This window comes from Thamnophis elegans, chromosome 9, assembly GCF_009769535.1.
Source record: "Thamnophis elegans isolate rThaEle1 chromosome 9, rThaEle1.pri, whole genome shotgun sequence".
Lineage (NCBI taxonomy): Eukaryota > Metazoa > Chordata > Lepidosauria > Squamata > Colubridae > Thamnophis > Thamnophis elegans.
In genome coordinates this window covers 53,994,141-54,066,229 of record NC_045549.1, presented here as the reverse complement: position 1 = coordinate 54,066,229, position 72,089 = coordinate 53,994,141, and the positions used below count along the sequence as shown (strand labels likewise).

At 36.1% G+C, this 72,089-nt stretch overlaps 1 protein-coding gene and 1 long non-coding RNA gene across 3 annotated transcripts; one reads left to right on the top strand and one right to left on the bottom strand.

Moving 5' to 3' along the window:
* Positions 1–13,064: 13,064 nt before the first annotated feature.
* On the bottom strand, positions 13,065–15,437 carry LOC116512929. The gene is made up of 2 exons (XR_004255947.1): positions 15,271–15,437; positions 13,065–13,475 (listed from the first exon to the last, which is right to left on the bottom strand). It is a non-coding gene; the product is annotated as an uncharacterized LOC116512929 (long non-coding RNA).
* A 2,299-nt stretch (positions 15,438–17,736) lies between these two features.
* LOC116513146 (N-acetylgalactosaminyltransferase 7) lies at positions 17,737–64,068 on the top strand. 2 transcript variants are annotated; one of them, XM_032224032.1, is made up of 12 exons: positions 17,737–17,940; positions 41,020–41,483; positions 46,795–46,961; positions 51,185–51,315; positions 51,512–51,591; positions 52,915–53,097; positions 54,733–54,850; positions 56,142–56,264; positions 56,772–56,990; positions 58,610–58,708; positions 59,904–60,032; positions 61,421–64,068. In XM_032224032.1, the coding sequence occupies exons 1-12, from the start codon at positions 17,815–17,817 to the stop codon at positions 61,556–61,558; spliced, it is 1,977 nt and encodes a 658-aa protein (XP_032079923.1). In that variant the 5' UTR covers positions 17,737–17,814; the 3' UTR covers positions 61,559–64,068. The 2 variants fall into 2 exon arrangements, with proteins under 2 accessions (XP_032079923.1, XP_032079924.1); XM_032224033.1 differs by lacking the exon at positions 52,915–53,097 and adding an exon at positions 52,579–52,761.
* The last annotated feature ends 8,021 nt before the right edge of the window (positions 64,069–72,089 follow it).

Genomic DNA, 72,089 nt, shown 5'->3' with positions numbered 1-72,089 from the left:
GGCTGATTAAGCAAATAAATTTATCACAATAAATATTTCATGAATATCATTGGAAGGATGATTGATGACACCATTACAAAATCATTAAATATGAAACCAAGAATATTGGTATAGGGATGGTCAGTTTCCTAACTAAAATAAATCTAGATATAAAATTCTGCTTTATCCATTTTGCTCTTTCCAACATCCCCTCAGTACTATGATTTCACCCACTCAAAGATACCACTGCACCATGAGCCACTCCCTTCAGTTCTTGAATGCTGAAAAAAAAATCCTAATGGAAACTCCCAGGATGCAAATTATCATTAGAATGATAATTAAAATAGAAAGGTAAGGAATATAGATGAATTGAGTCCTAGCATACATATCTTTAGATCAGTTGGGATTCAGAAGATTAGTCAGAATACATTTGCAAGAAGACAACCAATATAGCATATAAGGTTACACTATCTCTGAACTTTTTTCACCAACATAGCACAGTCTATAGTATGGCTTATTGTTCAGTTTGGGTTGCAAGATTCAGGATATTTGAAGACAACATCTCATTTCAAATATCACCTGGCCAAAATGCCTTCCAGAACCAAGTATTCCTCTGGTTTCCTACCTTCTTCCTTTCCATAGAAGCCATTGAATATCCAAATATTTTCTCTTTCTCCAACCACGAGTTATAAACTCTGGTCATGACCCACTGACTAGGAATTCCAGAACCTGATTGAAAGAAACCAAATAATTATTACAGATGTAGAAAAAGTTATATCTGGGCCTTCTTTGGAACACATGACTAGGAAGTAGGAATTTAGATGCATTTAGAATGGAGCAGGTAACAATATTCTGAGCCAATATTCAGCTGCTTTCTCTATTTGGATTATACTGGAGAATGCTTTCTAAACTTTTTTGCTTGCAATTTCCAGCCATATATGGCTCATTTTCATCTATAATGTTTTATTTCTTGGGTTCTACTATGCCAAAGGTAGTTCTGTTTTGAAACAGTCATTCTTTAATAGATAGATAAACCAACAGAATTCCAAACTCCTTTTGTATATTTATCTTCAACGTTTCATTAGGTCAGAAAAAATAATTCTTGTACTTCATCTGATGCTCAAATACCATAATAATTTCTAACTTCAGTTTTTTATTCATATTTTATTGATTTCATTTACTCAACCTAAATGTATAGATATATGATGCTACAAGATCCATTGTAGCAAACAATAGTCAAGTTAAGCAATCCTAATTATTTCCCATTTTGTTCTAGGCAGAGGATAAGCTCTAAATTTAGTTGCAGCAAGACAAAATATTCCCATACACCACCAACTTTACCCATCATGTTTTGTCAAGTTCTTTTTACCATACATCTTCCACATTGTGGATTTTTTTTCAATTGACAGATCATTACACAGAACCTGGATTGAGGCAAAGAAAAAAAAATGGAACAAATCTTCAAAGCAACAGATAGGAATCTTGCATGCAATTTATATTACTTGAAAGCGGCTATGCCCTTCAAGTCAATGTACAAAAGAACAGCCAAAACATGATTCAAAGAGTTACAGGACATTCGAACCATTAGGGTTTATTTTTTTTAAAGGCAAGGGAGGATTTGGGAGGATTTGTGTAGAAAGAATTACAGATTTATATGTTGAGAAGAAGGTAAATGGAAGTGATTGAAAGGACTTTGATCTAAACAACCATATATATTAAAGGTGTTGTATTATGCACACTTAGCTGGTAGTAGCTCTTATAATCAGTCCAGGAATAATCCATACATAAAAATGCAGAGGATCTCGACAGAAAATGTGGAAAGCTGACAACAGTGATCTGGAATGGAAGGACTCAATGCCACTAGCTTTAAAAAAAAGTGGCTTTAAAAAAATCTTGCAGTCTCTCAGCACTTTAGAATAAAAACCTTGCAGAGCCTGTGGCTTAAGAAAAATTGCAGAGCCTGGGCACTTTAAAGTGGGGGGGGGAGGGGGCGAATGGCAGCACTCTGGGGGAAAAAAAACCTGGCAGAGCCATGGTGTTTTTAAAAAAACCTTTTCCGTCAACATTTTTTATTGAATTATAAAGTATTATAAACTACAAAATACAAAGTAAATAGAAAAGCAGTGGGGGAGGGAGGAAAAGAGAAGTGAGGAAAGATAAGGGGAAAAAAGAAAAAGAAGGATTGACTTCTGATTCTCTCTGTTACAGTAAAATTAGGCATTAACATCAAATCAAAAACTTTTGCTTTTTCATAATAATATGAACAAGCCATTTCTATGAAGATGTATCAATCTAATTGGTAAACCCCAAAATCAATTTTTTTATTCTTTTCCATATCAAGCATGAAGTTCAGAAGCAGTCTCCAGGTGGAAACAAAAGTACTTATGTTCTTTTCCTTGATCAAAGTAGACAAAGTTGCCATTTCAGCCACTTCAATCAATACCTGCAACCATTCGCCCAGAGTAGGAATCCTTCCATTTTTTGTGCAAACAATAGTCTTGCTGCTGCCAACATATATAATAACAAAGTTCCAAATTTTTTTCTCCAGTTCTTTTTCCATTAAGCCCAAAAGGAAAAGTTCTGGTTTCATTTTTATCTCCATTTTCAAAATTTTATGTTTTAAAATATCCATATTTTTTTTCACGTCTACAAAAAAAAGTCCCCTCTTTACTTTTACACTTCCAACATTCATTTGACAAACCTTTATACATTTTAGATAACTTATCTGGTGTTAAATACCAACAATACATCCGTTTATAGAAATTTTCTTTTAGTTTATAATTTAATGTGAATTTTAAACCCTTCGTCCACATATTTTCCCATAGTTCAAGCATCACATTATATCCAAAGTTCCCTTCCTATTGAATCACACAATGTTTTACATGTTCATTTTCCAAATGCAATTTCAATAATATTTTACAGATCTTAGCAATAATACTTTCATCATTATCACATAATGAAATTTCCAATTCATTTTTAACAAAGGAAAATCCATAACATTTTTTATCCAGTTTGAACCTTTCTTTCAGTTGTTGATAGGTAAACCAATGGCAAACATAACCTTCTGATTCAAGTTCTTCCCTCGTCTTTAATATTGGGTCACCAGAGTTGAAAGATACAATTTTACCATATATCAACCAATTTGGCTTTGACACCATCACTTTTCTAAAAAAGGGCTAACTTCGTAGAGTGCGTTGTTTTAAATTTATTCTAAACTCTTAGTTTGGCATGTCTAACAAAATGGTTATTAAAATCCACATTAATTTTACCTTTATCACACCATAAGTAGCCATGTCATCCAAATCTTAATTCATAGCCTTCTAGTTCTTATTCCAGAGAATCACCCATTCTTTTTCCCAGGTCAAACAGCATGCATCAATTTCAGATGTGGCAGACCCAAACCCCTTCTTTCCTTAGCATCTTGCAGTAACATATATCTAATTCTTGGTTTTTTTCTCTTGCCATGTGAACTTAGAAATATCCTTCTGTTTAAATGGATTATCAGTTGTAAGTATTGGTAACATCTGAAATAAAAAAGCATCTTTGGTCAAGCATTTATCTTAATTACAGAAATCCTACCCAATAGTGATAAATGCAATTTATCCTATCTTTGTAAATTCTGTATAATATGCCTCCAAAGGGAGACGTAGTTATTTTGAAACAGTTTTATATTTGAATTTGTCAACATAACCCCTAAGTATTTCACCTTTTTCTCACCCTAAAGCCTGACTTTTTATTCAATATATCATTATCCTGAGAAGGCATATTCTTGATCAGCATTGATGTTTTCTGTTTATTTATTTTGAAACCTGACAAAGCCCCTAACTCATCCAGTTTCCTCATCAAATATTCTATATTATTTTGGGGTCCTGTAAAAATATAACCATGTCATCAGCAAAGGCCCTAAATTTATAAATTTCTTACTTAATATTTATACCCATTATTTTATTGTCTTGTCTAATACTTCTATCCAAAACCAAGATAAACTGCGAAGGGGACAAAGGACATCCTTGTCTTGTATCCATTTAAATTTCACATGGGTTAGTTAATTCACTATTTATGACACTTTTGCATTTTGTGACATGTAGATCATTTTGATTCTTTGGATAAAATTCACTCTAAAGTCCATTTCTTCCAACACATTAAACATAAAAGTCCAATTTAGATTGTCAAAGGCCTTCTCTGCATCTAGAAATATTAAAGCAACCTGTTTCTCATTATGATATTGTACGTATTCAATAATATTTAGGACAGTCCTCACATCTCTTAGCTGTCTTTTCGGCAGAAAGCCTGCTATGTCTTCATGTAGAATTTTCAAACGTCTTTCTGCCAGAATGGCAAAGAGTTTATAATCTTTATTTAATAATAAAGATTGGTCTATAATTCTTTGTCTTTGTAATATCTTGACCCTCCTTTGGGAACAGCACAATATTGGCTTCATCCTCAAAACACATATAGTATTGACTTGCGAGATCATCTAGCCTAGGGCCTTGCCTGGCCTCAGTTTTTTAATAGCTTCTGATATTTCAGAAGCGGTTATCGGGTTGTTCATACGTTGTCTCTGGGTTTGTGATAGTTTAGGTAACTGTTGTCTTGAAAGGTATCTATTTTTAACATATCAATCTCCTGTTATAAAAAAAAAATCATAAAAAAGGTGCTAGAATGCTCAGAAATGGACAAACTAACGATGGAACTAAGAGATAGAGAGGAAACAGAGTACTACAAGATATGGAATAGGTGGTATAGCTGGCTCGAAAAGAGATGTAAAATCAATGCATAAGGAATACATAGTAAACACAATGAAAAGAAATGGCATATACTTAGAAATCAATACAGATGGAAATATTGTATATAGATGTATATTGTAAAAATGAGAAAGTATGAAACGAAGAAGAATATGTATAAGATAATAGAATGGAAAATAGAAAACCTGAAATAAAAAAAAAGAAATACCAATAACAGAAAGCTACAAAAATGTAATTGTGATTTTAATGTTTGGAAAATTCAAATAAAAATATTTATTAAAAAATAAAAAAGAAGAGTCGGCAATATTGTAGATTCCCTCTTGTGATCAATCAACACTATTATATGAAAAGGCCTCTGAAGGGGGGAAACAGAGCTTACATCATATGAACCCAAATGACCAACCAAAAGTTGTTTAAAATGAAACTGTTCCTGCCCCTCACAGCAGCCATCACAGTTCATACAAAAAGTTCAAATTCCAAAAGCCAAATCTGTTGAGTCAGCTCAACAGATTCACTGGAACGTTTAAGCCAAAAAGTGCAAAAATAGTTTGAGTAATTTCCACATGATTTTAGTTTCAGATTGTATCAGGTTCTTATTCTGGCTCGGCTATCTCAGTTCCACCCTCTCGCCATCTTGAATCACAAAGCCTCAAAAATGACAGAAATTCCACAAAAAAAGGAAAGAGCAGGCTGCAACTAGAGAAAGCCTCTTTTAACAAGAAAGGTAAATATGCAAAAAAACCAAGAAAAAACCCTTGCGTCTCAGAAGCTGTGGCACCTTTTATTGTCCATTAGAACAGCTGATTCTTCCACAGTGAACTTGCTTTGTTGCCCCGCCCCAGCCAGGGACTCACCTGATTACTTTTTTTCTCCTTCAAGTAGCAGACTGAGAGCACCTAGCTTCCCAGGGGAACAAAGGGGTCAATTTCCAAAGACCCCCGCCCCCCCAGCCAGGGTTTCCTTCTGTCTTAGAAAGCACTCTAAGCCCTGAACTGTGGGGAGTCTGTAGGGGACCTAAAAGTTCCCTGCTGTCAAAGGTGAGGAAGTGCTTTAAATAAAACCTTATACAGTGATGCATCCCAAGGCTCGGGGGCAATGTGGGTGGTGTCAAAATAGGAAGCCCCACTTGCTGGTGCCTCCCCAACTTCTGCCCCATCCCCTGCTGCAGCCAAACTGCCAGTTCAGAGTGGAGCTAGCCTCTGACAGCCTGCTCATTCATCCGGCTCTCCATCCAGCACCCACAGCAAGTTATCCTTGCAGTGACTTTCCAGGGTTGAGATGTCCTGCAAAGAAATGGTGACACTGAGCTGGCAGAGGAAAGTTGGTGGTGATGAAGAAGGCCACCCCGTTGGCCACCTTGAGCTAGTGGTGTCGAGTTGTCATAGACCTCCATCTTTACAAATAAATGCCAGCCAAAGACAGATGCAGTTCTAATCCCCCCCCCCCCCATATAGACAGGGTTCTGACAGTAGGGTCATCTTCAGTAAAGAATCTTTGGCCTTTAATGTTGTTTTGACCTTAATAATCAAACAAATCAGCCATAACACAGATGGTGCTTCAGATAATCAGATCCTAAAACTTCAATCAATACAAACGCTGAAAGTTGAGCCAGGTGAGCAATTAGATATAGATTGTTTGGTACAGTCATCATCTGATCTCTACATTGCACACTTCCCAAGAATAGCTCAATGTACAATATGTTATAATAATCAAGTTTGTGCTAGTATTCAGAGTTCATTTATTGGGAAAAAAATGTTGTGGCCATTAAATTGCTTCCTATGTATTTATAAGTTGGAGAAGAGTTTATGCTTAGCTGGGAGGAGAATAGTGCTTTAAAAACAATACTATTATGCAGCAAAGAATTGTTGGAAAGGACTGCTGAATATCCTGTTTGCTAAATCTTTCACCATAAAGATCTACTGTTCTAATTTAATCACAGGGCAACTCAGTGATTTAATAGTTTCATTTGAACAATGTGAAAATGTTCGTGGATAAATTATAATTGAATCATGGACTTGGGGATGATTTTGGAAGCTGCCCACTGTAATCTCCTGTCAATTCCCCTTTTTAATGTAGCTAAAGGATACTTGCTAAATAGCTGTCACATGTTTTTTTTATTTTACTTTTATTATTGATATTTTGGTTATTTAAAATAATTTTTTATTTTAAAACCAAAATTTATTTTCCCCCTCCCCCTTGATTAAATTGGTTTAATCCAAAATGTCTTTAGAAAATTTCTTCTGGTGATTTTTTTCTTAAATATTCAATTAGAACATTAATGTTATTTTTGTGGCTATATTATAAAACCAACCAATCAGTTGATCTGGTACACCTTCTATATACCTAGCCTTGCAATATTTGAAGAGTACAATCATACTTCCATTTAATATTTTTCTCCAAGCTAAAGGGGTCTTCAACTGTTCTTTGTAATACATTTTGTAATAGTACTGCATGCCACAGTTTTGTCAACCTTTGCTTCTATGACATTATGGGGATTATATGGTGCATCAGATGACAAGCTGAACTCATCAATTAATTATTATTCAGCTCCTAAGTCAGAGGAAATATTGTGAAGACATTTCTGTACCACATCATTAGAACTATAAAGTGTGATTTCCTACTGGTGGGAAAGTTTCCTTGTCCTGTCTTCTGGGATTATTCAGATATACCTCAATAATCCAGAATAGAACAGAACTATTTCTTGTTCTGTGTTTTAAAAAAAAGTCTTCCAAAGTTACATACAAATTTCAATGAGAACCCAGTTAATCAATCAGTATCAGTTCCTATCTTCAATCTAAAATACCTGAACTTTTAAAATATTTTTATAAAACCCAGAAAAATTAATACTAAAGGAAGGGGGGAGGGAAAGAGAGACAGAGACAGAAAGAGAAAAAGAAAGAAAGAAAGAAAGAAAGAAAGAAAGAAGGAAAGCTTCTGATTTCTTTTGCAGCAAATAATACAAAATTATTTCTTAAAATCCATGATCAGGAAGAAGAAATTGAATAAGAGGGAAAAATAGATCAGACATTTGTTTTAAATCATTTTTTAAAAATTCTAAGGGCAAAAAGCAACTTCTGTCACATTAGAACCGGTGAAATATGTCTCTTTTCTCCTATTCTTTCCTTTCAGCAACACTTGGAGAAACCACAGGCTTTGTATTTTTTAAAAAAGTGGATACAACTTTCTGTTGCATTTTTTAAAAAGTAGACCTTAACCAAAGTATTTTGTCATTACAAATCTTTCATATAGGGGTTGTGGTTTCACCAATATTTGAAAATTCAAGAAAGACATCCTCACCATGTGATGATGATGGGAGTAATCTATAAAAAGCATTGCATCCAATTTACATGCCTAATATGTTATACAGTAAAAAAATACTATGTCTAAAGCTATTTAAATAGCTTTTCTAATAATTGGGTTGCTTAAATCTCAACAGAAAACTTTAAAAAATAATCTGAGGTTTCCCTCATTGATTTCTAAAAAGAGGTTCTGTGAAAGTATAAAAATGATATGCTACAAAAATGTTTGAATTGTTATTTTGATATGCATTAATAACTACAAAAAATAAAGGTTTTTCCTCTTATTGGAAAAGATGGCACATTTTAAAATAAAATATACCAATAAACAGCAACCTAAGAACTGCACATGTAATAATTAGGCTAACCATCTGATACGTTTTATTTCAATACAGTGTATTTGTCATTTAACAGTCTTTGGACAGTCATTGGTCTTTGTTAAAGAAATAAACTATTTTAAATAGTTATAGCTATAGTTAATAGCTATATAGCAGAAAGTCACTGTTCATTGAGAGGCGACATAAAAATAGCTTGCTGTGCATAATTGATAGTGAAGGCAAATCAATAGCTGTCACAAATTGTTAATCTGTGCTTTGAAATATATTCAAAACAGAATCTGCTCTCAAGTATCCCATCTGGACATCAGCCAAAGTGCTAATAAAGAACTCCATCACCAAATGACCCATTCATGATGGTGACTTCTAATTTCTTCCCATTTAAAAATTGTATAGGCCCACACGGAACAGGCCTTCAGCCTAACATGTTCCCAATGACTGCTATAGATATGCTTGATCAACTGTAAGTAATCATGCTGTCAGAAAGAAACTGCCTACATCTGCACATTTCCAGGACTTAACAGAACTAGGTTTACAGATGACATTCTTGCAGTCAACAGACAACTGCTTTCCTTTTAATTTTTTATTCAGAAAAGTATAGGTTGCTGTTTGTCTAATTATTTGTAGAGAAATATGCATTATGCATAAGAATGAGGCCTGATATTAAATCTTATACATGCTTATTCAGAAGAAAATTGTCTTATGTTTCATAAGGAAAAAATAAATAAATAAATAAATAAATAAATGTTGCCTGAGACATTCATTTTGATAAATATGCATATGCTTGCAAACTTAAATATAATAGCAATTTCAGTCAGCACCCATATCACTATTCAGCCCTATTTCTTCTGGAATTATAATGTGGAAGAAATATCTCAACTACGCAAGCACCATCATTTCTGAGCAGTCACTGAATTTGGTTTAAGTAGGCAGTCAGGTTATATAATCAAGACATGTCAGTGAGAATTGCCCTTTTCGTAGTGATGAACAAAAAGCTTGACATCTGCAACTGATGTAGCACTGAAAGCAGAATACTTCCTTGTGTTTGCTTCCTGGGCAGCTAGAATAATCTGCCTGCTTATCTGCATACTGCATGTGGACAAGGAAGGCTTGCTTATTTTAAAAACGCAATACTTATTTTATCCCTGACAAGGGAAAAGTGTCAGATTCAGGTCTAGCTTCAACTCAAAATATATAAATGATTAAAAGAAACAGAATCCAGTACCTGGGTCTTGTGATAAATTGAAATGGGAGAAGCTATTAAATTTAAGTTCAAATATCATATGTCATCTAAAATGTCAGTTCCTTGAATACTTTCAACTGAATGAGGCTGAATGAATCTATGAGGCATCGCTAAACTTAAAAAGTACCATAAGTGTATGGTGAAGTCATGCTTCATTTGAAGATGTATGTATGTATGTATGTATGTATGTATGTATGTATATGTATATGCACTGTATGTATTTGTATTTGTATTGAAATAGAGAAACACCCCCACAACATGAATAAACGTGATGATACCTCCAGCCTACCAGACGTCTGGAAACCAGCCCTAGTCAACAAACGAGCCCCACCCACCACCCAGGATGTTACAACAGAAAACAACAACAGACCAACAGCCAGCACCAATCAGCACCAATCTACCAATCATGATACAGCCACACATCCAATCAATCCACTTGCTGAAATGGAGCCAGCACTCCACACACCCCCCACCAAGGTTTGTAGAGGGACGGCAGCTCCGGTCACGCTTTAAGCCCAAAACACCAGCCTGAAGATGGTGAGTGAGACCTCGCCAAAACTTTGCCAAGACAATCTCAATCTTACACGGGAAAAGACACGAATACAACAAGACCAGCATACACACAAACAAACACACACACACACACACTTCAAATATTTACCTGCTGATAGTGACTAACAAAAGGAAGAGTTTCTTTTCACACACAAAAAAGAATGAATTCAAATACTATGTGAAGGCTCCCAAACCTTGCTGACTTAACTCCAAGGATAACACCCTTCCAGAAAGGACATGACAGTGAGGTCAGAGTATCAGAAAAGAACTGGGAAGATTCAAATGCAGAACCTAGTGGATTGGAGGAAATAAAGTGACTATGGGACAGCCAGGGAAAAGGGGGATGTTTAATCATGTTATTTGCATGGGAATCCATTAGAATTATGACTCTTGTTGGATGTTCTCTTTTATCAAAGTATTCCTAAAAAGATTAGTTTAAATATTTTCCTAAATATTAATTTAAAAAATGAACAGTTGTAACATTTCTTATAGGACAAATGCATGCTAAACAACATTACCTTAGTGAAAATAAAGTCTACCATTCTTTTGCATCTGTTTATACTGAAGTGTGCATAACTCTAACCTAAAGACTACCCATGTGACTAGCAGTCTTCCAAAAGAGAGAATACCCTCTATCAAATGCTATTTAATGGAATAAAAGGTCTTGATCTCTTGTTTATGTGAGTCATATTCATAGGATAATACTTCACAGTATATTGTATGTATCTCTTAACAACAGTTTACAATATCTCTTCACAATAAATATGAAACTCACAGTACAAAGTACACTAACTAAAAGAACAAATAAAGGTATTTTGTCTATTTGAAAGTAAATATATTCTAATGTTAAAAATGTCTGCCTACAAGCATAGCTACATTCTTCATTTCCACGTAAATTGGATTTATGAATAAGTGCCAGTCAGTACCAGAAATTTAAGCATGAAGAACTTTAATTTGAAGAAATACCATTGGCTGATCAGTCAGTTCCTTAGAAAAAGCAAAAATTACCCTGCAGCTGTAGCACAAGCCATACTTATACCCTATAAAAATCAATAAAACTCTTTTTCAAGGTTATTTAGGATACAAATGCCAGTATAAAGCATTGTCAGTATAAGATTATGCTGGTAAATTTTACTACATAGGACCATAATATAATGTATTGTATGTTTGATGGCAACACCCGAACTCAATGTTCTGTCTAAGTGCAAGCTTAATGAAAAATTACTTGGATGACAGGAAAACAGGTGTGTGTGTTACTGACTCATCCCAAAATATGACATTTTAATAGAGTACAAATTAATGTTCTTAGAGCAAGCAGATCAGAGGTGTCATTTGAAAAATTCAAAACCTGAGTAAGCATGTTCCATGGTTCAGTCATACCAATAACTAAAATTAGTGGTACCACTAAATTAAAGCTGCCAATGGCAAATCTAGTTGAAAGCAGATTATCCTTTAGCAGCAATGCTAACAATAAAGGGAAGAAGTGATATAAAAGCAAGGACAGATGCTGTTATAGCTTCCTTTCCATCAAAAAGACGACATACATGACAATTTCACAATGCAAACTCTACCCCAACATATGTACCCTGTTGCAATTCAAGTATAAAAGGATGGAGTTTCTGTCATGATACCCCTGGCACATTTTGTCATCAATGTGACTATCTATTTCAGGACTGTCAAACTCGCGGCCTGCAGGGCAGATGCATCATGTGATAGCCACGCCCAATTTAGCAAAGGGGGGGAAAGTCATTATAGGTCACGTGACATCACTATGACACAGCGAGTTTGACACCCCTGATCTATTTTCTTTAACAAGTATGTTGCATAGCTTTTAAAGACAAAACAGGTGTTCCCTTGAAGAGTATCTATCTGAGCAAATACCCTTTTGCTCAGTAAAAATGTGATCTGCAGGAGGAAAAGATTTGGCCCAAGATAAATGACAGTACCAACAAAAAATAAGAATCTGTCATTTATATAGCATAAACATAATACGTGTGAATGAAATATGCTAAATAGTACTACTTCTTACTATGGAAACTCGTAAAAGACAGAATCCCCCTAAAAGTCTATAGCTTAATAGATTGCTAGAGCTAGTGTAGACCTAAGTGCAGAAAATGATTATGTATCATGTAATTTATTATTTTCACCTTCTGACAATCAAACACGTGCTCTACTAGGAGAACTCTTTGTGTGTCAGTTTTTTTCTTCTATGTAAAATGAAGCTAATAGCATTTTATTCTCCACTGTTGAGATTGAATTTATTAAGACTTACAGAACCTATTTCAGCTCTCTAAATAGAAGGCAACATTGAAGTGCAAATTATATTATCTTAACAAAAGATGCCATCATTAGAATAAAGAAGCTAAAATTAAAACCAAACATTTTTTTCATTCCTCAGCATGTTGAAATTAGTCAAATGCCTATGTCAAAGGAAGAGAAATAATAATAAATAATGAAAGGTGGGTGATACAAGAGAGAAAGAATAGCAAAATCAGCAGCAAAGAAAAACAGATTTAACAGTTGGCAATTGCTCACTTGTGTTATGTTAAAACAAATTAAATTCAGAGTTATGCTACTACTGAAATATGCTATTTGCTAAATAGTTTTGGGCAAAAAAATCAAGAGAAAAGAAAAAAATATTGGCTTCAGAATTTTTCTATTCTGCTCTGAACATTTTTGCTATTTACATCATCAGTATAAGATGCTTCATTCTGAGCCAGATAATGTTATTTATATCAACAAACAATGTTCTGGGAATATAGAGGTTTTGTTTTACACAATCAAACTATTGTCCACCTAGTCCAATTTCTGATGGTTTGAGGATGCAAGAGGCTTTGCACAGGATGTAAAAGGACATACTGTACTTCAAAAGTAGATGGAAGCATGATACGGAGAATGATGGAGACCCTGTGAATTTTAAGAGAGGGATTGATTTATTGATTAAATGCCATCAAGTTGTTATCAACTTTAGTAATGACACAAGACAGATTTTCTCCATGGTGATCTGCCACTAACCGTTTAGGTCTTCCAATGTAGACTCATTGTTGCTGTAACTATCAATCTTGCTGTTAGTTATCCACATTTTTTCCTTCCATCTTTCTCGGCATTAAAGTCTTCTTGAGAACAAGGTCTTTGCATAGTATGTCCAAAGTAGGTTAATTTGAACCTGGTAATGTGTGTCTTCAGAACTCTGGATTGATTTATTCTATCATTCTTGGTTGTCCTTTTAGGTATCCCTGCTGTGAATACATACTCTTGGCATACACTCCTGACGTTCTTCAATTATCCTTCTCAGGAACATACCTCTTCCACGCGGTACACCACACTGGATTCAGGGAAGAGGAGTGGTATTAAAGGATGAAATGGGCATCTTACATTTATGCAAAACTTTATTTTACTCTTTAAAAACTCACAAAGTTTTGCTCTAATATTTAAAATTAAGGTGATAGTAAGGATCTAAGAGATTTTCAAAAGCACCACAAGTATGTGGTGGTTTTTGCATATCTGATCTAACCCAGTATTGTTAACAGTGACAGCAGTTCTCCATAGTAGGAAATGCCAGAATTCTGCACGCAATAAATGTGTTCTCATCCTGGCACTTGTTATATTGCTGACAATTGCATTCGCATAATATTATCAAACAGTGCCATGACTTGTAATTTTACAAATATTAATATTATTATATACGATTTGATAAATATCTTAAAATAAAAAATAAATAACTTAAAATAAAATAAATAACTTAAAATAAAAAATACATAGAACAAGTGACTTAAGTAAAATGACTTCTAAACAATGAACTAATTAACTGCAGAAAATAATTAACTTGCATGAAATCACGAATTGGAAAGTCACTTCCTAATGAAAATGATAACTTAGGGTAAGAAGAATGACTGTGTTCCAAACCTAACCTACATGTATTAAATTAGTGAAGCATTACCTTGAAGCAGTTATCTTAAGATTGAAAAGGATAAATCAGCTCTATAGTTTCATTTCCAAATTCAAATATTACATGTAGCAAGATGCACAGATGTAAATAAACTTCCAGCAATGTTAAATAGTCATGACCCATATTTTAAATTATTTAAAACATAAACACACAGAGACAATTACAATTTCCTTTTCATAACATCTTTTGAGTAAGACTCATATATACTCTCCATAACTGTTGATTCACAATGGATCACCAGATTTCTGTGGCTATCAATTTTAATATCAACTGGAAATGACAACCCAACTATGCCAACAAAAACTCAAAACATTTTAGCATAGAATTTATGATTTAAGCAACTGTTTTTATAATAGCAAGGACAAAAGAAACATAAGACATTTTTTCCTGCATTAAATCTTCTTTAAGTCTACATAAACCAGTCCAACTTGATAGTCAACCAGTTTTTGTACCAATCTTGTCTAGCATCAAATTTCTGTCTCATGGTTTCTATGATGTTTTGTGTCTCAATTTTCTGTTAAAAGATAAACAACCATAGCAAACACTAAAGTGACATGAGTAAATGCAAGGACACCCATGATGAAAATCTGATGTGACCTCAGTTAACAAGACTTCTTCATGCAATGTGTTTTAAAAGGGTGTACTTAAGTCATGCTGATTCATTGTTTGAATTGGGTTAATGGCTTTCATTCAAGTTTCCCTATTTTGTTCTAATTGCACAGTTCTTATATTCATACATGTATACCTGTAAAAGGATGTGGGAATGACCTTGGAAGACAGGGAGAAGAGACCAATTCAATTTTTTAAATATTGAGAAATAATACTGCAGTTGCTCCTTCAAATAGGTAGCCAATGTATCAGAGAAGTAAGATATTTAGCTTAGTATCTCTCTAACACAATGTAATCATTGTGGAAGCAATGCATTTTATGTCGGTTTTGTTGCGGTGGAACTGTGTATTTCCAAAGCAAAAGCATTTACAGAAATTAAAGTATCCAAAATGACTTCAGTAAATTAATCTGTCCATTTTATGACCTTCTACCTTCACAGCAGAATCTATATTACAAACCTCGGTTAGTAACAGCACAAAACTAACAATAAGATATATGAGTTTATCAATCCATTAATTTGTAATGCAACTTTAAGTTTTAACTTTTAAATAAAAACACATACCGGTATATAACAAAACAACTGCTCCTGTGATTGTTTGGATTTGTTTTCTCATTCTGTCTCTCATAGTTGAGGTCTACCTATGATGTCTATTATAGGCCTCTCTCATCTTTTTAAGTGGGAGAACTTGCACAATTGGTGGCTGACTAAATAGTTTTTTGCCCCACTGTATATGCCAGTTGCCAAGCGTCTAAATTTTGATCATGTGGCTGCAGGGATGCTGCAATGGTTCTGTGAAAAATTATAAGAAATTTTTTAGTGCTGTTGTAACTTTAAAAGAATGGTTATCACTCAAATACTACTGTAAAAGCAAAATAACATTTTGGTCTGTGGATGTTACATTGAACCTGTTGATAATATTCAAATAATTTTAACTTATGATACATATTGTTTTTTACACCTTATTTTAGAGGTAGAATAAACATTGTGTCAATATGAGATTTTTATTATTAAGTACATTGCATTTTTGCAGCTTGTCCATTAGATCTTGCAGAAAAGGCATGCTCTAGATCTTGTGCATTGCAGTGTGTTATTTGGTGGGACCCAAGAAGAGGCTCTGTCTGGAATATTATCCCCTAGATTAAATTCGCTGCAATCTTGAGGCATGTCATAAGATCTTGAAAACATGCTCTTGTTACCAAGCCTGGGACTCAAGTGTATGATTGAACTCTTATCATGATTGTGTTAATTGCTGTTGGTTTTTCTCTCGTTTGTTGACTATATTATTATTATGTGTTTTTATCTTGTATGTAAGCATTGCTGGCTCTCCAGAACCATGTATTAGAAATGGATAACTGTAAATTGAATGAACAAATAAATATTTGCTTGGAAGTAACTTGTTAGGTGATTGCCTGTTACTTTTTTTAACTGCTAAGAAAGTTCTTTAATATTTAATTGGGATGTGTAAATAAAGAGGGTCTGGTAGATCATCTTTGCTTTATAGTGTAACAGCTTTTTTCATTTTTTAAAAGAAAAAAAAACAAATGTAAAGTTTTCAAGGCTCTCTGTTCTTCTTATGGGATGGCTATGCCTTGACACTTATGAACTATTAAATAGATTACTACAGAAACATCCATAAGATATTTCTAAAATAAAAGGCAAGTCAATGAATAATATAACAAAAAGACAGAAAAACCATTTTCAGTGGCAGCTAACAATTATTCTAAGGGCTTGCCCAAAAAAACATATCAAAGTCCCTCAACAGCCCCCCAAAATGGGGGAACAAGAAGGGGGAACTAATTTTTCAGAAGTCTTGGTACTTTTTAGCTCCAGGTTTCACTTTTATTCTAAAAAAAGTCAGTGGGTCTAAGTGATATTTAAAATGCCGAAGCTCAAACAACTCTTTCAATTGCAGTCCTCGCTTCTCCCCAGTAAAACATCAATACAACTATTTACTTGACACTAAAGAACTCGAGGTCCACCCCTCTCCTTTTGCAGGCTTGAAAGGCTACCTAGAATCCTAAATTACCAGAGCAGAATCTGACCACGAGTGGACAACTAGGACAATTCTTTCTAGATAATCCTTTGGGGCTTATTTATTTGAATAATTCCACACTTGGCATTTCGTTTCTTGAGGCAGAGAGCACTTGAGCCGCTAAGAATCACGGTGAGCCGATTAGTTGTTCCTTTCTTTCCCTAACATTCACTTTCCTCCCCTCATCCTTTCCCCAAATAACCTCCTAGGACATTATTTTTAGCCTGTGTAGCAATGCTTGAGAACCACGAACATTAAGAATCTTTTTAATGATGTAGTTCTCGGGCGCACCGTTTCTTTTTTAATCGAATTTTTTCGTTTCTTTCGTGTAAGTCCAAAGAAAGAGGCCAGTTGTGAAAGACTTGGCAAGCGTGCTAATCCTTCTTCCCATCTCACCAGAGCTGGGAGAAGGAGTCCGGTATTTACCCAACTTTTTTCAGGTTTACAGTTGCAAATCCACCTCCTTAAAGCGACGCGTCAAAGGGAAAAAGGGGCAGGAGGGAACCTCGAGTTTTCTAGTGCCAATCCAAATCAAGCCCGCGGCTGTAAATGAGCCACGTGGAGTCTTTGCTCTGGAGGTGACTTCCTGCTTAGATTAACAAACTGGCCTGAAAGATCAGCAAGGAAAGCAGAAGGAACAAGAATAATATTCAAAGAAAACCGGGGGGGGGGACGGGGGGGCACAGGCACACTGTATTAGGAAAGGGGAGAGAGGGGAAAAAAGTTTGTGATTTTACAGAGTGGGAGCTGGCGCGCTGCAAGAGGCTGGGAAGGAGAGGCGGTAACAATTGGAGAAAAAGGAGGAAGGCCGAGAGAGGAGGAAAAGAGGAGGAGAGGAGGAGGAGGAAAAGCGAAGCTGCAGGGGAGGCGAGCAAGAGCAAAGCGGGGCTCGGCGCCAAGCGCCTGTCTGTGAGGGGAAAGAGAGGCGGCGGCAGCAGCAGCAAAAGGAGGAGGGAAAGGGAAACACGCAAAGCTCTGCGCGCAAGTGAAGAGCAGCAGTCGTTGGGAGGGGGGCGACAGTGGTATCCCAGTGGCGGCGGCGGCTGGGGAAGCCGGTATCGCCGCCACTGAAGATGCGGCTGAAGCTGGGCTTCCTCTTGCGCGCCGTCCTCCTGGTCGGTTCCTTCCTGGGGCTGCTCCTGCTCTGGTCTTCGCTTTCCCCCCGGGCCGAAGAGCCCAGCCCGGGAGAAAGGATTCGGGTAAGTGGCTACCGCGAAAGGGAAGGGGTGTTTGCCTGCGGGGGGGAAAGGTGGAGTGCGGCTCCGAGCACCGGCCGACAGCCCTCTCCAGCCGGCTGCCTGGGTGTCGGGCCGAAGCTCCCTTTCGATGTGGGTCCGGCCGAGAGGGGGCGGTGGCGGCGGCGGCTGGTGTTCGTTCTGTTGCCCAGGCTGCGGCCTGTGGCGTTGGCAAGGCCTGCGAAAGGACAGTGACGGCTTTGGAAGGGCTCTACTACGAGCTGGGCGCTTCCTTTGCCATGGGGAGGTGGTGGGCAGGTGGCCGCCCAGCAGTGGCAGCGGGCGGGTGGTGTTGCTTGAGGCAGCCGGACATTGCCTGCATAAATGCTTTTGCTGATGTTAGATGAAGCGAGACTTTGCCCTTAGCAACCTACTAATATGTCCGAGGGGGAAAAGGCTGTGAAAAAGCCCTAAGTAATATTATAATTTGAAGGGCCGGTGTAAGATGCCTCTTAAATCAAGACTGTGGAAATAACCGAGATGCTTTAACACAGGATCTTCTGACAGGTGCTTCTATCTGAAACAATCACATACAGAAATTCATAAAATATTTTCTCTTTTTTAATATCTCTGAATATCTTCCTATAGAAAGATACAGGCAGTTTATAATTAGTATCCTTTGAAAACTATTTTTGATCGGTGTGAATGGGCTGGAAATATAATGGAATACTTCTGTCTTTAGCAATTTGTTTTTCATCTGTTATAAATGTAATATTTTCTCCCCTATTATCTTCTTCCAAATCGTGTAGTTAGGTTTGGCTGTGAGTTAGTGACTCACAGCCCAAAATCAATCATCACTTGATTTTTTATGGTTAAAGATGGACTTCAACCTGAGCCTCCTTAACTCAACACACAGCAAAAATTAAAATGTAGGCAGAAAAAAAATCTTTACCCAGAGGGCTTTGCATTGTATCTCATTTAAACAGTCAACCTACTTGCATGTACTCTTACCATGCCCGGAACTTGTAGTCCAGCAGGTGGTGCATTTGTGTGCTGCCTTGCACACTTGTAGTCCAGTGCTATTATCTTGAGTTCACTGGAACTTATTTCTAAAAAACAATACATATAGATGTTTAAGTTTCAGAAATAAATTATGTGAAACTAATAGCCAATGTCAGTGTCTATTTCTTTGTTTACTTAATCCTGCTTTTTTGAGTCCTGAAAAAAAGATGTGCATTTTAAAAATCTTTTTCCAAACCAAAAGATCCTTAGTATTAATATTTTTGATTGCTGGTAAAGGTAAAAGATAGTGTTTATAATTTTGGTACCAGTTATACCAAAACTTGGCAAATTTGATGATTTGTTCTGGTATTGTAGTTGGATAAAATCTCACTTGTGCTTTTTTGAATTAAGACTCAGTAGTGCATGCCTACATTTTCTGCGCTTCTTTAGCTGGCCTTTGTGACTTAAATATCAACTGTTTTTGTTTACAGTAGTCTGTTTTTTAAAATTATAATGGCAAAACTTTGACTGAAATATATGCAACCAACAAAATTAACACATTTAATTTCTAATGGTCTATTGTATACACTGATTGGTGTTCCATCAATCTTAGGGTTGCTTTCAGCATTGATCTTAATTTAAAACTTTTATATAGCCATCTGTCTTCTATCAAAATTGGGTGCTTCCCAATGATCAATTAAAACAATATCAATAATAAAACAACATAATACATAAATATATTAAAACCATAAACATAAAAAGGCACCAACAATAAGCTTCCAACATAAAATCCTTCATAAAATCTTCTTACCCATCTCACCTATCCCAGTGCTTCGCGAAAAAGCCAGTTTTTCAATGCTCTTTGGGAGGCTAGGAGAGCAGAGAATCTGTTGGATTTCAAAAGGGAAGATGTTCTAAGGGTAAATCTAATAATTCCAGAATTAGCTCTCTCTGGAATGTTTTCAGATAGAGGTTTGCAGTACAATAGTATAAATACAGGTAGTCCTTGCTTAATGACCATTCAACTATATATAATAGTGTGATGTTCAATAAATGGTGCTCATGTCCAGTTGTTGCAGCAACCCTACCATCATGTGATCAAAATTTCGGCTTTTGTACCCATGCTTAAAATTGGCCACCTATCTTCCCCATCTCTCTTCTTTTGATTGCCCTGCACAGTAATGCTTGTCTCGAGCAGCACTGGGGTTAAAGTAGTGGCACCGGGGTGATTGGCTGAGACTGCTGAAGGATCAGGCTTCTACTTTAGCACAAATGTCACTGCTACTAATAATTCCATTGTGCGAGGGAGTCAAAAGGGCAGAGATGGGACAGGTAAGTGGGTGGGGAAGCTGAAGAGGAAGCAGTCCTTTACCTTACGGATGAGGCTTGGGGCTGGGAGGGAGCCAGCTGGAATGACTTGGATCAGGTTGGGTCCTGGCCTAATGACTGATGGGGTTTGGTTAAGACAAAGGAATTGTCATTGCTAACCGGTGTAGTCACATGTTGTCATACTTTTATAGTCCGAAATCGCTGTCATAACCTGAGATCACCCGTAGCACAATTTGTTTATTTCCAGTTGAGTTGGTAGTTCTTTTTAAGAAGTAATTAAATTTACATATTGCCTTGATTTAAATCAATCTGATGTCAAAACTGTAATAAATACAGTAAGTGTTTCACACTGAGAACCTTCTAAGACAGGGATGCTAGCCAAATACTAAAGCAATTTGTGTCTAAATTATGTACATATAAAAAGACATGTTAATAAAAATCCAGAAGGTTAAGTGCAGCATTTTGACACTGTTTTATGTAAACCAGAACTCTTCAACAATATTTTGTGAGGCATGTTACATTTAGTCAGTTATTCCTGGAATATCAGGAGTAACAAATTCCTTTTCACCAAACACTACTTAGGGCAATAAAAAAGTATAGATGTGCTCCCATATTAATTAGTATAAGGCAGAATTATTAAACAAAGAATGCTCCTAGACTTAAAATAATTTTAAACAGATTGAATTCATATTTAAACTTACAATAATGCTATACAGTAATGACAATAATGTGCTCCACAAACTTAACATTTTTAAAAATTAAAATCTTTGATAATAGGTAACTAACAACCTGCAGATTCAAAGGTCTGTACTTACATGAGAAGTTGTACAATGTGTTAATGCAATTTACTCCTAAATTTAAAAAAAAATAAGGAAAGAGATAAGTGCATATAATAAATTATTCTTTTATATTAGTTATACATGTACATTCTTATTTTGTTGATATGAATATTGCTTGTGTAGGTACTGCTCCTAGAGTGTGTTTTATGAAAACCTCTTCTTCAGCAATGAACAGCTTGGAGGACAGTGTTAAATACATTTTGATATCACACATCTTAAATATGAACTTAGAGGAAAAGCTCAATCTGTATATGCAGACTATTAAAAAAAACCAAATATTAATACCTTACTTTGTACTAATGCAGGGTATGAGTCTCTCCAGAAAGTGTTGACTAACTTGCTCATCCAAGGGTGTTTATTTCTTGCTTTATTTTTAAATGTGTCAAGTTTATAACAAGTGTACATTCATTCCTTTTACCAGGAATGATTTTTTTTAATTCGAAGAACAAGTGACCTAACCTGAAATCTGCATGTAAAACATGCTGAATCTCCACTGAATCGCTTTAAAACAATAACTTTCAATTGCCCCTAAATAAGCAGTAGCCTGTGCTCTTAATGTTTTGCTTGTAAATTCATCTATTACCATATATGTTACTGGTGTTTTCTTTTCCTGAAGAATAGTATAGATGAGGTGTAAGTAGAACTTCATGAATTTTCAATCCCAAAATAGCATGTAGATCAATTTCTAGAGAAAATTACATATAGTGTTAAATATTCTAGGTCATTGTGCTTTTTATCCTCTTTTGTACTATGATAATTTGGCCATTAAAAGTAATTGGATCATTTATCATTTGAAAAGTGTCACAACACTTTCATGGAACTAACGGCATAAAAAAGGTAATATTCTGAAGAAAACAATTACATCTGTTTTTCATAAAAACCAAACATTTTGGTTTGGACTTCATAGATATTACAGGTATTGTGATTTGGGGTGATCTTTTGTGCTGTCTTCATTATGCAAAATACAATGCTGAGGAAACAAATAGTGGAAATCAAAGCAGCATAGCCTTCTGCTTTGCCTAATTTATGCCTAACTGCTAACCCTTCTTCCCCCATTAAACATGAGCTTTCTAAAAGACGCTGTTTGATGATGCTACTGAAAAGCTTTTAGATTCCCCCCCCCCCAATAACCATAGCTTCAGTTCTAAGAAAAAGAATACAGCTAGATTGTGTTTAAGTAAGCATTCAGTACAATACTGTTTGCTAACACTAATTGTTTAGCAGTGAACTATCTGCTTTTGGGGCAGTGTGCCATGAAATTAGTTAACAAGTAGTTCTCTGAAAAAAATAACATCCTCACCAACTGTGTTGAACATTGATTGTGATACATGAGAGGTTCAATTCCAGCTCTCCTGGGGATAATTTCTGTTGATATAAAGAATATAAAGCAAGAGCAGTCTTCAAAAAGGCCACAAATCACAGCTTTTCAACACTAAAGAGCTTGTGAAATCCTGAAACAATGAGTATTTTGATTGCAAAAGTCTTACTAAATTTGTGTTGGCAGAATCTCACTCTGTGGAACCACAGGCCAAGGAAATGTGCATGTTTAACAATTGTGTGAACTTTTATAGTACAACGCTTAGCTGTATTTAGACGCTATATAAAACCAATCTGCATTATTCCAGATAAACAGAGTAACTGTCCATTATGACCAGCTTTCGGAAGATCTGAATTCATGAATATGCAGTTCAAAAGACTGTTGAGAAAGCAAACAAAAATATTTACAAATTCATAAAGATGTTTGCAAATATATAATATGAGGAAGTTTTAGGAGAGAAAGGGTTTGTGGGGGAAAATCCAGGGCATAATACAGTATTTCTATTTGTTTGTTCAGTTTATATAGATGCCTATTTCACATACCTTATTTCCTTAGTATAAAAATATCCTTATGTGCAATAGCCCGAAGTACTTTACAGGTGGTAAAATTGCATATTACATTAGGTAAAATATTTCAACTGGAGCTTTATGAGATTTATTACATTTGAACAGGCTTGCAAGGAAAAGAGAAAAATAGAGAAAAATAATTTGTGTTTGGATTGGAAGGCAATCCAGCTATTAATTAGATCAACACAAGCTTAGCTTCTGTTGAGATCAACCAGTTGTTTCTAGTTATCACCTCCTATGCTTCCTAGGATTTAATTTGTACTAGGCAATCAATGCCTTGTTGGAACATCATTTCAGAGATATTTCCTTACCTAAATAGAGAAACAGAATAACCACAGGCAGGCAAAAAAGCAGTAGCACTGAGAGCAATTTCCAACCTTCTTGCCATCTTCATGTGCAGGAGTACATATCAGGAGTGCATGTGAGGGAATGCACAAAAGGTGCTACATGAGTTGAGAATGGTAGTGGTGTGCACCAAAGATACTACATGGGTCAGGCAGGGCATGCAGATGCTAGAAATGGTGCAATGACACAGGGTCCATGAGAATCATTGGGGTGTAACAAGAGGGTGATGGTATGGGTCAAGAAGGGGATCTCAGAGTTGTGTGAGAAATGAGCCAATCATGGGTAGCATGGATTTGGAAAGAAATGCTGTGAAATTCAGGAATAGTCTGTGAGGGAATGGTGTGGGGGATGCACAATGAGCCAGGGATGTGGATCAGGAAAGGTACATTTCTTCACATTGTGATGGCCCCATTGGTTTTTTTCTTGGAAGAGGAGGATGAGCCAGAACCAGGGCTATCAGACATGGAGACCCAGGGTTCCCAGGAAGCCGCCTGAGGGCGAAAAACAGCCCAACACACAACCCTGAAGTTCGGAAACGGACTTCCAGGTTGCCTGTAGGCCGCCTCCAGAGGGTGAAAAGCAGCCCAATGCGCAAACTGAAAGTATGTTCCCAAACTTGCGGTTTGCGCTTTGGGTTGTTTTTTGCCTTCCGAAGGCTTCATGAAAGCCTCTGCAGGGCGAAAAACAGCCAAAAATGAAGGCCAAAGTCAACTGGCCAGTGCATGCATGCAGACTGGAGCTGATAGGGCAATGCCTCGCATACCCTAACAAATGGCTCCACGTGCCATAGGTTTAGCCATCACGGCCCTATGATGTACTGTTTTGCCCAGTTAATGGACATCAAAACATGAAGTGTATAGCTAATTAAATTGTACTACTATACTATGAATTTTCTGTTATTATAATTGTTAGAGCTGGGACATGGTGGCTCAAATTACCACTCATTAAACTTAACATTAGTTTGATTATTTAATCATTTTTAAAAATTTGTTTCCTTACACTGACAATTCAGTGTATTAAGGTTCAGTATTGTGTGAACTTGGATGGTCTTGTTTGCTCAAACAAATCATAATTATGATTTATTGACTTATGACACAGTATAAATGCTAACATTACTCTTTCATGTAAACTACTTTCAGAAGTTTTCCATGAAATGTAGTCAATTTGAAACAGATATTGAAGAAAAATTGTTACTAGGGTGACAAGGGATAAAAAATATTTTAAGTCCACAACAGGCGCATAATACTCATAAGCAGTTCAATCTGACATCTCTTTAATTCACAGAACTATAAATAACAGGAAGAAATATAACATAATAAGAAATGCAACATTCTGTTATTATAACTAGTCTCAGTACAGGTAGTCCTCAAATTACAATGACAAACTGGGACTGGAATTTTCATCACTTTGTGATGCTTTTCGTTTCAAATATGTTTTATTTTCATTTTCATTTCATACAGTCACATATATACTGTGCATGACCGGGGCCATATAACATTGAGCAATAAACACAGCCATCCTTGTCAAAAATACTCCCCAAAATACAAACCCAATATACCACTTCAACCCTCCATACACCCTTTCTTTCACCCCCCTCCAACTTTCCTTTCTCCCCTCCAACATTCCCCTCTCCTACTTCCCCTCCCCCTCTATCACTCCTTTCTCCCAATACACTCCCTCCCTTCCATCTCACCCTCCTTCCGATCCTCTCTCCCACCCCCTCTACCCCTCTTTCTTCTTTCCCTCTGCTCCTCCCTTCGGTGTATTTCTACTATCTATCAATATATTCAGCTTCTTATTTTTACACTAGAATTAAAAAGGCAACAGTATACAAGTGCAATCATGTTACTTTAAAATCTGGCACATACTATATTTCCCCCCTCTCCCCTATGACCCCACCTCCCTTCCCCCCCCCCGACTTCCCAGAGCCCGTACACGGTATAGCTTTTTATCAAACACAGTCTAAGATATATTAAAACCAAGGAAATTAAAAAAGGGGGGGGGAAGAGAAAAAAAAGTCAGTAAAATCTCTGCGTTGAACTCAGCTTCTTGCCATTAGACAGACTTTAAGCAGTTTACATTGTTCCTAATCTTAGTTGTTTGATTACCTGCAGGATTTCCCCAGAAGTTATTTGTTGGTTCAACTTTTGCCTGTACTCTTCTCTAACTAGGGGTATTATCTCTTTATCTAAGTATCTGTCTATATCTAAACCCTTAATTTTGTCCCCTTTGTACCTCCTTCCCTCTATAACACAATTTGGATACATTTCAAATTTTTCTTTTGATTTCCTCTTCCAATTCTTTTCGTTTTTGCCCTTGTTTATGTCTATGTATTTTGTTTATATTCATCAGTACTCCTCTCATATATGCTTTACTTACATCCCCTACAAATTCCATGAATATACCCTTATTCGTATTCAGAACAAAGTATTCAGGTGGCAATTTTTTTACAATCATTAATATACTTTTCATATCTAAATAAACTCTCATTCGACCTCCAAGACCTTCTTGCCTGCACTACCCTTCCCAATTCCGTCCAGACTGGGTTATGATCCAAGAGGACCCACGCCGCAATCTTTGTCTTCTTCACCCTAGAAAATAAATCATTAGTGATTTGTATAAAATCAATCCTTGAAAGGGATTGATGTCCATCAGAAAAAGGGGTGAAGTCATATGCCTCTGCGTTTCTTTCTCGCCAAACATTTCTCAATTCGAAGTTGTCCATCAAGTCTTTTTCCCTTCTAGAATTAGGTCTAATGCGATATATCTTCCAAAGGGATCTGCTTCAATTAACTCAGCCTTAATGTCTTTTCTTAAATATACAACTATACCATTTTTCTTTTCCGTAGCAGAGGTCACGAAATATTGACCAAGTTCGGGGTTGAACAGATATTTTTGATCAGTTGATTTGATATGAATTTCTTGCAGACAAACTATATCGTTCTTGAACTGTTTGAGATAGTGAAATATTTTCTTTCTCTTCTGTAAAGAGTTCAGACCATAACTCCTTGATCAATGGCCAATGATTATTGAGGTTGTTGCAATATGCCTTGTTTTCCCATTCGTTTGGTAGTCATACGGCTAGATCTTTGTTCTCTGGTCCCTTGCCCTTCCGGAAGGAGGAAATGGTGCTTTTTGTCTGGTAGTTGTGTGATTTGCTGTTTATCTTGTCCTTCTCGTAGTCTTTCTCCAGATCCAGATAATTCAGGGTGTCCCACCTTCAGGGTCTTGTGATAAAAATCTCGGGCTTCCCATACAGAATTGAGATGATATTTTTGCTTATCAAATGTAATTATGATACCAAATGGTACATCCCATCTATACTGTATCTGACGGTTTCTGAGTTCTTCCACTAGAAAAGCATAATCTCTCCTGGCTCTTAGCATTTGGGGTGGTATTTCTTTCAAGACAATCAAGTCCTGTCCGCCAATTTGAAGCCTGGTATTATAAGACTCTTGTAGTATCATGTTTCTAAACTCTCTTGTAGTAAAGTATATACCGTATTTTCACCCATATAACCCGCCCACGCAAATAACCCGCCCACGCGAATAACCTGCAGGTTTTCAAGATCGTGTAAAATGTTTCCTGTATACCCCGCCCACTTATATAACCCGCAACGAGTAAGCCATCGGCAAACATTACATTAGCGCTATTCCATCGGACCTACCCATTAAAACCAATCGGAGGAGAAAGCCTGGGCGAGCTGGGGAGGGGTTGGAGGAACTCAACTCAAGGGAGAGATCTTGAAATTCAATAGGAAAAAAAAATGCTTGGGTTTCGGGACGCCTTCGTGAAAACCCCGCCCCTGGCTATGGGCGAAGCGACCAGGAAGAAGCAGGAGGTGAGAGGAAGCGCAGGCGGTGCTCGGCAGCCCGGATTCTGCAGCTCCTCGCCTTCTCTGGGCTTGGAAGTCCGGCAGGAAGGGAAGGGGAGGAGGCGGCGGCGCGGCTGTGGCTCCGTTTTCACACACACACACACACCCTCCCTTCTTCTGCTTTGCTCTGTGAAAGGGCTTCACTGCCGAAGCATTTTGTTTTTTTTTTTAAAAAAAAAAAACACCGTCCCTTTCTCTCTCCGGTTAACAGGGCCAACCCAAGCGGTGCATTTTATCTGGGAGACGACACACACACACACACACACACGACACGTGCGGCAGGAGGAGCGGCGTCCTCCGCGCTCTCGGCTGCCACAAACGCCACGCAACGAGGGAATCTCCTTTTGGGGGGGGGGTGTGAGACGCTGAGAAAGCTTCCCCGGAGCTTTCAACGGCCTTTAGAGAACTAACCTCGCCAGCCAGTACGGTAGGTCGTTTGGAGCTCTCAAGGCTGCCTCACGCGGCCACTGCTTGCCCTTTTTCTGTCAGCGTCTCACACCCCCCCCCAAAAGGAGATTCCCTCGTTGCGTGGCGTTTGTGGCAGCCGAGAGCGCGGAGGACGCCGCTCCTCCTGCCGCACGTGTCGTGTGTGTGTGTGTGTGTGTGTCGCCTCCCAGATAAAATGCACCGCTTGGGTTGGCCCTGTTAACTGGAGAGAGAAAGGGACGGTTTTTTTTAAAAAAAAAAACCAAAATGCTTCGGCAGTGAAGCCCTTTCACAGAGCAAAGCAGAAGAAGGGAGTGGGTGTGTGTGTGAAAACGGAACCACAGCCGCGCCGCCGCCTCCTCCCCTTCCCTTCCTGCCGGACTTCCAAGCCCAGAGAAGGCGAGGAGCTGCAGAATCCGGGCTGCCGAGCACCGCCTGCGCTTCCTCTCACCTCCTGCTTCTTCCTGGTCGCTTCGCCCATAGCCAGGGGCGGGGTTTTCACGAAGGCGTCCCGAAACCCAAGCAGGAAAAGGGAGAAAAGGAGCCCGAGCCGCCGAGCCAGCCCACTGCCGCGAGGAAAGTGGTGGTCCCAAGCTCTTCCTTTAGTTAATCTGTGCAAAATATTTTACGTATACCCCGCCCACTTTTATACCCCGCAGGGGGGGTGCTGTGCATGTAAAAAACGCATATAACCCGCGGGTTATATGGGTGAAAATACGGTAATTACATCTCGGGGGAGTTGCCTCTGTTTTGCCACCCAAGAGTTAGCGCGATAAATTTTTTCGATCTGCCAGTCAAAGTTGGACCCCGGTCTTTCCACCAGACGGTTAAAAGCCTCTGAGAAAATCTGCTTCAAGTTCTCCTGTTCGTTTTCACGCAGCCCCCTGACTCTTAATGCAAGCTCCATCTGTTTGTAGTGTATCATAACAATTTGTTTTTCAGCGTTTTCAACTTTTTGTTGCACCACTTCAATTTTGGATGTCAAGTTAGTGTTGGCTTCATCAAGAACCTCTAGCTTATCTTCCATTCCAGAAACATATTCTGTCAATACAGTTACAAGTCCCACCATATCGTCCTTTGTTTTGGCAATCCTAGTATCAAGCTTATCATATAAGTCTGCATTAAATTTCTTTATCTCCTCTCTGAATTCTCTGAGAGTTTCTAAATTCTGCTCTCTAAATTCTCTAAGAGTCTCAAAAAAAAGTTCTTTCGTTAGCAAATCTCCAGTAGGGGGCATAGAGGGTGGAAGCTGCAACTTTGTGCCAGGTGCGTGAGATGTACTCCTAAAAAGAGGTCTCCCTGAATTTAATTTTGATGCCATTATATCTTTTCTTCAAACAATTATTCAACAATTATTCAAACTCTGCTGGCCCGTTGTGTAGCTTACGAGGGAAGAAAGTATTAAGTCCCCCCTTTATTTGTTCTTAGAGGTTTTTCAAAAGGTTTCAGAAAAGAGCATTGTAACAAAGCAGGTTTCAAAAGATTAGCATTGTAACGAAACAGTTCATATTCATCTCTGTTTGGAATGTCTCTATATTAACAAGGAGTCTTTTAAAGCTTTTAAAAGTTGATAAGAAAAAAGTCTTGTAAGCTCTTCAGAGAAACGAAACTAATTAGTAAGAGAATGCTATCTGGCTGTTCCTTTGATCTTTTTCTGCCGGACAGTTAGGAATGTGGCACCCGCCATTTTAGGAGCTTATTTTTTTTAGAAACCAAGTGCACAAAGAAAGCTCTTTCTTTTTTTTTTAAAAAAAAGGCAGATAAGGTTCTCGGGTACGGACTCTGCTTGTATTAATCTCAAATAAATATATCAAAAATTGTCCTAAGCGGGGGTTCCTTACTTTGCGCCGTAATGATTACAGCAGAAGTTTCTGGCACGGAGATGTGATTCAGCCTTCGGTCGGCCCCCCTTCCATTCGCAGCAAAAAAAAAAAAAGCTGCAAACTTCAAAGAAAAGCTCTTACCAGCTGGATCTCTCTCTCATTCTTCTTTGCCTGAAGAATGAGGTATCTACCAGGTATTTAGGCAGATAACGCGGCCAGGAACCCGGGGGCAGCTCGTTAAGCTGCCGCCATCAGCAAGGTCCCGCCCCGGAAGTCCACTTTGTGATGCTTTTGTAAAGCACATCACGTGACCACATCACTTAGCGACAGCAATTCTGGCAGTTCCATTGTCTGCGTTAAACAAGGATTGTGGGGTTGTTAAGTAAGATGTCCTAATTACTTCCTGCCAGTTTCTAACAAGCAGTTCAATGAGAAAGCTGACAGGAAGCTGCAATTCCTGGCTATCTCACAAGCAGACTGATGGGAAGAAAAGCAGCAGCTGTGACATAAGCAAGGCCGGGCACAGGAAGTGCTTTAAATAGTGAGATGTGTGGCATAGAAATTTAATAAATAAATACATAAATAAATTAGTGTGAGCAAGCTCATTCATGAGCAGCTACTGCACAAGCACAGCCAGGCTGGGGATGGTTGCTTCCAAAGGTGGGAAGGCTCCCATGACATGGGTATGGGTAGAGAGCTCTGGAGGATGGAAAACTGTGCAGGTTGCTGCTGTGGTGGATGGGCTAGGGGTGGCTGCTGTGGCAAGGAGCAAGCAGTGGCAAGTGCTTACAGTGGGTAGAATTCCGTAAAGAAAGCTACACAATTCAAAGGAATATTATAAAACAGAGAGTCTTTCAAATTATTTTGAATTATATGCAGTCTTCAACTTACAACTGATCATTTAATGACCATTTGAAATTACAATGGGTTTTGGAAAAGGTGCTTTACCATTTGTAAAGTGCTACTGGCTGTTGTAAAGTGTGCCCCCCCCCCGGTGGTCACATGATTGCAATCTTTGTGGTTGCTGACCTCTATTTGCAATATTCTATGCTATTTTCCCTAGAAAGTCAATGGGAAATACTGCAGGGAAAGTTCTGTGCAGCCATCTGAAAGACTGCCATGGGGAATCTCAGATCCATACAGGACATCTCTTCAAAATCAAAAGGACTCCCATGATTCTCCTCTTCCAGAGCTGACATTTCCAACCCAAACTTTCACTGGACAGAGGCAACATAAATCCTTCATTGGATCCTTCCTGAAGATTTTAACTCCATTCCTACAGCCCAATGAGGATTTGCTCCCAGTGTACCGTTTCAGGGCTTCTCCCCACCCCAAGCACCCAAGCTCTTTCCCCGGGACTCCATCCACTTAACAACCCAGGAAATTACTTAATGACCACAACTCAGAGTGTTGGCTTTGTGGTTGTTGAGGGAAGCAGTCATGTACATGTCTTGTTTAAGGCCTGCTTTGTTCAGTGACCAAGATTCCAGTCCCTACTGTATTGTAACTTTATTGATATGGCTCTATGTAATTCTCTTGGTAGCAGTGCAGAAGTATCTTTTTATTAATGCCCAAGTATTTTTTAGAGGATGGTTTAGCCCAATGATGGTTAACCTTTTCAGCACTGAGTACTGAAACTGGAATGCACGTCACAATGCCAGAACCCAGAAGAGAGTAGCTGGCTGGTGCACATGCACTCAGTGCCCAGCTGCTTTTCCAGGTCCCACAGCGCGCATGTGTGCCAAACAGCTGGTTCAGCGTGCATGCACACCAGCCAGCTACTCTCTCCTGGGTCCTGGTGCACACATGAGTGCAGGCCAGCATGTACATGCTGGAACCCAGAAGAGAGCAGCTGGCCGGTGCGGATGCACGCTGGACCAGCTGGCATGCTGGAACCGAGAAGAGCAACTGGCGACGGCGCACATACCCACAGAGAGGGCTCTGCATGCCACCTCTGGCACGTGTGCTATAGGTTTGTCATGATGGATCTAGCCTATAGTCTGGGGTTTCCTAAAAAATCTTTCATCCCAGTTGCTTCCAAAGCTAAATAGTGATAGTCCTGTCCTGCCACCTGCTGAGGCAAGGACTATTGTAAACACAAAAACTGAATAAATTACATGTCTAAATAGAAAGATTTTAAAGTAATTGCCATAGGATGAGGACTGATGGGAAAGCTTGTATCTGCCTAAGTCCATGTCTTTCAGTAGGCAACTTTCTAGGTAATGTTTAAATCCCCAAGCGAAGTTTCTATTCCTTAAAAGATTTTTGTATGTTTCTATATGGATGAAAATATCATTGTTATGATAAGAAATGCATTATGGTGTAAATGATCATAAATGTATGTTTGGAGGCCTTACTTTCTGCCTGCCACCCCTGCCCTCCACCGCCCTTCCCCAATTTCTTTCTTTCTATATGAGTCTAATAGCACTCCTTTGCACTTCATCTGATTCACTGTGTGGTCCTTACCCATTCATGTATCTAGTTTCTCTTACTCATCATTTTTATATGGTTCAATCAATCAATCAATCAATCAGAATAGAGCTGGAAGGTACCTTTGGAGATCTTGTAGTCCAACCCTCTGCTCAAGCAGAAGACTCTATACCATTTCAGACAAATGACTGTCCAGTCTCTTCTTAAAAACCTCAGTGATGAAGCACCCACAACTTCTGGCAGCAAGCGGGTCCATTGGTTAATTGTCCTCACTGTTAAGAAGTTTCTCCTTAATTCAAGGTTGCTTTTGTCATGAATTAGTTGCAATCCATTGTTTCTTGTCCTGCCCTCTGGTGCTTTGGACAATAAATTGTTCTTCATATGTTTTAGTCTCCAGGCCTTTAATCATCTTAGTTGCTCTTTGCACTTTCTCCAAAGTCTCAACATCTTTTTTGTAATGTGGTGATCAAAACTGGATGCAGTATTCCAAGTGTGGCCTTATAAGGCTTTATAAAGCTTCAAGTGATTTTGATTCTATGCCTCTGTTTATACAAACAAGGATTGTATTAGGTTTTTTTGGCTGCTGTCACACACTGTTAGCTCATGTTTAAGTAATCATCCACTAGTATTACAAAGTGCCTCTCACAATTATTGTTTTTGAGCTTGGTTTCCCCTAATCTGTACTTGTACCTTTGGTTTTTCCTACCCAAGTGTAAAACCTTGCTTTTCTCCACTTTAAATTTCATTTTGCAAGAACTTGTTCAAGTCTGTCAAGATCTTTTTGGATCTTGAGCTTGTCTTCTGAAGTGTTTGCTATTCCTACCAGCTTAGTGTTGTCTGTAAATGTGATTTCCTTCTATTCACTCATCTAAGTCATTAATGAAGATATTGAAGAGTACTGGACCTAAGATAGAACCTTGTGGTACAGCTTCAGGTTATAGAAATCAAACTGGGGCTGTAAATAACAGCTTTAGTAACTAAGCATTCCTTCAGATGTATCCCATTCAATTTCTCCTGCTACAATGCAGGTAGTCCTTGAGAAATGACAGGCTACTTAATGATGGTATAAAGCTACGACCAACACCCCAAACTACTTACAATCATGTTTCTAAATTAAGATATCTACAGTGTCTCCATGGTCCTTTGTCCTTACAACAGACTATGTTTTTGTTAAAAGAGGGCCCGCCCGCCTACCCACCCCTGGGTTATACTTACTTTTATTCAAGTTTCCAGCTGATCCAGGGCGGCAGCTTGAATTGGCGCTCTCAGCTGTTTTCCCTTTTTTCTGACCAATTTTTGTTCAATTGCACCCGCCACACAGAGCACATCTGGCACACGTGCGTGCACAGCGAACCAGTAGTAAACCGATTAGGAACCCCCCACTGCAACAGACCACTGGGATGCTGTAGTATTCCTGTCTCTCTTCTCCCGAGAGGACCAACAGTGCTCAGGCCTGCTCCCCATGTCTCCTGGAAGTGGTCACCATTTTTGGAGTCCCAACAACTTGTCTGACTGCCTGTAGAGGAAGTCTACAGTCTAGCTTCTAAGTCCTAACAGTCAGTCAGATGGACATCTAAAGTTTGCAGACACCCAGCATCCTTCATTTTGTTGCATAAGTCTCTAGTTTTGGAGATTAACATTTTTTTTTCTCCAGTTAAAGGGAAAAAGCTGCAGGAAAATTTTTCCCCTTGCTTGCTTCTTTCCTCTATTCTTCAGCCCTGAGACAAGGTTTTTAAAAGGGTTAGAAAGTAGAGGTGGACTGTTTAGTTTTGGCACCTAATTGAGATGTGTGGGAGGGAGATCAACAAGCTTTTTTTAATTTTGTTTATTGAAGAAATGTGGTTTTGTGTGAGGGAGAGAGAGATTAAGCAAGAGAAAGGTTTGGGGACTCTTATCCTGAAGCTGCTGCCTTTTATGCAACGGCTTGCTTCTAGCAGGGGGTAGGAAAGCTTTCCAGCCTCCTGATAGCCAGCTGATTGGTGCAGAAAGCTCTGAAAGGCTAAAGAAATGGTCCTTTCTGGGGCACCTTGGCAGGGGGAAGGACTGAGGAAAGTTGGGAAAGACAATCATGGCCAGTGTATCCTTCCCCATTTTTTTCTCACTGGCAAGACAGTCAGTTATGCAGAAGACTGGCATGTGAGGTACCTGAGGGGCAGGAAGCGGTGCATGCCATATCTTGGGGTTGGGGAGACCTTGAGAGTCCTGCAGCAGGTGGGCTTGTGCCTACACTAGGCCTCCAGAGTTTCCCCCATCCCCAAGGTCCACTTATTGACCTGTACATTCATTTAACGAATACACTGGTAAAAGAAGGGATGATTGGTCATTTCACTGTCTACTAAACTTTTAAAAAATGCATTACATTTGACAGTTTCCTATGATATATAGAGCTGGTGGCTTCAGTTTCACATCTTCACTATGCTTTAAAACCTGCATGAATACATTTACTAAATGGTAATCATTTTGAATATATACCACTTTGAGATTCAGCACAATTTTCTTCAGTCTCGTGATGACAAATGGATTGTTGTGGATGATATTCACTGAAGATGTCTTTGGTTAAACATTATGTGGATTGGAGAACATGGTTCTGTTGACAGGAAATATTGAGATGAAGATTCCAATAGCTGCCTTTTGGAATGGTAATACTTGGAGAGAAAAGTTTCAGGTATATATTGAATACTTTTCTTCAGGTACATAGACAATATCAAAAATGTAATGTTACATCCTAAGGATTTAGATTCTATATAAAAACAGATGAGTAGGGAAAAAATAATTAAACTTAGCCTTTACTGCAGGGTCACATAAACATAGTGAATGTAAGTGCCACAAAACATGTTGCCTTTCCAATAAAAAGTTTTCTCACAGTTTGGAAACAACTAATTTATAAAAAGGATCAAATTTTCTCAGAGCAAACTTCAGTGTTTCAAAACAAACTTTAAATGGATTTGGGGAAATTTGTGAATAGAAAATAGAATTTAGGACAGAAGGAGCATGAAAAAACAACAAAAATAAGTGTATTAATTAATTTTAAAAAATCTGTTGCAAAGTTCCTGAATGTCGATCACAAGACCATGGGGATTCTACAGTGATTGTAAATGCAAGAACGGGTTATAAAGTTACTTTTTCAGCATGATGTAACTTTGAACACTTGCTAAATGGGGCAGTCATTAAGCAAAGTTTACCTGTAAGTCATTACAGTGAGGAGCAATATGTTTAACAGATACAAATTAAAAATATCAAATTGACTTTCAGTGAAGATTTTTATAAACCTATAACCTCATTATAATACTCTCATGTTATGTCAAATACTTTAGTCTGCATGGAAACAGGAATGGTTCTTTTAAAAGTAATAGCCTATATTTGCCAATTTTTTATTGGCTTAACATTTTCTGATGCTTCACTGATTCTGTTAATTGTCCTTGATGTCTTTTCATCAAGGTGGAAAGTAAAAATCCTAGACAATTTGTGTTATAGCAGTCTCTCTTTTCTCAGCTATCTATAGCTGTGATGGCATGCAGAGCCCTCCCTGTGGACACATGTGCCATTGCCCGTGGCCCCAGGGGCTCCTTTACGCCTTCCCACTCTTGCCATTGATTTCCAGGGTCATGCAGAAGATTCTGCGGAAGCGGGCAGAGGTAGTATTGATTGCCCCACATTGGCCTTGGAGGCCTTGGTTTGCCGACCTCCGATCCCTGTCGGTGGAGAGGCCCTGGAGAATCCCTCGGGAAAGGATCTCCCTCAACCAGGGGTTGCTGGAGCACCCGGACCCTCAGTGGCTGCAGCTGACCACCTGGCACTTGAGCGGAGCGTCCTAAGGGAGGGAAACATCTCCCCCAGAGTTATACAGCCCATCCAGATGGCACGCAGGCTGTCCAAGGAATGTATCTACAACTCCACGTGATGCGCCTTTTTGCACATGGTGCGCCACCAGGAACCAGTTCAAGCCACAGTCCCCCAAGTCCTGGACTTTTTTCAGGTGGGCCTGGACAGAGGGTTGGCTCTTAACACCATCAGGAGACAAGTATCTGCAATTTTGTCGGTGCTTCTACGCAGTAGGTCTCAGACACTGACTCACCACCTCCTGGTCAGGCGGTTCCTCAAGGGGGCTTTTAACCTTAAACCACCCACGGTACACAGGTACCCTTCCTGGGACTTGCACAGAGTGCTGGATGCCCTAACAGGTTCCCCCCTTGAACCGCTTCGTACAATATCCCTCAGGTTCCTGACACTCAAGGTGGCCTTCTTGGTGGCCATTACCTCAGCCAGGCAGATATCTGAACTATAGGCATTGTCCAACAGGGAAGATCTACATGTGTCCCACCAGGACAGAGTGGTCTTTTGGGTAGACCCTTCCTTCATACCCAAGGTATGCAATTGTTTACATTGGTCACAAGAATTGATACTACCAAACTTCTGTCCGGACCCTTCTCACCCGCTACAGAGGAAATGGCACACTTTGGATGTGAGGAGGGCCCTGAGGATATACCTCAAGAGGACTCGACCGAGCAGGAAGTCAGAAGCCCTGTTCGTTTCGTTCCAGCCCAGGTCCTTGGGGAACAAGGTGACTGCTACCACCATAGGCAGATGGTTACGGACCTGCATTGCAACGGCCTACCAAGCACGGGGGCTGTAGACACCGGGGCCGATTACTGCACATTCCACACAAAGTGTGGGCACTTCAGCAGCCTGGGCCACGCAAGCCACCTTGACGGAGATCTGCAGGGCAGCTACTTGGACTTCTCCCTCACCATTCATGAGGAACTATAAACTGGACTCCTTCGCCTCAGTGGAGGCATTATTTGGACGTAGGGTATTACAGACTGTTCACAGAGTGGGAGAAACAGCTCACCTAGCATAAGGTTATGCATTTACACTATGTGGGAACCCTCCCTAGTGACACTGAGCTTTGGTACGTCCCATCCTGGATACTCCTCCCCTCACTATGGAGAAAGGGTCTTGGTACTTACCTGATACGCCTATTATCATAGTGGGGGAGGAGTATCCAGCCCCTCCCTGATATTGTCTTGTTGTTGAGATAATTCGCAGTGGTGAACCGGTTCTGTTAAAGTTTAAATAAAGTTTTTGTTAGAATTAGGACAAGATCTGAGTGGATGACACATTGAGTCTGATAGAGTTCTTTGTCAAAACTGGGAATACCTGGCAATAGGGGCATGTCTTAAAGAGCTTATGGGACTCAGTTCAACCAATGAGAGAACGAGGTCAACCCATCCTATCCTGGATACTCCTCCCACACTATGAGAATAGGCATATCAGGTAAGTACCAACACCCTATTTGTTTATTGGTCAATATCATTAACTTACTACATAAAGTATTCCATCCAATATGGCAAAGCTGCATCATACACCAAAGATTTGGTAATCCCAAGATTTAAAGTAGTTTGCACAATGGAAAGAAAAATCAGGATTGAAATATCTCCTGGTTTCTGGAATGACATGGTTTAGTTTAGTGAAAGAAGGGAAAAAATCTTCACAGGTTGATAGGTAAATAAAATGGAGTGGGAAGAAGGGAACATGTACAATCATGTGAAAAAGTAAATACAACTTATTGACATTTTAAAACCTTTTTAGCATATTTCCACATAAATATATATTTGATCTTCATTTGGACAAAATTCTTAAAGGATATATAACAAATGCAATGTACCATTTACATTTTGAAATCCATTGTGTAATTTAAATAAACATACATGTAAATTTTGCATCTGGAAAAAATAAGTAGATTTATCACTATCTCAAATATTTAAAATTAAAATTAGATGCACCAGCTAAGATTCAAAATATGACCATTGTTAGAGACCATTCGAAGGAACTTCAGGCATTTAATTTAATTTGATTTGCTCTTTGTTGCTAAAGTGTGTGGTGTCACCATATGACTTAAGGCCTTCAGAAAGAAGGTTATCAATAGCTATGAGTGGAAAGAGATTTTAAAAGACAAACAGATGGACATCATCATACAGTTATCCAGAAGACCATCTACAAGTGGAGAAGATTTCAAACCACTGCCACCCACCCCGGGCCAGGCTGTTCCATACAAATTCAGCTCAATAGCAGATGCAGGATACTAAAAGTAGTCTTTGAGAAGCCCAGAAGGGTCTATTTTTCCTTGAAAGGGAATATCATCTCTGTTCATTATTTGTTGAATAATTTTAATTTTTTACGTGACTATACATATGCACACCTCCCACGTTCTTCGATTTCTGGAACTCTCAAGGCCTCGTGTTGGGGTGCTTGTAAACCCTTTGATTATTACTTTTTTGCATATTGGTTAGTGTTAAACATTTATACAGTTTTTATTGTGTATTTTAAATCCATATATTGGACTTATTGGATACCCCTAGACTCACTTGGGCTTGGGCAGACATGAGATCCAAATAAAAGAAGAGATTCTAATAATGCATTGAAGATTAAGTATGAAAAGTGGAGTTATGTTGAAAGACAGTGGAAAGGGAAAGAAAGATCATAAATGACTGGCAGTGAATGGGCTAGAATCTTGAACAGAGCAGTCCATATTAATTCTTTTGCATACCCATTTTATAAATAATACCAATTACAATTTTACCCATTTTATAAATAATACCAATAACAATTTTTTCAAAGTCATCTTCCTTGCTTTAGCAAGATAGTCGCTTTCACACAATTCTATTGACCCAGGTTGATGGTGAAAATATGGAATTCATATTATCTCTGTAGCATGGTGGCAATTGCTTTGGATATTTGATTATATTTATTTCTTCATTTTTTGCCTGTATAATATAGTGAGGTTTTTCTTTATGGAGTAACTATTACTAATTACTGTACTCAGCCATTAAAAGCTGGCTTCTACTGTGCTTAAATATAACCATCTACTAAATAAAGATATTATTAAATTAAGATTTATTCTTTGTATTTTTCCCCTCTCTGTTTGAATTGACTCTTGAGGTTCTCAGAGGGAAACTCATTTCTTAGCCAAGATGAGAGTGAAATGTGCTATATGTGCAGAAATATTATTTTAACAAATCTGTAGGAGCTTTTAAATTTTAGACTTCTTATTTTAGCAGCCATGGAAATAATCTTGTGCCAAGGAGTTAACATGATTTTCAGAAAAAACTGATTGAATACTCAACTTTAGAAATATTTGAATGTTATGCAAAGTTGAAAATCAGCGGAAGGCATTAAAAGTTGAAAATTAATGAAAGGATTGATTTTTATTCACATGTGTACATTATTACACAAACCATCTATGAGTTTTCTAGTATTATAAACAAGACTTTCTCAGAGTGTGATATTATCCATTTATTTTTATTGTTTTTATAGACTGAATGAGCACTTAAGATAAACATTAAAGAAAAATATAATGCAAACAACAAATAACAAAGATTGTTTGGGAAATAGATCTTGCTTTAACAAATATTGCAAGGCTATATTTGTCACCTGATTTATTATTATTTTCCACACAGTTTATTACAAATGTCTTTATGCTATTTCAACCAATTGAATGTAAGTAATTTGCAAAGCAAACATGTTGCATTGCTAGAAAACATAGTACAATACAATAGCAGAGTTGGAAGGAACTTTGGAGGTCTTCTAGTCCAATCCTCTGTCTAGGCAGGAAACCCTATACCGTTTAAACACATAATTGTGCAAATATATTCAGAATAACCTCATAAATTCAAAATAACCATGCCACCATTCATTTCAATGCATCCTCTATTTATTTGTCAATCTTCAAATGAAAAACTAGTTCTTATACTTTATAAATAAAAGTGAAAGTGCATATTTAATTTCTAAAATTAAATTAATTAAATTCTAAATTTTCCTATAAAAGAGCTCGTACAAACAGCTCTACCCTCCATTTCCCCTACTATTAATAGGGAATAGGGACTTTTGCCATATGCTATCTGTTGACATACTTCTCATCTCCTTCCAATGTCACTCCAAGCTTCTGTTTTGATGTGATGCCTGGGAATTCTTCTGTAAATCAAACAGCTCTCTAGGATTTGTGCTCAAGAAAAAAAGTTTGGAAACTCTTGTTGGGGGACTTTATTACTTCCACATTTCAGAGATCAATAAGGCTCCTGACAAGGCCTCCCTCTAGATTGGTGGAAACTCTGAAGTGATTGAATTCAGGAGAGAATGTTCCTATGTTAACAATTCAGGTAGAATGGGCGCACAGACAAGCATTTGTTACACAATGTCTGCACAACATGTGGAGAGAAAGAAAGAAAGAAACAAGATACAAAACCTTAGTGGGTGGCTATAGAAATTGATTGATTGATTGAATGAATGAATGAATGAATGAATATACATATTTAGTGCAATGGCACAGCCTGCCATACATCAAAAACATTTTGAAAACAGTAGAAAGCAGCTTTCGAGATCTGCAAGTAAGCCCAGAGGCTACCATATGAGGACCAATTATGCATGGCAAAGATTGCTTGGAGATCCTTCCAATGTAATATACAGGATCACTTGCCTGGACTATGTATGATAGATTACAGAACACAAGCAAGCAGTCAGGCAAAGAGATCTGAACTCATTGGTAGCTTTACATTGCAATTCAATTTTTTATAGCTACCAACATTGTTGGATGAGCAGGCACAAAATCAGCCAGGGAAGTGATTGAAGCCTGCAAAATGGATCCCTTGTCAGTCAGAGTGCTGGTTTACCACCAGCTTATCAATGCTTAGGAAGTGAGGCCTTGGCAGCACAAGGAACTAATGCTTAATAGCTGACCATCAACATCCCAATCAACTACTAAAAAGCGTCACACAACCAGGCACTATTTAACATAATATTATGCAGAATAGGACACACAGAGAGTAGCCAAAGCACAGAGAGGAATTCCCTGAACATGGGCTCCAGCACAATTCCAAAAGCTTGGAAGAAGTAAACCCTTTCCCGGTGACTGACCCAGATTGGTTCCTTCAACAATGTCCTGGGATATGTATATTCACCTTCATTTGTGATATAAAACATGACTGTGAGAAAGTAATTTCTATAATTATTTCCCTGTAATACAGATCTATCTTATCAATTTGTAAGATATTCATATTGATAAATTGACAGTGAAAATAATGTGGAAAAATGAAATTGAAGTTGCCATGTAACTAATTCACTTTGTTTTATATTTATTGTTTTTGTGTGTGTGTAGGACTACAAAGAAGCCATCAATCTAATGCCAAACAATAGAGATAATGGTCTAATCCCTGGAAACGACAAATTTAAGCCAGTGTTACCCTGGCCTCATGTTGAAGGTGTGGAAGTAGACTTGGAATCAATTCGACGAAGGAATAAGGCCAAAAATGAGAGATTTCCTCATGCTGGTGAAAAGAATGATCAGCAAAATATTATGCAGAGACAGTATCTTACGTTTAAGCCACAGACAAATATCTACCATGACCCTGTATTGCGACCTGGAATTCTTGGTAATTTTGAACTCAAAGAACCTGAATCCCATGGAGTTGTAGGTGGTCCTGGTGAGGAAGCCAAGCCATATGTTTTAGGATCAGAATATAAAGAATCTATTCAAGCCAGCATTAAAGAATTTGGATTCAACATGGTAGCAAGTGATATGATCTCATTAGATCGGAGCATTAATGATTTACGCCTAGAAGAGTAAGTTTCAATTCTGCTATTTTATACTTACTTATTCAAGAGTGATATAATGTCAGTAAAATTGATTCTTATATTGTGTTACTGTGATAAAGATGTAACAGTTTTTGCAAGGTATCCGCCCCACCATAGAAAAAAAATAGAGAATTAAATATTTCCTACCACTTATACTACTAATGATGATTTATTAAACTAGTACACCACCTGTCTCTTAATCAGTCTAGCAATTTCACAACCACTAAAGAAATAAATGAAAATATAAAAAATGGCAAGCACAGCTGAACAGAAGAAATGAAGTGAGGGGCTGACTCATCAAAAGTCTGGTGAAGAGTCAGCTTTTCATGACCTTTAAACAATAAAAGTGGGGATTATTTGGATCTTAAATATATATGGTGTTATGTAAACTAGATAAGTAGCACATAAATTTAATAAAACGAGAGATAAAAATTGTACAAAATAAATAAATCTGTCTTTAGAATACTCCCATCAAACCAAAGTAGTCGCATGTAAAGGAATTCAGAAACTTGCCTCAGTGTAGACAAAATTCAAAGCTCAGGAGCATATGCAGTAATAAAATGATAAAAGCATAGAAGGAAAAATGCTGTTAAACAGAACCTTTAGTTCAAAACCTGAAGTTGATTGGAAGATGTATTACTTGAAAAGACTTAAAACTCAACTATTTTCTGAATAAACTATATTTTACATTTTTATACAAAACGTCCTTTTATAAGTAAACACAGGAATATATAATGACAACATTCCATGCAAAGTCTACATAACCATCTGTTTTGAATGACTTTGAATTCCTACACTGAGCAGAGTTGGACTTGATGTCTAAATAATCTCTTACAACTTTATGATTTTACGAAGTAACAAAGTATATGTAAATAATATTTTAAAAGTAAACATGACCTGTACATTAATTTTTCCCAAATTTTCAATTTTTATTGAAAAAATAGAATCTTTGCTTCAAAATCTTCTGGACATTATACAGTTTTAGTTAGAATTTCAGAATTTATCTTCTATGCCTTAAAACTTATAATTTGATAATCTACTTTTACCAGATTTTTATGTAATAATTTTCTTTCTTCTGCAGCTATGTGACTAAACATTAGCAATATTCAATATGTTTATATTGCTTTATTTTTTATTTAATAAGAAGCTAAAAATATAGGTTAGTTTTTGCAGGTATACAAAGTAGCCTATCAAAAATACATTTCCAAAATGTTATTTAAAAGTTATGTGCATCATAGTACTGCATGCATAATTGTAGTTCTAATTTCAGTAAAAAAATAATCTGTTTGTAGTTCAGTTTACAAAGCTAGTATTTTATTATAAAACTTATATGTTAAAATAATATTTAAATTATTGATATTTAAAATAGCAATACCCAGTTTGATCTGGTAGTTAAGGTGCTGATCTAGAAATCAGGAGACTGAGAGTCCCGCCTTAGACATGAAAGCTAGCTGGGTGATTTTGGACAGGTCACTCTCCCAGATCAACCCACTGTACATGATTGTTATTATGAGGAAAATTGGGGAAAAGAGTGTTAGGCATGTTTGCCACCTTGAGTTACTTTAAGTGAAAAAGTGAGGATAAAATCTAATAATGTAATACACATGCTGGCTTTCAAATGATGGTAAGGAGCATTAGATGTATGTAGAGAAGTATAACAAAGTTAGTATGTGGAAAATTATGACTATCAAGTTGCAAAGCATCCTAATATGGCATTAAATCGGAGGGTCGGCTTTAAGGGTCTTTGGGTTCTGCTAATTTGTGTTGTATAAAGATCTTTAATAGCCATCTTGTTTTGGTATGTTTTCGATCTGAAATCCTGGCTTTCTTTCAACTTATTACCTGGGAGCCTTAACACAAGTGTTTCTTCATATATCATGAAACCAAAGACAGATAGTCTGACAACTTAGAGTTGTCCTCTTGTAGTGAAAGTTCCTTATGTCCATATAAAGTTTTCAGTCCGTTTGCTTTTCTATTGTCAAAACAATAGAAGATCATTTCATTGTTCAGCCACCTACAATTGGAATTGGGAACTTGCTCTTGTTCCTGGCATAGAGAAAACCAATTGGTCATTTACATTAACCAGAGAATGATCAGCTACAGAATCTTGCTTAAACTTTTTTTATTAAAAGAACTTGTTAGAAATAAGACAAAATTACCAGCTAAATGTTTGTTTTTCATTTTTTCTGTTTAACATATTTATTTCTATATAATACTTTATTTTTGTACTGTGACAATTGAATTGTGAAGGCCTATTTTGTCCTATAGTATAAATAGTTAAAAATATTAGATGGTTCATTAGTATTCAGTAAATAAAAGTAGCCTTAGAGGATATTTCTTTTCATTGAGGAAATTATGTCTTTTTCTCTCTAAGTAGATTAAATAAATAAAACAATCTTTTTTATCCTTTTATCAAATATTTAATTAATGTAAGGCATTTGTCAACTTCTTGATTATGATATTGTTAGCAAGCCAAATACTTTTTTCAGTGCATTTTTTGTTACGGCTTTGCAGTACTTTATATTCAAAGACAAAAATGTGCTTTTGAAGTGGGGAGTAGATAGTGTAGTGCCAGTTTGCAATTCCTTAAAGAAATTGAATTATACAGGCAAAAAATGTTCTACTGAGTATATAACAATATGCTGCTTTATTTTGTTACAAGAATGATTTTGTAAATACCTACTAAGAGTATTTTTTTCTTTTTCTCTCTTTTTCTTAGAATACAGTATAGAAGTCTTTAAAACTTGGCCTTTTTCTGAGATTCAATTCTCACATAAACATAAATAATGAAAAATATTTCAAATTCTTCTACTGCCACAAATTCATAAATAGGCATTCAGAGATTTTTCAGAGGGCATGGATTCAATCCTGAAATAGGCCTGTGAGAAATTTTGAAATTGTGGAGACCCAAGATGGATAGTATTGTATTAGACAAGTAAATATTTTAATTCAATAAATGCTGTCTTTCTAGGATAGAAATGTATTTACTAGTATGCAAATTAACTCCACTGTTGAGGAATTTGACGAATACTATAGTATAGAGCTTTTATCATCTGTCAATAAAAAAACCATTTTAAAAAAATCCCTACATTATGATTGAATATTGTATAGGTGAAAGCATATGGAATTCTTTCTGTAGCAAGTCAGTGTGTCTGTATGTTACAAAAGACACATAAATAGAGCATGTGATGTACACAATTTTCTGGCTTAAAAATGCTTCCAAATATGCAGATGTGGAATAAAGATAAGAATATTTGGAGAAAAAAAACCAAGGGTGAGATATAAATAAATAAATAAATATTGAATAACCCACTCACTATCTTTCTAGTGACTAAAGTTCTGTTAAAATAGAATCTTTGTAGTAGTAATTAAAGTACTGTTAAAATAGAATATTTGTTCTCATAAAAGATTTAACACTAGGTGGCAGAATGATTCTAGGTTTAATACAAAAACATGCATGGAAGTATGATTATATCATAACTACAATATTAGTATTCAGCCTTAAGTGCAAAATAGTTGATAACCACCCTTGCTCATTTTCATATAATTATAAAATGATAATTGGCAGTGGCCTTATGGCTTTTTATAAAGATATTTATAGACATGGTGATGAAAAGTACAATAACATCCTTTTTGATGGTAGTTTACTTGCCACTAGATGTCACTTTTGTTCTGTGAAATAGCAGATGGCTTTTTAATATTAAACTCTAAATGCTTGAAAACTTGCTTAGACAGTAGCAGACATTTCAGTTCAATGATGCTTATGATTTATTTAAAAGAAAATACTTGCCTGATATAGATGTCTTAATTCTTTTGCTTATACCTGATTTTTAAATTCTGGATACTGTGAATAATGGGGAAGAGAAAAATCAGAATATAGAATGTTAGTTAGAAGGGGCCTTGGAGCAGGAGACTCTATACCATTTCAGACAAATAGTTGTCCAACTCCAATCTATTGTTTAAAATGTCCAGGGATGGACCTCCCACAGCTTCGGGAAACAAGCCATTCCATTGATTAATTGTTCTCATTGTCAGCAAATTTCTCCTTAGTTTTAGGTCGGCTCTCTCTTTGATAAGTTTCCATCTGTTACTTCTTGTCCTGCCCTAAGGTGTTTTGAAGAATAGGTCGATCCTCTCTTCTCCATGCCCCTCAAATACTGGTCATGTTGGACATGCTAACATGTCACCCATAGTTCTTCTCTTTGTTAGACTAGACATACCAAGTTAACAGAATTTCAGTAAATATTTGTTTGCTTGGTATTAAAATAAAAATAGATACATTGTTAGTATAATGTAAAAAATATAGAAGAGTGAAATATTCAATCTGAATAAACTTGAACTTTCAGACTTTTGAATTTAAAATTCAAAGTCACCAGCTGAGAGGAAAAATGCAAAATTCTTTGTTTATAAAACAGTATTCATAAAGAGTAAACAGACACTGCAAATTTGGGTTTCGGTAGCACATCTGCTTATGTTAAAACTACAGATTTTTTAAAATAATAACCTAGAAGTCAAGTCATTATTTGAGCATACGAATTTCACGTTAAGATGCAGAAATTAATAGAATGTGGTTTTTAGTAGCATTTCTGAATTGAATTAGAAATAGGAATATGTTAGCATGGAACTAAAACAATAATAGCTTTAGGTCAGTAAAACAAAGGCAAAGCTGAAGTAGTTTGAGGTCCTTGATCATATTTTTGGCAACTTCTGTTGGATCTTGTCTTGGCTTAGAAGGTAAGCTCAGATCTAATCAGTACTTGGTCACCAGAGAATACCAGGTCTGCAGGATATACTAGAAAGGCAATGGCAAATCATTGTATATTATTGCTATGTAGTTTCCAGTGAAAATTGACTGAAAGAAGACATGGGCAGCTTTTTGAAATTTCAGTTGATTCACAATATGGTACTTAGATTAACGTGTATAATTTTATGCTGTAAATAAAAGCAGGTTTTCCCTTAATGGATAAACTGCTACAAGGGGGAAAATGGAGTTTTGACCTATTTAATATCCAAGAGACATTAATAAGAATTTCCAACTGATAAATGCTAAATTTTGCAACTATAACTGTTTTTCTAAATTTGTATTTCTATTCAATTTATTCTTTATTGAAATTAGTTTTATTGAAATTAATATTGGTCATAGGTATTAATAAAAATCAATATCAAAATTGAAAGATCAAATGTAATGTAGGTAGTGATGAGTCAATCTGAAATGCTTGCATCTACCTCTGTTCGTCTTTTGACTGCATTGTTTAAATTATTAAAAGAACTATTTAAATAACAAAATTGTGTATTGCAGGTGCAAATACTGGCACTACGATGAAAACCTTCTCACCTCCAGTGTTATAATTGTCTTCCATAATGAAGGGTGGTCTACACTCATGCGGACAGTTCATAGTGTAATTAAAAGAACTCCAAGAAAATATCTGGCTGAAATTGTTTTAATTGATGATTTTAGCAATAAAGGTAAATGCATTTAACATAAGTATGAAAGCAAAGTTGTATATCATTATCTAGAAAATTTGAGTATCAGAAATACTGAGCTGATATCCAGCTGTTTCTGTTCCTATTTAGAACATAACTTGAGGAATATTGGGCTCTTAATCTTCAAATGTCACAGAATGCGTGTCACTGTGACTGTATGAATTTATGTTCTTTGTACTGCCCATAAATATCATTTAGATGAAATAAGTTAAAATATTAGGTCTTTATAAATATATCATTATTCAATTATTTTTCACTGCATTATATGTTGCTACAATATGAACTTCTAAATAAGGTTTTAATTCGATAAATAATGAGATAATTAGGTATTATTTTCAATTTTGAATTGTATTGTGTGAATTAATTTAATTGAATTTGATAAGGAGCATGGTTAATGGATTAGTATTGGTGGATCTATTGGATATCCTAAATCAATAACCTTTTCAGGAACAGTTAATAAAGGTGCTCTTAACGAGCCCAAAATTTGTTGCTAAGCGAAACAGTTGTTATTTTTCTGTTTTGCCCATTTTATGATCTGTCACAATTATGTGAATCACTGCAGTTCCTAAGTTAATATCACAATTGTTTAGTGAACATATTCCCCATTGACTTTGTCACAAGGTCACAAAACGTGATCACATGACCTTGGCACAATGTAACCATCATAAATATGAACCAGTTGCCAAGTATGCAAATTCTGATCACGTGACAGTGAGGATGCTGTAATGGTCATAAGTGACTTTTTTCAGTGCTGTTGTAACTTCAAACAGTCACTAAATTAGATTTTTTAAAGATATAGTATGAAGAATTTGGGAAAATTATAGCAGTCAAACCACGTAGATGACTAAAGTAAATATGGCTGTAGCAATGTAAATAATACACATATTTCAATCATTGCATTTTCTTGCTGAAATAGTGCTTATTGCATTTGGGAGGATATGCTTATCTCCTCCAAAATCCCAATTCATAATTCCTTGCTACATTGAACAGTTAGAGACTACACAGAATTGTGAATGATCATTTTAATATAGTATTTTAAACATAGTATTCCACTAAAAAAATGGTAATCAATGTAAATATTTTCTTGTATTTTAAATTATTATAAAAGACATACAGTTAAGAGAAAAAGTAAGTACACCTCATGTAAAGATTTGTTTTTCTTGTTTAACATATTTATTTAGCAAGTTTATATTGCTGCCCATCTCATAAAAAGTGACTCTGGGGGCTTAAAAGCAAAATACCAAGCCATATCACAATGTGATATGAACACATAAAAAGAACACAAAGGAATAAAACATAAAAGAATCCCAGGATTGCTGGTGGGCAATCATAATTTAGCCTTATCCAAGTATATTGCAGGCTCACCAGGAGATCCTCAGGGGTTGATGGAACAATCAGGTTTTCAAGGCTTTCTGGAAGGTGAACCTCATCACAGGAAAAATAATATGTTCTATAGCTGAAACAGTGATCCTGAGTCCCACCAGATGGACCTGGAGTGGTAGACAGTCATAAGAAATACCTACTTGAGGTAGTTTCTGGGGAGCGCGGATACCAAGTATTAGAGCCAAGGATATACTTACTTTTCCATAGAAGTAGCTTTTCTGTTTATTATTTTAAATAGATGATTACAAAGTCAGTTTTCATAGTGTCTTTACTCAATTGCATCACTTTATCTTTGAATTTAAAAATAACCTTCTGACAGATGGTCTGACATTACCTTCATAAATCCTCTGGTACAATGAAAAATTTATAATTGATTCTGTGATGTAATTGCCCGGTTCATGATAGTTTGTATAGTTTGTATAGTTTAAGTTTATTTATAGGCCGCCCTTTTCCCTGAGGGGACTCAGGGCGGCTTACAACTTATGGGGAAGGGAATACAGACAGTGACATATAAAAACAGTACATAATTAAAAATAGAAACAACATTCATCATTCGGGTGGGGATGAATTACAATCTTTAACCCCAGGCCTGACGGGATAGCCAGATCTTGAGGGCTGTGCGGAAGGTCTGGAGGGTGGTGAGGGTACGAATCTCCACGGGGAGATCGTTCCAAAGGGTCGGAGCTACTACTGAAAAGGCTCTCCTCCACGTGGTTGCCAGTTGACACTGACTGGCGGATGGAACTCGGAGGAGGCCTAATCTGTGTGATCTGATAGGTCGCGAGGAGGTAATTGGCAGGAGGCGGTCTCTCAATGATGCAGCAAATGATGCTACATATTATCATATATGGTGGACCTGCCAAAAGGTTAAGGCATTTTGGATAAAAATATGGTGGGTCATGCAAAATGTTTTTAAAAGAAGGATAAAGTTTATTCCTCAGTTATTTTTACTAGGTATATGTACTGACTTTACAGCGGTAGAGACTAACTTGGTTCTGCACCTGATAACTGCAGCAAGACTGTTGGTGGCGCAATATTGGAAGAAGGAAGACTTGCCTACAATCCAAGAATGGACATTGAAAGTAACAAACTTAGCCGAGATGGCTAAAATATCGGCATATCTCAAAGATCATTCAAATGAGATATATAAACGAGACTGGAAAAAATGGATTGACTATATACAAAATAAATACGGGACTAAGAAATTCCAGTTAGCCTATGCTTAAGATCAGAAATGATTTAAACTGTTAAAAGTCAGTTCAGTAAGAAGAAGCTAAGGTCAATCTAGAATGTCATTAATTTCTTTATTTCTTTTTTCTCAATAGATTTTAGACTGTGTTAGTTAAAAATCCATACCGTGTACGGGTTCTGGGAAGTCGGGGGGGGAGGAGGAGGGGGGGGTGGGGGGGTGGAGGGAGGGAGGGGCACACACCACAAAAAAAAAATTGTACTTCAATGTTTTAATGATTGACAAATGATGACATATTTGTGTTTTTTTTAAAAGAAAAATAAAAAAGTTCTGTTTAAAAAAAAATGATGCAGCAAAGCAGCTCTAAAACATAACATTGCCACCACCATGCTTTATAGTTGTATTAAATTCTTCTAGTGGAATGCTGTCTTTGTTTTTCATCAATTGATGCCAGTTGTTTGGTGATCTTTTAAAAACCCCTTCTTAGACTCATAGGGATCTACAATCTTTCTGAAATTATTGGAGAGCTCATTTGAGCAGGGTATGATGACACCGCAACTTCAACAACAAAGAACAAATGAAACTAAATGTCTGAGGTTTTAGGTTCCTTCAGATCCTTTCTAATACTGTTCTAATCATTTACACTTCATCTGATGCACTTGATTATAATTTTAGGCATTTGAGGTAGTGATAAATATGTTTACTTTGTAAAGTGTACTTTTTCCTCATGCAAGGTGTACTTACTTTTTCCAATTGCAAATATTTAAATGACACATAGACATTATATAAATAATGCATTACATTTGTTAAATTCCTTTATTAATGTAATTGAAATAAGGATCAAATATCTATATCTTGAAATATGTTTTAAAAATGTTACACAGTTTTTTACATGTATATGTATTGAAGGTATTTTAAGGATCCTAGAATCTTTTGTTTTCAGGGTCAGATGTATTAATAAATTACAGGTACCAATATATCCTCTCATCATATCTTGATTGCTAATAAATGAAGTATTTTATTTTGTGAGTTAAAGTATTGATGATTTTAGAGGGGTGATGTATGTCAGAGAGCAGCAATAGTATTTTATCATTCTTCTGATGTCAGTTGAGTATTTTACACTGGTAAGAAGCCTAATTTTTAAAATGAAATCTGAAATCATTGTTTTAAAATGGCATATATACATTTGTGACATGTCTATAAAATTGGTTAGTATTTCTTTTGCTTTTCTGTTGGTAAAAGAGTTTAAAATATAAGGATATAATATATGCCCATAATATATCAAAGGTTAATTTTTCAATGTTACATTTTCAATGTTGCCTTTCTGTTTTGTTCTATACTTGTGAAATAATCAAGAAGTAATTCTTAAGTGAGCTTGCAGCTATACCAAATTTACATAATAAATTTGACATCCCTAACTTTTGGAGAATAATCAAGAAGCAATTCTTAAATAAGTGTGCATTTATCAATAAATATACCTAAATTACACATTGAATCTGGCATCCTTGATTTTTGGGGTATGTAGATATGTAGTCAAATATATGTTTGTTTTTAATATAGATGTAATTTGTATTGTTAGCTCAACCTTAAATATTTATAACGTACATGGAAACCTCTTTTTATTATTTGATAGAACACTTAAAAGAAAGACTAGAGGATTATATTAAGCAGTGGAATGGCCTTGTAAAGATTTTTCGAAATGAAAGGAGAGAAGGTTTAATTCAAGCTAGAAGCATTGGAGCCCAGAAGGCTAAACTTGGAAAGGTAGATTACTGTTCACTAAATAAAATCCTTCTTTCCATATAGTCTCAATTTTGCTTTTAACAGATATTAATCCACTTTATTATTGCAATCACAGTTCTTAATTGCAAAATTACATTTAAAAAAATAAACTCAACATGCATTTTTATAAGAAAATATAAACTAAATTGAAATCTCCTTTCCTCTTTGTTTTTTAAAGGTTTTAATTTACCTTGATGCCCACTGTGAGGTGGCAGTAAACTGGTATGTGCCACTAATAGCTCCTATATCTAAAGACAGGTAATAATTTGCTTATTTCTATCCCTCAGGAATCCTTTAAACATTGTAATTTTGTAGTATCCCAGACAGATAATCATTTTTTTTAAATGGGTAATTTTCTAACACATTTTTTCAGCTGCCCAAATAGAAGTTTGCAGGTTGGCTGATAAAACTATGCTTTCTCTAGAAGACTAATTTAGGAAAAATACTTAACAGATTTTATCTAAAATACACTTAGAACTGTAAATAGTTTAAAGTTCTGTTATTACCTAAAGACATCAATTGCATAATTGATTTCACTTGTAATGCAAACAGTTGAAAAGTTACTATCCATATTTACATAAACGAAGGCTACATTGAAATAAAGAATAAAAATCTAAGTAGTCCTCAATGTGCAAAGCAGAATTGCATATGAATTGTCAGAAATAAAAGATATTATTTAAATTGTTCCCTTTCCTTCCTTTTAAATAATTAGATTGAGTAATTATAGCAAACCGCTAGTTTTTGTTTCACAGTGTTTAGAATTCATAAATGTATCTGTTAAAATAGTATATTTGCTAGCTTTAAATCAGGCCCATTTTTTTAAAAAAAAATGCATGACATGTTTAAAAATGTATGTTAAAATATTATATTTGCAAGATTTATATTGTTTTTTTTTTATTGATGACATGTTTAAGAAACTGGCAAAATCACTTGACAGTCCTTCTGCCTTATGAAACCAACAAGACAAATGCATTTAACAGCACAATACCACATTATTCATCATTCCCTTTGACAATTAATTTTCAAGAATCTATGCAGAAAAAGATAAATGTATTCTCAGCATTAATTTGAATTAATTCTGTTAATTCATAATCCCTATTCCTCAGTTTTGTTTTCTAGGAAAAGTAAGTGTATGTCTGTGTACTGTATTTGTTCAAATTATTTGGGTAAGGCATTAAAGATAGTGGGTAATCTATTAGATTAGACAGCTTAATCTTGTCTCTTCCCCTTCCATAAATATTTCAGAACTACATGCACTGTGCCTCTAATAGATTACATAGATGGGAATGACTATTCCGTTGAACCACAGCAAGGCGGGGATGAAGATGGCTTTGCCAGAGGGGCCTGGGACTGGAGCTTGCTATGGAAACGTATTCCATTAAGCCACAAGGAAAAGGCAAAAAGAAAATATAAAACCGAGCCATATCGGTAAACAATATTGTTTTGTTCTATTGATCTTTGTGAATTCATGCTTACCTAAATTCTTTCATTTCTCCCCCTTTCTTTTCCATGAACCATGGTTCGTTTAAATGTGCCATATGCCTTCCTTCATCCTCACCATCATCATCCAAAATCCTGCAGAACCACATGTACTGTGCCGCTTATAGATGTCATAGATGGCAACACTTATAATATTGTACCCCAAGGGGGTGGTGACGAAGATGGGTTTGCTAGAGGAGCATGGGATTGGAGCATGCTCTGGAAGAGGGTTCCCCTGACCAAACGTGAGAAGGCAGTGAGAAAGACAAAAACTGAGCCGTATCGGTAATCACTAAATGGCTTAAATGTTTTTCTTTTTCTTAAGGATGTACTGACCTATTAAATACTTGCATGATCTTCCATTCTTAAAAATAATGCTTTAAAATAAGCCCTTTCTTTTTTCACTAACCTGTGATCAAGCATTTCTAATATAACTAAATTAACCTTTGCAACTTGTCTATAGTATGTTTATCTACTAAAATTTCTAAGCAACATATAATACATTATTGCTGCTTTAGGAATTGCTTAGAATGGATATTGCAATTTTCACATCCTTCAGGTTATTAATGTTTCCTAATTCAGTGCATGGTTATTATTCTTATTGATTAGAAAAGTAATGAAACACTTCAGGCATCAAAATGGGAAATAGCAAAGCATGTTGGCATCAGTGTAAGCTTGCTGCCCTTCTGACATCTTGGGCCTGTTTCCAGTGCATTGAATTGCCTTATATATTATTTTATTTTGCGTTGTATATTTTAACATATTTGAATGACACTGAGATTAGTTTCAATTATTAGCAGTTGTGTGATAAAATATTCTGTTATGCTATGCTGAAAGGGAAATCATAGCAGAAAATTGTAAATGCTTGCAGCTATTGCTCAGTTTTTCCATTCAGTGCTGGGTCTACCCCAAAAGAAAGTAGAGAATACATCCAGGGCCAAGAGTTTTGACAAAGTTACTTCTGCAAAACAGGTGTTTGGCAGGAGAACACCGTGGCCAGAGCTCTCTCAAGCTTGGTGTCAGGAGAAGAGTTGACCAGATTAATTGAAGTATTATTAACACTGATGACAACAAATACAAGCAAATACATTTGCTGTAAATATTTTGATTTTGTTGATTTTCACAATTCTCTTTAATTTGTTTTCACCAATAAAATGGATGTCCAAGAAGAAAATATACCTACCTGGAAAGGAATAAGATTATTCTAATTTCCCTTTTCCCTCTCCCCATATTAATAGACCTATGGTTCTGCTTTGATTCAATTATTCTTCACTAACAATGCAAACTGGCTTATTTTATTTTCAAATGTTCTTTCCCTTTAGCTGAAGAAATCTGTTTTTTAATCATTTCCTGCAGTTTTTAAAAATTGATGCATTGCTTTTATTTTACTTTGTGATTTATTGATATATTTCATTGAAATTATGAAGCATTGATAAATTAATTAAACATTTTTGCTTTCTAGCAAAAAAATATTTTGACCCATTCTCAAATCCAGTCAACAAGGGTTTTTCAATAGTTTATAGCAGAAACTTCAATAGCATTCCAGTCACTTGACCCACTAAGAACTTTTTTTTAACCTTTACATGTTTTAATCTATTCTGAATTGATACAACTATTGGCACATGGTGATTAATGCCTCCTTATGTAACAAATAAAACAAGCTGTAATTTTTTTCCCTTTTAAGCTTGGAAAAGTAACTGTTTCATTTTAGCATTTTTCCTTTGTATTATTGTTTAAAATTCTTTGAAAGAAAGAATTAAACATTTAATCTATTTCAGTATTCCTAAATTCTAATTATCTTATTGTGACTTCAGAATCAATGCTTTATAATTTCTGCATATCTAAATTATTCCCTGTTTCTTTAATAAAATAACAATTTATGTCATGCTACACAGAGACACATATTTTTTTATCTTCTAGATCGCCTGCCATGGCTGGTGGATTATTTGCCATTGAACGTGATTTCTTTTTTGAGTTAGGCCTCTATGATCCGGGTCTACAAATCTGGGGTGGGGAAAACTTTGAAATATCCTACAAGGTAAACAGTCATTCCAGAGAGTCTATTACCATTTTTCAAGTCATTGTGTGATCACTTTTCGTGACCTTCATTGATAAAGGGCCTAAATGACTTCTCCATTCTTATAACCTTATAAGAATAGCCGCCCGGAGTCCTTCGGGATTGCGCGGCCTATAAATCTATTAAATACAATACAAATACAATAATCTGCTTCTAGTGAAGGTTATATAGACAGGTACATAGTATTCTTTCAGTTATGTAATCCTTCATTGTGGATAATCTTAAATTTATGTTTGTTTTGTTTTATTCTTTAAGGCCAGTGCTTTGTTTCTTGGGAGGTTTTTTTAAAGCCAAATATAGCTGTTTTTCTGTAGGACTTTTAAAAATAGCACATTTAGTTATCTTGAATTTGTTCCTTATTTGCCTAATATTTTGGGAGTTTGGCTTAAAAAGAAATTTGCAGAGGTGAAGTTGGAGAACTCTTATATATATAAGATTTAAAATATGGCACTTTTTTAAATAACCACTTCGTAATTTTGAAGTTTGAACAAGGTCAGGTTGAATAATACTGTACATTATAAGTTGAACCACTTCTGTGGCCCTGAAAATTGTACCTATATCTTTACAAAGTAAATTGTTGGCTAGATAGAAAATTGTCAGTTTCACCACACGTCATTGGATAATCTTTTTGATGAAATGATATCAAAATACATAAAAACAGAAGTCCATTTATGAACTAGAGCAATATTTTTGAGTAAGCCTACACAGATACAAAAATATTTAAAATGTAAAATTATCTAGCCTGTTAAACTATTCAGATGATATCAAGATTTTGGTAATAAAAACAGTATTGATATAATATCATCCAAGTGTCTAGCCACATCTGGGTTTATTTCAGTTCAATCTTGCTAATAAAGTCAAAAATTGTATTTCTTTAGTGTGCTAAAATTTAATATATCAACTTGAAATCTAATGAACATTTTGCTATGGTCTGAAAAAAATAATATGGTTCAGACTTACGTTGCATTTTTTGGTTTTAATGTAAGACTACAAAATGAAACGAGTCTCTAAAATAACTTGCAGACATGACTTCATAATTTGGAATAAATCCAGTTCTTATAATCTTGACTATTTTATTCATATTGAACATTACTTATGTTTTTTTTTCTTCCACATAAAGTGTAAACTGCTCATTAGATTTAATTAGGGAAGACATATTTCTTTGGTCATTTTGGTACTAATGCTAAGAGTGCAGTTCAATTTAAAGCTTTCAACATAGTGTTGATTTGGTAAAATCTCCTTGTATATTCAGATTTGGCAATGTGGAGGAAAGCTACTGTTTGTGCCTTGTTCTCGTGTTGGGCACATATATCGTCTCCAGGGATGGCAAGGGAATCCACCTCCAGCTTATGTTGGGTCATCTCCTACTTTAAAGGTAATGCTTATGTCACTAAAATGTTAATAATATAAACCTACTATATCATTTCGTGTTAATAATTAAATTAAATTAAAGCTGTATAAGTTCACAACAGATTTATTTACTAATTTAACATATGGCATACAATGTCAGGGAAATCTACGCATGCTAGACACGCAATGTAGTCCGCAAATTCTAAATTCCAAGTTCATTCCGTTGAACCAAGTTAGTAACAGGGTTAAGAGGATCTAGCTCCCCTATTGACTTTACTTGTCAGAAGGTCACAAAAGTTGATCACATGACCCTGGGACACTGCAAACACGATAGTTGCCAGATGTCTGACTTTTAATCACTTGACCTTGGGGATCTGCAATGTTCATAAGTTTAAAAAAATGGCCATGTCATTTTTATCAGTGCTGTTATAATTTTGAATGAACAAGTCATTAAATGAACTGTTGAAAGTTAAGGACTATCTGTAGTTGCTTTACCTTTTTCATATGTATGCATTAATTTTGTGTTTTACAGAACTATGTCCGTGTTGTCGAGGTCTGGTGGGATGAATTCAAAGATTATTTCTATGCTAGTCGTCCTGAAACAAAAGCACTAGCTTATGGTGATATATCAGACCTGAAAAAATTTCGTGAAGATCACAGATGCAAAAGCTTTAAATGGTTTATGGAAGAAATAGCCTATGATATAACTTCTCATTATCCTCTGCCACCTAGAAATGTGGAGTGGGGAGAGGTAATTTCTCTTTCATCTAAATCAGTATTTTAATACTCTCCTCAGCTAATACTAGCCTTGTCTATCTAAGAATGCATGTTAGATGAGGAAGTAAAAGGAATCTTGTAAGAAATAGGTGTCTTCTTATATGTAGAAAAGGAATTACAGTATTTAAACAGTTGGAACCATATTAGATCACATAGTAAACCATATTAAATTAAATTCAGATTTTCTGAACAAAACCATCTTGTCAGAAAACAGTGCTTTTTTCATGTAGGAGTTGCTAACCAACTAGAGATACACATACCATTATTGTTGCCTGAGCTGAAACTGAACATTTAGATTTTTTTTGTAAACCCTTGCAAAAAGTAGCAGATATTGATGTATTAACGTGAAATTTTAGGCATTATGGTATGGAAGAGAATCAAAATGTATTAGTTGTATGAACAGAACATTGTTTCCTAGGTTTAGGCACTATAAAAATGAAAACACATTTTTAAACTAATTGTTATGGATAGAATGGCCCTTGTACTTTTTCCAGAGGAAAGTTTTGTAATCAGTATTTTGTAATAAATAAGCCAATGGAAGTTAAAATAAGTATTGTCTTTATGAAATTGAATTTAGAAGGCAAAGAGAAGGGTTAGTAAAGAAGTGGTTTATTCCTAATGATGCTCATTTATGAGATAGATAAAGATTGAGACAAACAGCCAAATACTGTTTCTTAAGAAAATAGGAAAAAAAACAAGACAAATCTGGAAGATTTTAAAATAAAGCTTGCAGTTATTGCCACGACCATTTTGCCATTCATTGATTCAAATAATTGGCCACTGACATCTGCCAGGTATAGAGAATTAAATAAAAGCAATAGTTACTGAGAATGATTCAGAGGAATTAAATTTTTGCTTTACTTAAATAGTATAATATCACACATCATTAACATCTTGCCTACCAATTACTTGTTTGAAATAAACTCCCTGTTCTTTGCCTATAACAAGAATAATTCTTATTCTCATGCAGCAGATATTTTCAATGTATTTCATTAGACTTCATTGATTATTGTGGTTGCTGCTGTGAGATAATATTTAATATATATAATACAGTTTGTGGCTATCGTAGAGAATATTAGGACAGATACATTTATGGATGTCATTTTTGGGGAAACCATGCTTTAGACAGTCAGTGAAATTTATAAAGGTAGAGTTCTCTGTGCTAATAATTGAGAATTGAAAACAAGATTAGGTGTATGTACAAATTCTCTTTCTTGTTTTTCAATTTAGTGCTCCATAATCCAGGCTAAGGAACTTGTGGCCTCTAAATGTTGGTGAACTACAGTTCAGCAGCTTCTACTATGCCCCCCCCCCAAAAAAAAAAGTTGTGGCTATAGTTCACCAATACCCGGAGATCCTTATCTCATATCTGAAGCTCCTTTGAGAGTGAACATAACATGCATTAATTATAAGGAGAGTTATAGGGTTTACTTTGAATCTTTTGTTATTTGATATACTATTTACCTTTATACATGCATGGGTTATATTAAGCTGTTTTGCTGTAGTTTACAAATAATAGTTTTTCCATATAATTTCTATTTATTATTAATTTGCTATATTATAACAGTAGTGCAAATCATAAATGTGTTTCAGATTAGAGGTTTTGAAACAGCATACTGCATAGATAGTATGGGTCATACCAATGGAGGCTTTGTGGAACTTGGTCCATGCCATAGAATGGGAGGAAATCAAGTAAGTAGAGTCAGATAATAGTTTCAGTTGTGAGCCAAAATATTAAATAAATTGCTTATGACTTTAAAATTGGAAGCTGCTCTCCTTCCCAATCCAAGAAACATTTTTGTGATATAAACACCATATAACAAATTTTCTTATTTGTGTGTGTGTGTATCATAAGTTATTACTGTCCCATATTCCTTGACCCAATAAATACTATGTATACTTAATCTCTTTTATTGAGTTATTTGAAATTGTTTCTTTTTTAAAAAAATAAATGCTTTCAATGTAATGTATACAGAGAAACTGTCTATATGTAAAGAGATTTGGGTTGTAATTCTGCTTCAGTTTATATGATTTTGAAAAATAAACTAAAGCAGCCAAAGTGCACAGATTTTAAGTTACTACCTTAACTTTCATGCCATGTAAACAGGAATAATATTCTCACTCGATATTTAAGACTTAGCAAGGGATATGGTGACTCTGGCTAAGACGCTGAGCTTGTCGATCAGAAAGGTCGGGAGTTTGGCGGTTCAAATCCCTAGCACCGGGTAATGGAGTGAGTTCCCGTTCCTTGGCCCAGCTTCTGCCAACCTAGCAGCTCAAAAGCATGTATAAATGCAAGTAGAAAAATAGGAATCACCTTTGGTGGGAAGGTAACAGTGCTCCATGTGCCTTAGGTGTTTAGTCATGCCTGCCACATCACTATGGAGACATCTTCGGACAGCACTGGTTCTTTGGCTTTGAAACAGAGATGAAAACCGCCCCTTAGAGTCGGGAACGACTAGCACATATGTGTGAGGGAAACCTTTACCTTTAAGACTTAGCAGTTTAGTTTCTGTGTACAGTTCACTTATTTTAGTCTTTCAAATAAACTTTTGTTCTAAAATTTTCTGAATTCAGAAGTTGAAATACAGAAGTCCCAGAACCTTCCTCAGGAAATTGCTTATTTGAAATTAATTGTTATTAATTTCTTAGCTAGAAATAGATAGATACGCTTTCAAATCTATTCTCAAATGGTAATATTTAGCATATAGCTTTTTAAATTTTTTGTCATAATTATTTATTTTTGCCAATACATATTTAAGTATGCCTCTTTGGTTATATTTATAGGCTGATTTCAGTCTTACTTGTATGCATCAATACGTTTTATATGCTAACATTTTTCAGTTTTTAGAACAAAATATGCATTGTTTTTAATATTCATTTTTAGCTCTTCAGAATTAATGAAGCTAACCAACTCATGCAGTATGACCAGTGCTTGATTAAAGGACCTGATGGATCTAAAGTTATGATTACACATTGCAATTTAAATGAATACAAGGAGTGGCAGTACTTCAAGGTATCTGATTAGTACTGAGAGTTCCATTAGGATAATGATAAATAATTCTATTTATGAATTTTAGATTTAAATCATAGCATAAAACAGGTTGATCTAAACATGAGATATTATCTTTGGATGAATGGGTTCATCTATGTAACTGCCTTTGTTCATCATAGGAATTATTACTGGTTATAAACAAGATTTAATGAATTTATCCACAACATAGTATAGTCCTAATATGTATGTATGAATATGTGTGTATGTATGTATTATTTTGTGACTTAAAAGGCAAGGCGGAGAGGAAAATAAGTTGCAGATACACCAATAGTGTGATATCTATAGGTCTTGAAGTACTTATTTACTTAGCAATAGCAATAGCAATAGCAGTTAGACTTATATACCGCTTCATAGGGCTTTCAGCCCTCTCTAAGCAGTTTACAGAGTCAGCATATTGCCCCCAACAACAATCCGGGTCCTCATTTTACCCATCTCGGAAGGATGGAAGGCTGAGTCAACCTTGAGCCGGTGAGATTTGAACAGCCGAACTGCAGAACTGCAGTCAGCTGAAGTAGCCTGCAGTGCTGCATTTAACCACTGCGCCACCTCGGCTCCTTACTTTCCTCCTTACTTATTTTTAAAATTTGTTTGCTACCCGAAACCTTACTGCCCTCTACATGGCTTACCGAGCTTCCATTATACAATACAATGCAAAAGTATAATAATTGAATAATGCAATTGGCAGTTAAGCAGTAAAAGTTATAATGTAACATTCATAGGATGCTGGCATCTGACCATTTCCAAAATGTACATTTAAAAACTGAATAGTGGGACAGAAAGGCTGACCCCTTGCAGGACTCATACTGGAGCTCCTGCATATTTGATGCCTCAGCCTCCACTATAGTCAATTGAGACAGGTCCTTCAGGAAGGTAAAATACCTTTATAAAATTGAGCTTTATGTTTCCACCCTTCAGAGCTGGTCCAGAAGGGGATTGTGATAAGATGGTATCAAGTCACTTCAGGACCAGGAGGGTCACACTGTTCCTAACTGAACCTTACAACAGACAACTCTTACTTAGGTGCTCACATACCTAAGTCCCAAAGCTTTAGTCACAGAATTTTATTTTCTTACTCAAAAAGGAATATTTTTATTGGGTCTGGTTTTTCTTTTGTGTATATATTACTAGTACAATGTATTTGAATTCCTATGTGTAATTTTTTTCTTGTGAATCTAAATAGCAGCTTGTCAAAAACTCAAGATTCATAGAATTGTCAGGCTTAGGCAGGTTGCTCCCACAAATAGTTCCTAACCTATATTCCTACTTTGCTGTTGAGAAGTTAAAGAAAAACTAAATTTGATTTGTTGTTTTTAATTAAAAACTAACAGCATATTGCTTTTGCTTTTCAGAATCTTCGTAGATTTGCTCACATCTCATCAGGGAAATGCTTGGACCGTTCAGAAGTTTTACATCAAGTATTTATTTCAGATTGTGACTCAAATAAAGAAACACAAAAATGGGAAATGAACAATATCCTAAGTGTGTAAACAAAATAGCTGCATCTACCTACTGACAAATGTAATTTGTATAGAACTGAAAATAACCTGAAAACTGCTGCAACTGTTAACTTGTATAGCTGGGAGCCTGGAATGTCCTGATCTGGATGAAGGACTTAGATGAACTGTGATAGATTTATCATCTGCAGTTAATGTTTACAAAAACTGCTCTTACCTTAAACGTCAATAGATGTTTACATCTCTTTGCTTTCTTTTAGGATGTTGTTTTTAGATGCTCTGGCTTATCATTTAAAGTGCTTTGACTTGTTTTACTGGAACAAAGTTAGAAGCACAAGCTTGGATCCAAAGTAGTAGGAGGTTGTTTCTACATGGGTAAGAGGTCATTTCCTTTTCCTCTTATGGTGACAACCTTATCCTAGAGCCCTCCTTAAGGACCTTCTATAAACGTTCTGAATGGTAAAGGGCTGAAAATCGGCAACTTCCCAGGTGTGATTAAGTGCCTTTCACTTGGGCACAAACAAAAGAATTGGATCCAAGTATTTGTTGTCTTCTTTGGGATTACACTCAGGGGTTTGCAGGCAGTTTGTTTTTTTAATTCCAACATTCACACTTGAAAAAAAACTTGGCATATAATATGGGATTATTGACTTGTTATATATTGTTTGTTTTTACATTTTACTAAGCACTGCCACAGGTTTATAGCCAAGGTGGCCTTCTTTCACAGTCATGCTGCTTTTTTGAAAAAAGAATCTTCAGTATATTTAGTGTTTCCTTAATTTTTCCTCCTTAACTGACCAGAGAAATTCATTACAGGATAAATATATTGAAGTCTCTCTTTTCATATTAGGAACAGGAAAAATTTGCAATGCCCACATTATGTTTAAATAATGTTCTAATTTTACTAGTATACTCTTTATTCCTAATTAGTACATTAAATAATTTGTGCATAAAGCATACCAATAATATGATATGGGTGTCCAAAATAGCAATGTTAAAACATCTTGAACATTTTGAATGATTAAATTGGTGTAAAGGGTAGCACTTAAATCTATGAACCATTGGAACAGATTAAGTCTTCTCTAATTTGATGCCTCAAATGGAATTTGTTGCAGATACAAGCACTCCCTGCTATATTATCCCTTACATAACAAAATATGTCAGAAATGAAAAAAATTCTACATCTGCCTAATATTGAGTAGCAAAATTTATCCAGTTCATAAACTTGAATCCAATTTCTTAACAATTTCTGAATTATTTTACAGGCAGTATTTGGTAAGAAATCTATCCATGTATAGTAGAATTGGAGAGTGGGTTTTTGTTTCTGGTACACAACTTGAGAACTTCATTCTTCCAAATAAATAGTTTAATTAAGAGATGTTTTGAACAATTAGATTTGCCCATAGCATGAAGACAAAATCAAACGTAGAAAATTAAATATATACAGCACAATTAGTATTGCGCTATGACTCTGTTTCAGTTTCAGAAACGTACTTGGGAGAATTCAGTGACGTAAACATAATATCTGTCTTCATTTTTTTAATGTATTTCTTTTCCTGAGAACACGAGAGCTGTAGAGGGAAGCTGTACAATCTAAAACTGCTTTAGAGTTGCATGTAGGTTCTCTAATCACACTCCTGGTACTTCCTGAATCACCTTTTCCAAACTATTTTGGAAGCATTGCTTAGTCCTAACTAATTTAAAAAAGAATACTTAAAAAAACTTTGGTTAATAAAATACATTTTTGGTGAGAATTAAAAAAATGTCCAAATTAAATATTCAGTTTTAAAGAGTGATTTCAATGATTACACTGTGGGTCAGGTGTGAAGTGCTGCACACCTATATTCTACTGAAATACTTAATGCATAGAATCAATTAATTCAGATTCATTTTAAAATTAGATCATTTTAAAATTGTTTTATTTTGAATTACACATGAGTGGCATGGTAGCTTAATGGTGAAGACGCTTGTCTCCCACTCAGAAGATTGAGAGTTCAATCCTAGGTGGCGGCAGATATTTCCTAGAGTGCAAAAAAATATCTACTGATGTTCAGCTCCCTCCAGTTGCCCCAACCTTAACCCAAATTAAAGGATTATGGAGTCGTAAATAGGGAGTTTATTGAATTACAAAAATAATTTCAGTAGTGCAAATCTTTGGCACTGATTTTATCTATTCCTCAAAGAGAGTGATGGAGATTCTTTATTTAAAAGGATAAATGCTGACCCTAAGACAAGATACATGTAATTTAGTTTTAGAGTGATTTTATTTTTCAACTATCTGTCTTTTGGGTATTAAAAAGTGTTAATAATTTAGAAATAAAAGTGGAAGAAGATGGGAAAAGGGTGATAAAATTTCTGGGCACATTTAATATTTCCTTGAATGAAATTATTTCATTTTTGAATATATATTAATCATATTACTATGCATAAGTGAAAGAGATTGCACATTGTGCAAGTGTGTATGTGCTAAATGGGTATTGTGTGCAATCCATTTAAAATGATACTGTATGTGAGAATGGATCTGTATTTTTAAACGTAAATCTTATAACATAAGCCGTTACTCCTAATGACTTTTCATACAGTAACCTGCTTTTTAAGAAGTAGATCCCATATCCTTGCTCTGTAAGTTGATCACTATGCATTTTTACTCATTTTATAAATTTGATTTATGCAGATTTTGATACACTGTATGTTTCTGTAAAGATTGTATAAATCTAAAAAAGTTTTACAAGAAATAATCTGGGAATTTTTCTGTATATCTTCTGGGCTGCTTGTTTTTTAGGTGAAGAAATAAATTTTAACTTGTGGGTTTATAATATGTTTGCACCAATATTGATCATGTTCATAAATATGTTTGCACCAATAATTGATCATGTTCATAATCAAAACATTTTGAGAAAGTATATATATAAGCAATATAGGTAGGTGCTAGGTGCTAGAAGGGATTATGATATTAACAGCATCAATTCATACTACACAGGAGAAGGCAATGATCAACCACTCTGTATTTTTACCAAGAAAACTACATAATGTCAGAGATATATAAAGTGGAAATGGGTTTTGCCCTACAGATAGAAATAAAACATTATGCCTTATCAATTTAGCTGAGTTAATCCAGGTGAGGTGGTGGCTATTCCAGTGGTCAACCCAGGTCCACCTAATGTAAAACTCAAATAATTCAGGTTTCAACTGAGGCAAATTTGGAACAATTCTAGGCAAATAGGGCATTTCTGAGAGCCTTCTGCTTCTCTTTTGCATGAGGGATGTGCAGCATCCTGTCCTCTGCATTGGATACCTATGTGTTGTGGTCCACTGGCAGCCTGCAGAGCTGGTAGTAGAGTCGGAAGCATGGAGGTTGGGGAGGAACATGGGCCAGTCCTGGAGTCTGGGGAAGGTTTGGATGAGGGTTCTGCATCAGAGGCAGGGGGGGGGGGGCAGCGCCATCTGGGAGTTTTGTACTGCCTCTGGAGCTTCAAGAGTCAGACATCAGTGAGGCAGAAGAACAGGTTCTCCCTTTTCCCAGTGTGTGCATGAACTGGGAACTGCCAAAAGACAAGAACAGTTAAGACAGAAGGAACGACTCAGGAGTAAGGCTTGGAGATTGGCCCCTGCCATAGGACATAAAGGAGGAGCAAAGGCACATGAGCCTTTGCCGGAAGCAATTTTATTCATGCTGGTCAGTTTATCTTCTGAAGCTCTGTTTTGACTCTTTGCTCTGTGTGGCCTTGCCAAAGTAATTGCTAATTAAGTCTTTGGCAGCATTTCAAGGAAGATAAAGGTGGGTGCTTATCAGCCTTATCCCGAAGACTTTGGCAGCCTACTGTAGGACTCTTTACAACTATTTGGGACTCATTATGGGCTGTTAATGAACATAATTCATGGCCTTTGAAATAAAAAGAGGGTTCTTGGGACTAAGCATGTGCTTTTTACTGTATCAGGAAGCCTAGGTCAGAACACTAGGCTGCCTATCTTCCAAGCACCTTGTTTCTGCATAGCTTGAACTTACAGCACATGCACCCTATATTTTTATCCTTACCATCCTGCATTCACTTCTCATGTCTTTCTACCACCACTGGAAGTTTCCTTGTTATTCCTGTCCTGGAATGCCTTTGGTAAAATATCCAGCTCTGAACCAACAAAGCACACAAGCTTTGATCCATGCAGAAGCATAATCAATCCATACATGGAATAATGTATTTATTTCTAAGACAAGAATAATAAAGTACCAGTGTTTTCCAGAAAATAAGATCCAGTCTTATGTTTTGTGGGGCTCCAAAATAAGCATTAGGGCTTATTTTGGGGAAAACACGATGTCAGGGTGATCAGCCTGGCTGGGCACTCCATCCCTCTAGTGCACTCACAAAAGGCGCATTCTGGAGCTGCGCAGCCCGTGCTATGCAGGTAGAGGTGCAAGAAAGACACCCAATCCAGACGCGGGCTGCCAGCAAGCTGATGGGCAAGCAGCCACAGGAGACTTGTCTTTGGCCTCTCAGCTTGCCTGCGGCCCATGCGGCGCATCCAGATTGTGTGTCACTTCCCCCCATGTCTCTGCCTCATCTGCTGCAGTGCTGCCATGAAAAGATAATCCTCCCACGGCCGGCCGGCCACTCCAGCCCATCATCTCTCAGCTTTCCCATGGCACGTCTGGATTGTGTACTTCGCCTCGCCTCTGCCTGCTGCTTGGACAGGTGATCAACACCCCTGTGCTATACAGGCTGTGGCTGCTGCTGAACACCGTCAACCCTCACACCTTTACTACCTCCGGTACTGGCAACTTCCTCCCCAGCTGATGATGATCTTAACTAGGGCTTATTTTGGGGGTAGGCTTTCTATTAGGAGCACGCTAAAAATCAGGCTCAAAATCTTATTTTGAAAAGCAATTTATTGTATGAAGGCAACTCTTGCATCAATTTGCACTTGAAAATAGTTGCTGTTTGTGCTGGCGTGTGCATTATTATGTGTGTTGGTAAAAGAATTCAATTTTCAAGTACACCTGTTTTAAAAAGCAGTAAGATATTAAGGTAAGAATCAATGTGATTTTGAGACTTGCTGTACTACAAAAGGGAAGTATTAAAAACTTAAGAATTGCATTTCCCAATCTAGCCATTTTGTAGATAACTCAAACATAAATATTCTTGAATAGGAATGAGATGGAATGAAGATTTTCCATCAATTTTTTTATTTCATTTAGATTGTTAGACTGCATACTTAACTATGAAAATAAATAGATCTTGAACTAAAAGTAAATATAACTCTTAATAACTTCATTGGCAGACATAATTTAGCAACAGTTATTGTGGATATTTGGCATGTCCATTCTATTCTCAAAGTTGAGGTGTTTATGCTTAGAAACATGTTCAGTGTAAACATAGTTTTATATCATATCCCTTATCCATTTATTTATAACAATTAAGAAAGTATATAATTAAACTGAATTTGCTACAAATTTATCTCCATATATGCAATAATTAATAAAATCCCTACAGTGATTATTTCCTACTATAAAAAGGATGTAATAAAACTAGAAATAGAATGGGGGAAAGAAATGAAAGAAAAGTACTAAGGAAATCAGGGGAAGGCTTGCCAATAGAATATGCTGCCATGATTTCTGCTGAAACTACAACAGTCAGGAAATTATGTAGCACACACCAAAGAAAAGTGGCATCAGGAAAACACATAGTCTGACCCTGCTTGATCCCTCATTCTGGGATCCCGCCAGGTTTTACTTGATTAAAAATCAAAAGCATTTTGAGTCTTGGTTCTGCTGAAATGCTGCCACATTTAGTGATTCACAGAATTTCTTGAACTTGAAAAGGGAGCTGCAAATTGGTAAAATAGAAAACAGTATATTTTTCATGTGGAAATAGGAATATTTTAGTTATGCTTCAAATATAGAAGTATAAGGAACTTATTAGGTATGATTTTTCATTTTTCTTCCATAGTAGTTGTACAGTTTAAAGTTTTTCTTAATGTATGATAAGAATCTTGTATTCTAATCAGAACTAGTGAGACCTGAGTAATGTAAGAAGGCAAAATTAGTCTGCCTAAGATCTGTTGCATTTACAGGTAGTCCGCAACTTACAACCACAATTGAGCCCAAAATTTCTGCTATTTGTGAGTTTTGCCCCATTTTATAACTTTTCTTGCCACCGTTATTAACTGAATCACTGCAGTTGATAAGTTAGTAACTCGGTTGTTAAGTGAATCTGGCTTTCCCATTGACCCTGCTTCAGACGATTACAAAAAATGATCACATAATCTTGGCAAACAGCAAGGGTCATAAATGTAAACCCGTTGTCAAGAGTCTTAATTTTGATCACCTGATCATGGGGATGCTGCAAAGGTCACAACTGAAAAACAGTCATGTAATTTTTCAGTGTCGTTATAACTATAAATGGTCACGAAATGAACTGTTGTAAGTCAAGGACTACCTATATAAGATCTGTGCAGTTAATAACTGCATCCCTTATAAAACAACCCCAATATTACATATTACTGAAATACATGTATATGGAGATTTTAATCAATTATGCTTTATTTAAAAAATACATTTTTGTCCTTAATATTGTACCCTAACAATGTTTTAGAGTTATATAAAAAGAAAGTATACTGTCTTTGAGATCTATAGTTTACGTATCAGGATATAGTAATCATCCTTAGCAGTTCTTAAAAATAGACAAATACAACCTCAGATAAACAACACGACATATTATTTCACAAAAAGAAAGCAAAAGTGGAGAAGCTTGTGTGAAAAACAAAGTATATTTTATAATCCAATAGCTTGTAGAGCAACGTTTACTTGAAATAATTGTGTTCTGTCTGACTTTATCACATCGTTGTGAAGGAATTTGCTCACTCTTTTTTACACCTTTGCTTCAGTTCATTGAGGTTTGTGGACATTTGTTTATACACAGTTCTTTTGAGGTACTGCCATAGCATTCCAATCAGGTGGAGATCTGGACCTTGACTGGGCCATTGCAACACCTTGATTCTTTTTTTTTCAACTATTCTGTTGTAGATTTGCTGGTATATTTGGGATCATTGTCCTGGTGCATGACCTCTATAAGAGCCGAGGTGGCGCAGTGGTTAAATGCAGCACTGCAGGCTACTTCAGCTGACTGCAGTTCGGCTGTTCAAATCTCACCGGCTCAGGGTTGACTCAGCCTTCCATCCTTCCGAGGTGGGTAAAATGAGGACCCGGATTGTTGTTGGGGGCAATATGCTGACTCTGTAAACCGCTTAGAGAGGACTGAAAGCCCTATGAAGCGGTATATAAGTCTAACTGCTATTGCTATGTTGTGTTTATCTTTTTTTAATACCAGCTGAGGACTAGATGATTTTTACTATAAAGGTAAAACCATAGAATTCAAAGAGGGTTTATTTTCTTTTTCACATGTCTGTAAATATATAAATTCCTATTACAATAATAATATAACTTAATCTGCACTGATTTCAACTGCTTGCATAAAGTGTTTTGGTCATTGAAACAAACCATAGACTATTACATTTTTCACAATGAAGTTTATAAATTGCCTTTAGTAGATTTTTTTACTGGAAATTGAAAACAATGTTATAATTTATATAGAAAAGTATAAAAATGTTTAAGAATCCCTCAGCTTTAATTTCATAAATTGAGCTACTTGGAAATAAATTAAAGAAATTGACTTTACGTGTAGCATTATTTTTAAAGAATATTTTTCTCTGTATTTTGGCTCCCTTTATTTCATATTTGAAACATAGGTAAAATAAAAACTAACCAATTAGTAAAGTATTCAGTAAGATAATTAATGCTTGAAAACAATTCCACTCTACAGTTTACAGAAGACTTATTTATAGAAAGTAGGTATTAAATTTTACTGGTTTCCACATAGCTTGCTATTGTTAATCTGATACAGCATGAATAGTCATAGACTCAGAAGAGCAATGCAGATGTTTAAATCCAGTCAATATTTGCTGCACGAGCCAGATTAAAACCTTTCAGCTATATAGCCTCCATATGCAATAATGAGACATCCAGCTCCATTTGAATTGGTTCTACTGTCCATTCTGGTAGGAAATTTGTATTCAATCCAAATCAAAAATCACAATGTCTTGAACCTCATACAGATCATCCTTACAACAGTTCATTTAGTGATTGTTCAAAGTTACAACAGCACTGAAAAATGTGATTTATTACCATTTTTTCAGTTGTGACCTTTGCAGTAGCCTCATGATGATGTGATCAAAATTCAGATGCTTCCAACTGGTTCATATTTATGTCTGTTGCTGTGTCCCAAGGTTATGTGATTCCCCTTTTGTGATCTTCTGACAAGCAAGGCCAATGGGGAAGCCAATTTCACTTAAGAAGTAGGTTACTAACTTATCAACTGCAGTGATTCACTTAACTGTGGCAAGAAAGATCAAAATGGGACAAAACTCACTTAACAAATGTCTCACTTAGCAACAGAAATTGTAGACTCAATTGCAGGCATAAGTCGAAGACTACCTGTATTCATTATGCTGTGTGCTGCCTAGCATAAGAAAACTACTGATCTGTGCAATTTGATTCTTATCACAATCCCATTCATGATTAAAGATGAAGATTAAACACATCTGTATCTTTTAGTGTCAGTTCATAGGGTTTCATATTCCCTTATCATATTCATTGCTGTTTCTGATCCTGTTGCATTTCCTCGGGATGTATTAAAGCATGATAGGCAGAAAGGGCCATTGTACTTTAAGAGGGAAATTGATCAAAGCAAAAATAAAGTGGAACAAGTACTTTCTGAAGTGTGGCACTTATACAGCTTTTGCAGCAGTATCATACTACTGGCTTATATTCAGTTTGGAATATGTTATATATGAAAACATGGTTTTTTTGTTTTGTTATTGTCTTATACCCTTGCATTGGGTTTCTATCTCTTAAGGAAAAAGTCTACACTTTTCATGATTAAGTTTTGTTACTTTCAAATAATTCTGATAATTATAACCTGCCATTTCTATTTTTATAGCCTATCAAAATCATTTTAATATCATCTCTGTATTAGAAGCCATTAGCTATCCCAAATAATTTGGAGTCATTTGTCGTTTGATGAGCATTCCTTCCACTGTTTCATCCAAATCACTAATAAAAGTATTGAAGCTTATAGGAACCAGGAATAGTCTTTTGACACCCAATAGTGCTTTTCAATTTGTTGAGGAAGTATTAGTGAGAATTCTTTGAATACCATTTTTCCAAGTCAACAGTGTAACCTCTTAAGCAGCATGCCATCCACCTCACACTAAATTTAATAATCAACATGTGACGAGATACTTTGCGAAATGTTTTGCTGATCTTTGTGTATGCCTGTTAATGCTGCCCAATAGAAAAAGAATAAGGTATTAAGATTTGTTCTTGAAAAACCCATGTTTTATTTATTAAATTTATATGATACTCATCTCACCCAGAAGTGACTCTACTTGTAATTAACATTAATCTTTGCTGTAGGTATTTCCCATGTATGAATGTAGATTACTTCATGTACTTTGTTCCTTCCACCCCTCTTTTCTGAAAAGGGACAATATTATTAAGATTATATGAATTCTACAAACACATAAATTGTAGTCTGAAATCATATAAGTATGATTTTGGCTTATGCAATGCTTCAAAGGCAGACAGGTCCTTCAAAAATGCAATTACTCATGTGGTACCAGTTAAAACAAATGCCTCTTTTTCCAAGATTGTATGGCTACCTCTGTATTTGCTACACAATTCCAGGAACTGATGTTTAGGGAGTTGTAGACAGGTACTATATGCATACTTGTGCAAGCTCCGAAGTATCTTTTTAGTTTCAAATCTGAAGCATGGCCTTATTGGCTGACTTCATTGCCAGAAACACTGTGGTGTTCATGGTCCAAAAATATTGAATATGGAGAACTAGACTCATTCAATATATAACTGTTTGGTTTCACGAATATATCTCTATAGACGCAGATCTGAGGAAATCATGAGAAAACATGGATTACATACAAGATTTATGATACATTTCATTAGCAATGAGAACAGGTTTATATTCTGAAAACCTTAATTTTGCTTCATCAAAAATAATCAAATCATGACTTTAAATATGTCTCAGTTGTGTTTTCATACAAATTTGCGTTATATATTTATATGTTTTTCAAAACATTTGATTGCTATCGAATCTCTTCTGTTCTATTTTATGTGGTACAATACCAATAGATCTTTAAAACAAAAACGATCTACGAAATAAATCTAGTTCTTCATATATTAAATTGACAACTAGAAAATACTTGGGAGATATGTTTGAGGAATCATGCTTGCCACTTTTCAGAACTAGGCAATTGTTGACATTTTTTATAATATCTGTGCTGATTCTGAAAGTAACCAGAGTAAGTATACCCTCACTGTAATGTATACATTGGTCTATGTTATTTATAGCTACAGTGTGAATGTGACTAAAGCAGGGGAAAAGACTCAACGTTGCTAAGCCCTTAAAAGACATTGCTATATATAATGATGGTTCTGTTCAAATAGTAGTAGCCAAATTAGACTGAGGATGTTTCCTTCTTCACCTTAATAATCTTG

What these genes read in the sequence shown, in the direction of transcription:
- LOC116513146 (XM_032224032.1), top strand. Translation starts at nt 17,815, where the DNA reads ATGCGGCTGAAGCTGGGCTTCCTCTTGCGCGCCGTCCTCCTGGTCGGT. An exon ending in GCTCCTATATCTAAAGACAG is followed by an intron (nt 51,592 to 52,914) that starts GTAATAATTTGC and finishes AAAATCCTGCAG; the next exon opens with AACCACATGTACTGTGCCGC. An exon ending in GGTCATCTCCTACTTTAAAG is followed by an intron (nt 56,265 to 56,771) that starts GTAATGCTTATG and finishes TGTGTTTTACAG; the next exon opens with AACTATGTCCGTGTTGTCGA.